The sequence below is a fragment of the Tenrec ecaudatus genome, chromosome 14 (genome assembly GCF_050624435.1).
Source record: "Tenrec ecaudatus isolate mTenEca1 chromosome 14, mTenEca1.hap1, whole genome shotgun sequence".
Lineage (NCBI taxonomy): Eukaryota > Metazoa > Chordata > Mammalia > Afrosoricida > Tenrecidae > Tenrec > Tenrec ecaudatus.
Window position 1 is genome coordinate 88086738 of NC_134543.1, and position 72089 is coordinate 88158826.

At 38.2% G+C, this 72089-nt stretch overlaps 4 protein-coding genes and 2 pseudogenes across 5 annotated transcripts; 4 read left to right on the top strand and 2 right to left on the bottom strand.

The window, feature by feature from the left end:
- Window positions 1-4102: 4102 nt before the first annotated feature.
- LOC142425599 (olfactory receptor 4K5) lies at window positions 4103-5074 on the top strand. The gene has a single exon (XM_075530894.1). It carries the CDS (start codon window positions 4103-4105, stop codon window positions 5072-5074), a length of 972 nt encoding a protein of 323 aa, XP_075387009.1.
- Window positions 5075-9149: 4075 nt separating this feature from the next.
- LOC142426901 (U1 spliceosomal RNA) lies at window positions 9150-9277 on the bottom strand (annotated as a pseudogene).
- Window positions 9278-19886: 10609 nt separating this feature from the next.
- Window positions 19887-22288, top strand: LOC142425683 (olfactory receptor 4K1). 2 transcript variants are annotated; one of them, XM_075530995.1, is made up of 2 exons: window positions 19887-20801; window positions 22262-22288. In XM_075530995.1, exons 1-2 carry the CDS (start codon window positions 19887-19889, stop codon window positions 22286-22288), a joined length of 942 nt encoding a protein of 313 aa, XP_075387110.1. The 2 variants fall into 2 exon arrangements, with proteins under 2 accessions (XP_075387110.1, XP_075387111.1); XM_075530996.1 differs by lacking the exon at window positions 22262-22288 and having other exon boundaries at window positions 19887-20822.
- A 15720-nt stretch (window positions 22289-38008) lies between these two features.
- On the top strand, window positions 38009-38944 carry LOC142425880 (olfactory receptor 4K1-like). Its single transcript, XM_075531337.1, has one exon. It carries the CDS (start codon window positions 38009-38011, stop codon window positions 38942-38944), a length of 936 nt encoding a protein of 311 aa, XP_075387452.1.
- Window positions 38945-56121: 17177 nt separating this feature from the next.
- Window positions 56122-57057, top strand: LOC142426006 (olfactory receptor 4K1-like). The gene has a single exon (XM_075531494.1). The coding sequence runs from the start codon at window positions 56122-56124 to the stop codon at window positions 57055-57057; it is 936 nt and encodes a 311-aa protein (XP_075387609.1).
- Window positions 57058-60753: 3696 nt separating this feature from the next.
- Window positions 60754-62109, bottom strand: LOC142426688 (NEDD8-activating enzyme E1 catalytic subunit pseudogene; annotated as a pseudogene).
- Window positions 62110-72089: the final 9980 nt, after the last annotated feature.

Below are 72089 nucleotides of genomic sequence, written 5' to 3' on the forward strand. Positions count from 1 at the left end.
GAAAAACCAAGAGTGAAAATGACTTTGAGATTTAGAAGCTAGAAGAATGAGAGAATTGATTAGATGAGAAAGGGGTGCATTAAGGAAGACAATTGTGAGCTGAGTTCAGAAATAGCTCCACAATATTCATGTCTATAAAACTGTCACGAGTACCTTTGGAATTCTGATACATGATGAGGAATGGTGTTACCAAATTAAATGCCCTCATGCAGAGGTGATTGCTCATGGCAGAGAAGTGAATGGAAGGGCTGAGGAAGGGAGTAAATAGATGAGACTAAAATGAACATAATGTAAAAGGAAAAGAGGGAATCCTATAAGCTAGGATCTTAATGAACTCTGCATGCAAAGGTCATTAACATGAATGAAAGAAATTGATAGTAAAAATTCAGTCAGAAAAAGCAGGAGTTATTTGATAGTTTCCCTGACTGGGGCAACAAAAGGCACTGTTAAGTGTTTTAGGAGCCAAAAGTTGGAAAACAAAGGTGAAGGGTTAATTTACTTATACCCTTTCAAGAACTGTCTTCTTAAAAAGCAAGGTAAATTTTTTTTTAAAAAAGGACAATGAGGGGAGGGATTTGTGGAGGATATTTCATGCATATAGTTTTTGATAATTCAGGCTGAACAATTTTGTCAACGTGTAAGAAGGTGAGATGACAGGTAGAAATCACACAAATGCAACTTGGGTTTTACTTAGTGGTTTTCAAATGGGGGTGATTTTGTTCCCACATAGATGTTTAGCAAAGTATAGAGGCAAATGTATTCAGTTGTCACCCTTGTGTGTTTGCTATCTTTGCACCTGAATGTCGTGCCATGACAGGAAAGCTCTCATGACGAAGATCTATCCCTCTCAAGACATCACAAATACAGAGACTGAGAAACCCCGACGTAATTGGAGCACCACAGTTTTATAGTTGGAAAGATTAAAATCAAGAGGGGCTTGATTTAAAATATTTCAATTATTGGAAATCCAACTGAGAAGTTCTACACTGATCTAAGGAATAGCTATAAGTGAGAATTGATGTCAGGGCCATGCATTTCAGTTTTTTCCTCTAATCGAATAATGGAAATGCCATAGACTTTGTTTTACTCAGATATGAGATAATATAGTATTAAAGAGACTAGTTCTGAAGTTCTGACATAGGCTCATTGCCTGTGTAACTCTAGGAAAGGTACTTACCATCTCATGGGATGCGATGTCTTTTTGGAAAATGAGATTAATAAGTGTATTTACCATGTAATGTTATAGGGAGATTCAATTAATGTATGTGCATGCTAATAACAGTGACTAGCTTTGTTGATCTTTAGCAAATTCCATATTTTATTATTATTTTATATGATTCAAACACTTATTAAGATTTTGTAACACATACGTCTGTCTGGAATTTATTAAAATTTTCTGGTCGTACGTTTTCTTTTCTTCACGTGAGGAGAAAAATCTGATTGCTCAAATTTCTTTGTGAGAATTGCTTGATACAACATTCACACAAACATCTGAAACAATAACTGTAAGTGAGCAGACTCTAAAACTCCATGCCTCTCTCCTCTGTTTTCTTTCTTTCAGGATGAAAAATACTGTGCATCATTTATAGAAAATCTACCTTTGTTTTTTAGGTTACATATGCTCCACTTGTATAATATTTTCACTTAGTGGACTTGGTCATTTAGCATAATAAGCCCATGACCATGACAGAAAGAATAACTATGAAACACAAATAAACAGAAATCAACTAAATCCTATACAATTGAGTCCAATTCCTAGAACTCTAAGTCCGGAGTAGAATTACCCTATAGGGTTCTGAAGCCATAGTCTTTATGGAAGCAGACTGCTCATCTTTCTCCTGCTGAGACATTCGTGGATTCAAACCACTAACCTCTGCTTAGCAGCTAAGCACTTTAGCACTGCACTACCAGGCCTCCTTTAGAGCTGAGCAAACAAATAGAAAGTAAATAAACGTAGGGCAGAAAGGTTAAAATAATTTGTGTTCTATTTTAGGATCCGCTCTACTACTGTTCTCTTATAAAGATTCATTTCATTAAAAAAATCATAGTTGCTAAATAAATATATACAATTATTGTAAGCCAACTTTATTTATCTTTGCTCTTGTTCTAGAGTCTACCGCAATGTGTCATCCAAAGTGTGGACAGATGAAATGCTTCTCAGAAAATCCCTGCAAACAGGAGGGCCTGAAACGAGACTCTGCTTGAGGACTTTCCTTTGTGGCTTAAAAGCTCGTCGACTGATATGAGCAGCTATGTCTGTATACAAGAGGCTTAAGAACGACCTTGGAGTTTTGTATGAAATAAGTAGGTCACGGAAGAGGTTGGTACTCTTAATTAGGATTAAAATCGCACTTCTGTTTGGGTCCAGAGTTAGTTGCCAGAACGCGCATAGATTCCGGAGACTTTTATCAGTTCGCCCAACTCAGCTGTACTTAGGAGAGCTGTGCTTCTACAGAAAAAATAAGATGGAAAGTTGAAATCCATTTCATAATTAGTAAGGTTCCAGTTAGCTGATATTTTAAGAAGCATGTCAGGTCTATAATGTGATGATTTTCTTTCAGCTAGCTAGGGTTTGGCTGTGAGTTTTGTTTTCACGCATAAAGAATATCCTAAAACAACTCTATATTTTCATCAACTCGAAAGATGTATTCATTGGGTCATAGAGAAAGCTGAGCAATTGTAACCTAAATTAGCCCAAATCTAGCTTTGGTATACAAAGAAAATGAGTCATTAAGGCACTCATCCTGGATAATAAGACAAAATAAGTTCTAGGTAATTAAAGTGAAGATACAAAATGCATTTTAAGAAAACATTTACATGAATAAATTACTGTTGAGATTACTACAGTACACTTGTACAATACATATCTATTGGCATCTCTTTAACAGGAGAGTTGTTAAAATTATTTATGATTGATATAAGAGTAGTAAGATAATTTTTGTTAATATGGATTATGGATTATTAAGAAGACCCCCCTCCCACCAAAAAATAAAGGAAGGCCCCAAGGTGGGGCATAGTATTTGTGTTTGAATGCAAAAATGAAGGTTGAGAGATCAAACTGACCCAGCACTAGCGTGGAGTAGAAAGCTTGGGAATCTACTAGTTAGATTATAAATAAGAAAATAAGAAATAAGAAAATAAGAAAATCTTATACATCAGTTCTACTCAATGGCAACTAACAACAACAACATATTAAGAATATTTATTGTATTACACTTACTTTAATAGTTAAATGGATTATAATGTTTTATCGTGTTTAGCTTTTAGAGTTAAATTTTCTAAACTAGTTTTCTGATGATGTGAAAAATCGAATTATTATGAGAAAGACTTTTGTAAGGCATGAAAAGCCGATCTCAAAATTGAATCTAAAATGAACTAGTCTAAAGTCATATAACCGTAACCATCAAACCATGGACAGCTCTCAAAGAACTAAAAAGAAGGTTGTACTTAGACTATTAAAATTGATGATGGAAAATTACAGAAAGACCAACACAGTTCAATTGTCTTTGTCAGTCTTCAAACTGTTAAGTTACTCTTCTAATCTTTTGACCAAACCCGTCAGCTCACTGGTTTATTACAATACTATCTACACACATGTACAAATCTCAAAACACCAAACTCACTGCTATAGAGTCAATGCTGACTCATAGCGACCCCCTATGGGTTTCCAAGAACATAACTATTTATAAGAATAGAAAGTCCAGTCTTTCTCCCTTGGAGCTACTGCTGGTATTGAACTTCGACCACTTAGATTGAAGCCCAGTCCATAACCACTACACCACTAGAGCTCCTACACACATATATCCACATACACATATATTGATTGATGGTTTTTGGTGAGTGGATATTATTTGATGACTCCCCGGAACTCAAGAGACTCGCGATACTAATTGGTATTTTAGATTTATTTAGACATTTTCATAGGCTCTTTCCTACTCTCCACATATAATGGTGTCTGAAGAATGTTTGTGTTCAGCAAATGCAGAACCGTATCTGGAATGTCAGAATCCTTCATGATGAAAATGTTTTCAGTGCACACTTTGATCCCTCCATATTTTCCTTCCTGTAGGGTTGTTTCAGGAGAGGCCTGTGGCCGGGACCCATGGAAAAGCTCAACTCTTCGGTGGTGGCTGAGTTTGTGTTGCTGGGGCTGTCCGGTTCACAGGAGCTCCAGCTGTTCTTTTTTGTGTTCTTCTCTGTCTTGTACGTGGCCATTGTACTGGGCAATCTCCTCATTATCCTCACTGTCACTTCTGAGGCCAGTTTGCACTCTCCCATGTACTTCCTCCTAGGAAACCTTTCCTTTGTTGACATCTGTCAGGCTTCCTTCGCCACTCCTAAAATGATAGCAGACTTTCTGAGTGAGCACAAGACCATCTCCTTCAATGGCTGCATAGCCCAGATTTTCTTCATCCACCTTTTCACCGGAGGGGAGATGGTGCTACTTGTCTCCATGGCCTATGACAGATATGTAGCCATATGCAAACCCTTACACTACGTGGTCATCATGAACCGGCGGACATGCACTGGCCTGGTAATGATCTCCTGGGCGGTGGGCTTGGTGCACACATTAAGTCAGTTATCATTTACTGTGCACCTTCCTTTCTGTGGACCCAATATCGTAGATAGTTTCTTTTGTGACCTTCCTCGAGTAACCAAGCTTGCCTGTCTGGATTCTTACACCATTCAAATACTCATTGTGGCCAACAGTGGGATTCTTTCCCTCAGCACCTTTTCTCTGCTGATCAGCTCTTACATCATGATTCTTGTCACGGTCTCCTTTAAGTCTTCTGCGGCAATGGCCAAGGCCTTTTCCACGCTGGCTGCCCACATTATGGTGGTTGTATTATTCTTTGGCCCCTGCATCTTCATCTACGTGTGGCCTTTCACCACCTACCCAGTGGATAAAGTGCTCGCTATATTTTACACCATTTTCACTCCCATCCTGAACCCCATCATTTACACACTGAGGAATAGGGACATGAAGGCTGCCATGAGGAAAGTTGTGACCCAGTACCTGAAACCGATGAAAATTTCTGAAATGCCACTCATAGTGAGGAATCCTCTGTATTAAGACAACATTCCTTCAAATGTATTAAAATAGCACTCCTTTAATAAAGACATTTATTGTCTTCGTGTAACAGGCCGCGACCGTGCAGACAGTGAAGGAGAAGAGAGCTGAGAGAACATTTAAGGACTACTGAAAAGGCTTTTCTAAGTGTCATGCAGGCAGAAGTTAAATATAAAGAAAAAACTATTTAAAAGGTTGGGACTGTGTGTAGCTTACCTGCTCTCGAAATAAAACACAGAATTGTGCACAGATGTTATCTCTGCCTTCTCTGTTTTTGGTACAGAGAAATATGAGTCTGGGGGGGAGTGAGAAAACACCCTTGATACTTTGGTGTGTCACACATTTAGAGATAGTCCAGATTCTATGAGTTTTCTTAAAAAATTCCTTTTATTGGGGGCTCTTATCATATTCAAAGCATTTTTTTTCTAGTTGAGTCCTTTGAATCAGCTTCTCTTTTTCCCCTTCCTTCTCCACCTTCCCATAATTGAGTTTAGTAACTATTATGCCTGAAAAAAATCTAAGTGAATAGAATTTTAAAAATATGAAATTCAATTCTTTTATTGATTGTTTGGTCTTTTTTTTTATTTTTTGAAATTCAGTTCTATAGAATATGGAACTTAAGGTAATCAGAAACTTACACCACAAAATGTCCATCTACTGGACATTTTCTGATCAAGTATGAGAATTCCTGTTTTTTTCCCCATGAATTTATTAGTTTAGAAAAGAAAGTAATATCTGAAAAAGCTTCACTTCAATATTACCTTTTAGACTGTACTGTGGAAAAATTAGAAATGTCTGCATTTGAACCAATATATAAAATGGTGAGTAGCTATATAAGGCATCATCCAATATATATATACCATAGTGAATGAAGGGGAAAGTGCAGAGTGGAGACTCAAGGCCCATTTGTCGGCCACTGGAGATCCCCTCACAGATGAGTTTAGGGGAGGAGATGAGTCAGTCAGGGTGCGATGTAGCACCTATGAAGAATACAGCTTTCCTCCAGTTTCTAATTGCTTCCTCCCCACAACTACCTTGATCCGAATTCTATCTTGCAAGACTGGATAGAGCAGAGGTTGTACACTGGTGCATATAGGAGCTGGAGGCACAGGGAATCCAGGGTGGACTATACCTTCAGGACCAGGGGTGTGAGGGGCGATACTGGGAGAGTAAAGGGTTAGTGGGTTGGAAAGAGGGAACCGATTACAAGAAACTGCATGTGACCTCCTCCCTGGGAGATGGACATCAGAGAAGGGGGTGAAGGGAGACTCCGGATAGGGCAAGATATGACAAAATAACAATCTATAAATTAGCAAGGGCTTATGAGGGAGGGGGGAGTGGGGAGGGAGGGGAAAAAAAGAGGACCTGATGCAAAGGGCTTAAGTGGAGAGCAGATGCTTTGAATATGATTAGGGCAAAGAATGTACAGACGTGCTTTATACAATTGATGTATGTATGTATATGTATGGATTGTGATAAGAGTTGTATAAGCCCCTAATAAAATGTTAAAAAAAACATAGTGAGTAGCAAAGATTCTATGTTAAAACAAATATTGCAAATTAGCCGCTGGGACCCCAGAGTTGGATTTCTACCATGAAGTCTAGAGATTATTAATATTTGTTTTGATGCTGAGTGGATTCCTTAAGCTTATGTTTCCAAAACCCTCAATTCATTAAACGAACCAACTGACTCCCATATCGACTAATACAGTGGTTTTCATCCTTCCTAATGCCTTGACCCTTTAATACAGTTCCTTATGTGGTGGTGTTCCCCCAAACATAAAATTATTTTCGTTTCTACTTCATAATGGTCATTTTGCTAGTTATGAATTGACATGTAAAATATCTGATATGCAGGATGCATTTTCATTATTACAAATTGAACATAATTATAGCATAGTGATTAATCACAAAAACAATATTTAATTTTATATTGTGAAATATTTATTTCTAATTACAAAAATGAAATTTGGTCTTGAAGCATGGTGTATCATGGGTAACAGTCTTCACTCCCTGTACTCCTAGGTGGGCAGAGCACCTTGAGATGGATAGAGGAGCAGTGTCTAGGCTTCTAAGACCATTGGAAATATGTGTTTTCCATTAGTCTTAGGCGACCCCTGTGAAAGGGTTTTTTGAGCCCCCAAATGGGTCGCGACACACAGTTTGAGAACAGCTGGACTAATATAAGGACAAAAGAGGGAGCAATTGTTTTACACTTTGCTGTGCCTATCGTTCCATTGACACTCACTATTTGTTAGGTAGTTTATCGTAGGGACTGGAGCATCCATTATGCATGCTCAGAGGTCTGAGCTACGGGCCCATGAAGGATTGGTGCAGGGCGCATGCTCAGAGGCTAAGGTTTCCTGCCAGGAAGGGGAGATTCACCTGTGTGGGGGTTAGACCTGGATCGGCCTACCTTGGCCAGGCAAATTCATTTCAGGCAATGGGGTTGACCAGGGTCATATATTCGGTAAGTTTTATTGCCACCATCAGACTGAAATTCTCTAATTCTCTATTTTCTGCACCATCTACACCAACTCTGACCCAGAGCGCTTCTTCCCCTCCAGCCAGTCACATTTGCATCTTTCCAGAGAGGTCTTTCCATAACCCCTGGTAAAGAGAATCGTCTGCCAAATTTAGTTCTTCAAACCTAGGTTATTCTTTACTGTTAGAAAATATAAATCCCTCCTATTTGTCAACCCTCTCTTATCAATTACTGATTCTTCATTTCAAATATTTCTTGTTCAAAATACTGGTGTGATATCTGTCTTCTGACAAGACTCTGATTAATAAAGAAACTCATGATCATTTTGAAGATATTACATACTGGAAATACTAAACATGGCTTATAGGATTTAATATACATAATGAAGAAAAGTGGGCCTTGCTGAATTGTTAACTAGTTTTATGGCACTATATGCAGATGCCAATACGTTTATGTCATGCTTTACGTCAAAGGAATTTTAAAGTTTATGAAGTTTATGTCCTATTCTGGTGGACACAATCCTTAAAATGTTTTTCTCTGTGCAAAAGCAGTTATTATTACAACTTAATCAAAAATTAGGTGGGTTTTTTTATTTGTAATTTTACTAATATTTTATTTGCTTTTTATCTCTCTCACACATATGTTAAAAAGTATAATAAAAATGCTATGCAACACGTCCATAACGGTGATAAATACATGTTTGTATAATATTTCAATCCTCAAAGTGTGTAGGAATGTTTTTTATCATAAAAATTGGGTTAAGAAGCCTTGAAGGCAGCTTTCCTGCCCAGAGCAGGTAATGCACAGAGTGGACTATAGTGTCAACCCACATTGGAGCTATGATGTCCCCTCACTGGATCACAGTGCTATGGAGGACTCCACTGGAGATTGTGTGGGGAGTGAGTCCTGTCTGACCCAACCACATTGGGGTACATCAAGAAAGGTGCATAACAGATCAGCGATGGAAGCAAAGTCACAAAGTCCCTAACGATTTTCAAAAATGGACTTCTAACTTGAGGCCAGTGCTTGGCACCCTTCTGAACCTGGTAGAGGGATATTCATAAAGGTCTGGAAATTGATTTGGAACTATTTATACAGTTTGGAGGTGTTTTGTATATGTTTTGTTATTTCTATCTGTATAAAATATGCATGATAAGCAATCCCAAGGAGATAACAACTGGATAGATGATTCTGGGGGCATGGGAGAGGAGGAGGCAAGAGAAAGGGAGTGGTTAGGCAATAATATTAAGAACTGGGGAACAACTAGAGATCCAAAATCAATGGTGAGGAGGGTGTACAGTTCCTGGTCATGTTTGATCAATTGTAACCTAGCCAAGAGGAATTATTGAGAGGTCAATGAGGGGTAAGCATGGTAGTGACCCAGGAGGAAGGTAAAAGGAAATGGAGGAAAGGACTAGGAAGTGAAAACTTTACATAGGCATATAAAATAGACATGTATATAGGGTAATACATAAAGATAGGGTTATTGGCCTATGTACATGTATTTATATGGTAATACATTAAGGGAGTAGACAGACTTTGGGCATCTATTTAAGTCTATCCTCAACAAAAGAAGACTTTGTTCTTTTTTTTTTTTAATGCAGTCGAGTTTCCCACATTTGGGGAAATCGCAGGGGTCAGCACATCCGGAGTGCAATGGATAAGCCTCGCCCTGGGAAAACCACCTTCGTGATCATGGTATCTCCCCTGTCAGGTAAGTATGAAGACTTTGTTCTAATCAAAATGTGGCACTGGGTGATATCGACTTTCCTGACATGATTGCTGAAGACAAACTGGGTGCCTAAGTAAGCAAATGTGGTGAAGAAGTAGATGGTGCCAGGTTATTACAAGATATAGAGTCTGGGGTCTTTTAAAGCCTTGAAGTCAATCATGCAGCCATCTAGCAGGAGAACAAAAAAGCCCACATGGAAGAAGCACCCCAGCCTGTGTGATCATGAGGTATTGACAGAATCAGGTAAAAGAGTTCAGAAACAAACAGTCACATGCATGTGAGGGAGAATGGTCAGAGTGGAGATCCAACGCCCATGTGTTGATAATCAAACATTCCCTCACAGAAGGGTAACACAGACAAGGAGAAACATCCAGGGTGCAGTATAGCACCGATCAAATAAACAAGTTCTTTAATTCTTCCTCTCTCCACTATTATGACCTCACAAATCCTGCTCGACTGGAGTATGTGCATTGGTATAGTTAAGAGCTTTTGATCCATGGACAACAGAAGAGACGAAACCCTAAGAAACATTATTGGGTATAACGATTCCATGAGGGTATGCGAAGGAAGGGGTGGGAAGAGCAGAGCGGGAACTGATAGTAAAGATGGTGGTAGAAGCCCCCTAGAGGGAGACAAATATCAGAATTGTAGGGGAAGGGGTATAGTGGACAGTGTAAAATATATAAAATAATAATCATCTATAATGCATTAAGGGTTCATGCAGGTGGTATGGTAAGGAGGGAGGGGATAAAGAGGATCTGATATTAAGGGGTCAAGAAGAAAGAAACTATTTTGAAATTGATGATGTAAATGTTTGCTTGATATAATTGATTTATGGATTGTTATTATATGTAAGAGCCCCTGATAAGATGGTTTATTAATAAAAATTAAAATTGCTTTTAGTTTCATTAAAAGATTGGCATTGATAAATTTTTTATTTGAATAGATGAACCGCTTATTATGTCTGCCTTCCCACCATCAAGACATTTACCAACTGGAGCTGCTTCACTCTGGGTAATTACATTTGAGAGTCATACATCCAATGGAGAAAAATAAAGACACAATTATAAAAAGAAAACCTTAGTTGTTGAGTTGATGCCAATTCATAACACTTTATTGGACAGAGCAGAACTTACTTATTGAATTTTCAAGATTCTAATGGAAGTCAAGGGCATCTGTTTCCTTCAGAGTAGCGCGTAGGTCCAAGCTCAGATGCCTGAGTCATTGACCTTCTGGTCAGCAGCTGAGCCATTAACCACTATGCCACAAGGCTAAGTACATCGGTTTTCATATTTGTTCCTTGAACCATTTGAAATTACTATAATCACAATAAAAATGAAGGGAGACCTTCAGAATGATAATAGTAAAGCATGTTTCATTTAATGTTTAGTTAAAGATAATAGTCAATGGCATTGTAATTTTGATTAAATTTTAGACATTAATGTAGAATCCCTTATTTAAAAAAAATGATAAACTGTTAAGTGACTTTGGGTTTTATTTATGAAATCATTTATTAACATATAATTCACATACCATAAAAATCAATGGCTTAAATATATTAAAAATAGTTGTGCATTAATCCTTACAATCAATATTTTATTCTTGTATCCATTATTATTAGCTTTCAATTTACCTCCAACCTCCTCTGCTATAACTCTAAGAAAGTAATAATTAAGCTACTTTCTCTATAGATTTACACATCATGAATTTCATATAACGTAGAACATAAAGAAAAGATCCCAACAACAAAACAAAACAGAGAAAAACCTCATTCCAAAAGAAAATAATAAAAAGGTAAGCAGAAAAATAAAACATTTTAACAAATTAAAAATGGATCAAAAAGGGAAACAAATGGTAATATGATCATATTTTTATTAAAAGATAATTATATTTGGGTCTCTTACACCTCTGATAACAATCCTTACATCAGTAGTATCAAGCATATTTTACATATGTTGCCATTGTTATTTCTAAACATTTACTTTTATTGAGCCCTTAATATGACCTCCTCTTTTTTCTCTCTGTCCCCTGCACCTTCCTGGCTCTTTCCCCATGGTTTCTGTGGTACAGCCCCCTAGGGGTGGGAGGGGCAGGGATAGTTATGTGTCAATCATTGTGATGGATTCCCTCTTTCTCCCCTCCTCTCCCCACCTTCCCCCTACTTTTCTGGTACAACTACTCCTACTCCTGTTCCTGGATTCCGTGTGTCATGAGCTCCTAGCTCTTATCTATACTTGTGCACATGCTCCGATCTAGCCCACAGTGAAAAGCTAGACTGGGGTCATGATAGTGGGGGTGAGGCTGGGGTCATGAAAGTGAGGGTGAGGAAGCCTCACGAAACCAGAGGGCTATTGCATGCTACATTAGTAATATGATAAATTTTAACCTTTCTGAATTACCTTGGCAATACTTAAGTGAAGGAGCAGAACTTAAGAAACAGAAGCACAATGCATGACTCAAGAGGCTAAATAATTCGATGTGATGTATCAGCAATAAAGAGAGGGTGACATGATCAGTGGAGACACTTCAAGGTTAGCATAGGTTAGGATAAGAGATGAAGAAGCTTCAGTTATGCAGAATAAGTCTAACCAACTGGCAATTATATGATTCACGTTAACCAAGGGCAATGCCCTGAGTACTAGGAGTGCAATTTCCCGGAATGCAGAGTGACAGTTCTCCAGGAGAAAAGAGGTCAGTGATTGTAAAGGTATTTCAGAATGGTCTTGAGAGGCAGAAAGGCTGTGTGTGTGGAGGGGGAGGTGGGAGGAGGTGGGGGTGGACATGACAGCAAGTCAAGATCCAGTTCTTCAGCAAGTGATTTACTTTTCTAAATGTAGTAAGCCAATGATAGTACATGAATTATGGAGTTGAATGGTTTTGTTAACTGCACTAGAAAACTAGGTAAAAAGAGAAGGGTAGGCTCAGACAACCAAAAAGAGAGGGCTATCTGCTCCTGTGAGAAAGAGAGGGCTATCTGCTCCTGTGAGAAAGAGAGGGCTATCTGCTCCTGTGAGAAAGAGAGGGCTATCTGCTCCTGTGAGAAAGAGAGGGCTATCTGCTCCTGTGAAGATGTACAGTCTCTGAAACCAGATATAGGTGGCTGTGAGTCAGAAACACTTCAAAGGCATTGGGTTGGGTGGTTAAATTGAAAAGAGAAGGATTTTGTGATTTAAGATGGAGACACTGAGTAACTAGAAGAACCTTTATACCAAAAACATCTTTGAATTCTACAAGCTGGCAGAAATTTCCTTTTCCTCTGTCAGAAGAGAGTGTCTTTTATTATCTGAAGAGCTTAAAGATCTGTCCCATGACACGTGCCGCCTAAGACAGTGCTGCAGTCTCCCTTCTACCTCTACTCCTTCTCCCCTCATTGCCTTTGGTTGATAACTATACTGACTGATCTGTCTCACCCAGCCTGTGGACTACCATTTTCCTCTGTGAAGAAATGGCTCACATACCAAAAAAGTTAGGAGAACTAACTTAAATGTCTGAGCAGAAATTGAAGGATGACCATAGTCCATTTCCAATGTTGTCCCTGTGTATGTTATGCTTCTGCTCTCTGTTACATTATGGTCCTTTATCTGTGAATATTTTCAGGAAGCTACCACATTATTGAAGGATATAAGGGGTGGGGAGTCCAAATTATCTCCCATAACATAAATAAACATTATTTTACCTTGCATTCCCAAACAGCAATAAAGAGTCATAGCACTTGCAATATTATTGGAATTCTGAGGCAGTACAAATATGTGAATATGACTTTGACTCAATTCCAAGGTGGCTCCATTGGTCTTGGGTCCAGGAATGAACCATGGGACTAAAGTCCAGTCTTTAGTACAGGTTTCATTGCAACTCAGGCAATATGAACCAGGAAATCCAATAAAACATCCCTGTATGTAAGGTCATTTTGTAGATTCTCTGACATGGTCAGTTAATGAGAGAATAGATTCTGGAAGAATCTATGTTTCAGTTACAAGCCATCCTAAATTTCAAAAGATACATGTGGGATAAGGCTAAAACAAATCAAAAGTCCAAGTAATCACCATGAACAAGCATTTTGTAACCCCAGGTGACCCCCATCTATTACATCAGCATGTTGTCTTCGCCTCCATTTTATAGCATGATGGGAAGCATATTATGAATGACATGGGTCTATGAACTGTTGGGAACCTAAATGAGAAGGAAGTACTATTGTTGTATTACCAGTGAGATAACCCCTTAACGACTCTCTTGAGAGAAAATGACTGGACAGAGACATAACCAGCTTAGTAATCAAAATTGGATGGAAAATTGTTTAGAATTGCTTAACAATGGAAAAATTACTTTTTAATTGTTAGTGCTTGGTTAGTTAGGGTTCATGGAGAAATAACATTTGGAAATCAGAGAAATGTGATGTGGGGAGGAATGAGAATGATCATTTAAAAATTGAGTCAGAACCTCAAAAGAGTAAAATATGTGGCAAGAATAAACATATTTTATAAAAATTAGTGAAAATTTCTCATGTATCTTTGAGAAGAAATAAAGACGTTCAGTGGAAAATAAATAATAACATCTCCCAATATTTAACCAACCATCATGTTCAAGACTTATTCTACAAAACTACAGAAGGTAGAAGATAAGCAAGGCACCAACAAACTGCCTGTGGGCTCATTATTATTGGGGGCAACTAGACTTGACTAGGTGTTCATTAGTAACATTATAGGCCTGCTCTGGACTGTCTAATGCATGAGCAAATCTGTCTTACCAGAAATACATGGCAAAAATGCTCGTTAGAGGCAAAAATGGCAAGACTTCATCTCGAGTACTTGGTCCATGTTATCAAGAGGGACTAGTTTGTGGAGAAGGACAACCTGCTTGGAAAAGCTGCGGGTCAGTGAAAAAGATGCAGCGCTTCAATAAGACGGACTGACCGCTGCAGTGATGTCAAACAGCCATGGTTGTGGGAATGGTGTGGGGCTGGGCAGGGCATTGTGTTCTGTTGCACATGTGTCGCTGTCAGAAGGAATGGCACCCAGTAACAACACAGAATCGCCATGTTACATTGTAAAGCTGCAGGGACTGCTTTGCTAAATAAGAATCTATCCTCATCAAATACCTTTCCTTTTCATATCTATCAACGAGGGGCAAGTTTGGCTTTTGATTCTGTTCCACTCAAGGAAAAGTTTTTGGATTCACCTAATTATTCCCTGTGCAGGAGAATGACGTCAGTGAACTCTGATTCTTATTTCTCCAATGAGATTCGGTGATTGGCATCCTGATAGAAGGCTTTATATTGCTTCACCATAGGATGTTGTAATTGTACGGCTGAGGATAAGACAAGTGGAGTCCTCATTACCTTAGAGCAAGACCTGGGACCTCACTTTAGCACGGTTTCTTGCAGAGATCAAGTTAAAAAGAACCGTGTCAAGAGTATTATAATGCAAATATTTTCAGCATGAAGATTTGTAGTTGAAAGGAGAGACACAGTTAGCATCTGGACATTAAATTTAGGGAAACTAAGGAAGAGCAGAAGGACTGGGTGAGTTTTTAAGTTATACGGTCTCATACACTCACGATTGATATGCATTATATATTAATATTTTAATATAGAGACATGGAACTAGAATTCAGCAAAGGCGGGCTAGTTGTTATCTCAGTTAATTAGACATACTACCTAGAAGTGGCAAATTTGTGTTGTGCTTTTCTCTGTGTAATGAATCCCTTGCTGTTTCCCTGGTTTGAAGAACTGCCTGATCAGGTAAGATCAACATCCGATGAGCACAGAGGAAATAGATTGCAGCCATTGTGTGTCACATGCCTGTCTCTCATACGGTGTTTGTTTAGAGAATATTCAGTCTTTCTTTCAACCAACATTTAATAATATAAAAATGTTCCGGGGATGAAGAAAGGTGCTCCTGTGGGAAGCAGAGTAATAATATTCAGTGCCGTCTTGTTGCTAGTTGCCTTTGAGCCAGCACAGAATCATGGTGCTGCCAAATTCGACAGCAGCTTCATGATTATTGGAATGTTTGAGCTCACTGAACAAAAATAGAAGCCCACAGTGATCATCAATAAGGTATACTTCCTTACTTTCTTGCTTCTAGTCTCATAGGAAACCATGTTTTTAAAAATATAACTTAATGACAAGACCAATTAAACAAGATGACTGTTTCAGAGTTTTATTAATACACTTCAGAGGTGGATATCAATGCAAATATGATTTCCTATGTATCCAATTGGGCCTTAAACCAGGAGGGAAACATTCTCTTCTGGTGTATTTTGAGTTTCAAAATACTTTACTTCTAGTTCAATGAAAATAAAGGAATGAACGTTTCATTAAGAAGAGGCTGAATGCAGTGAGCAGAGGGTAAGGAGTTCTATGTGATTCTCCAACCTCCTCACCTCCCCATTAGACACACCTTGTATATGCGACGTCATCTGACTGTTTAAGCTGCTGTTGGTGATAGGATAGTATAATTTCCGTGATTGGTCACATAGCTAGTGAGAGGAAATATGACAATGATTCTTCTCTCTTACTTGCAATTGGAAATCATGAGGAGTTATTACGGAGGGATTATCCAGTTATTTCGTATAACTTAAAAAGTGAACACTGATAAATCTTATCATTCATTACATATGGGAAAGATGTAGTATGGAGTAAATTTGGACATTTTCAGAAAAATCTTCTTTTCAAAGATAATCTGACTAATCCCAGTGCAGTGCAGGTGTCACTAGTGTATCTACACAATTTACTAGTTTTGTCAACTTGGGCAATTGACTTAGCCTTGGTTTCTCTGCGCTTCCATTCCTGCTCTGTGAAACGGCACAAATGAACGGATGACCTGTCACTTTTCAGGGTTATTGTGATAGCCATTAAGATAATATCCGTCATGTATTAGGGAAGCCTGGAAAATAGCACTGTGGAAGTTCATATTACTCTGTTATTTTTACAGAGAGCATATTTTATAATATTTAGAAGGGTAGAAATCTATATAAGATATGTGATTCATTTAAGTGATTAATCCTACCACAAACTAAAATGTCTATTTTGGGAGCTTTCTTACTGTACATAAGTGGTTGGATATTAGCCTTTTGTCTACTCAGAATATAAACCTATGTTAATTTTATGACAATAAAACTATTCATAGAAAATTTAATATATGTATATGAGTATATAAACCTGTTAAATAACATGATATTTAGTAGGCTATACACAAAGAACCCATCTATAGGAGTCCTTTGTCATGTAAGATTTTATAGCTTAAAATGTACAACTGTAGATTTTCAGACCTTAATGTTTATGTGTCTATCTCCTCATCCAAAGTCTGACTGGCTCTTTTTCTCTGTAATCTATGATCGACCATGCCAGATCTTCCACATTTAGATGAAACTTCTATGGTGGTAACTTGTCCTTAGCTCAGTTCTGGTTGCACTGAACTAATCACATACTTGAGCATATATAAATTTCTGAATTCTTCTTAAAACTGGATTCCGATATTAAAACTAGAATCCCATGTGGACTAGGCCTTCACTGAACTCTCTCAGACCCTTGACCAAGGATAGAAATGGTCATGTTCTCTGAGCGCGTTTGAAAGGGTACTGCACAAATACTCAGAGAGTTTTCGAAGAAAGCCCGACTTTCTTCTGCCGAGCTGCTGGCGGTTCCAGACTATGGACCTTGGAGATTGAAGCCCAACTCAGAACCACGATGCCACGAGTCGCTCTATTTACGGTACAGTTCTAACTGCAGATATACGCATTGCCACCGAGTCCATGCTGACTCATAAGCACCCTAAGGGCAGGGTAGAACTGGCTTGGATCGATGCTTACCAGAGGAGAAGGCTTGTTTGTCTCTCCCAGAACGGCTGGTGGTTGCCGACTGCTGACCTTTCAGCTCACAGCCCAAGCCTGCAACAACGATGTCACCAGCGCTCCAACAGCAGAGAGAGTTGGTTTAAAATTCTACATCTTACCTTTTCTTTTCCCCCATTTACAATTTTACTTTGTTTTGATGTTTTCTGCGTTCTTTTGGACTTAGACTATTCTGTGTTACATTTGGTGGTTGCTAATGAAATTTTCTCTTTGCTGTACAGATGTGTTTAAATATTTTCTCTTTTTTCATTTTCTTAAAGGCTCATACATCTCTTAACACAATGCATACATACATCAGTTGTGTCAAGCACACTTGTACATATGTTGTCATCATCATTCTGAAAACACCTGCTTTCTATTTGACCCATTGGTATCAGCTGCTCATTTCCCCATACTCCCCATTCCCCCTTTCCCCCTGGGCCCTTGATAATTTATAAATTATTATTATTTTGTCATAACTTACACCATCCGACATCTCCCTTACCCACTTCTCTGCTGTCCATCCTGCAGGGAGGAGGTTAAGTGATGTTTTTAATATGACTTTCTCAGTATGAAATCCAGGATAGGTAAATCTATAAAGACAATAACTAGGCTAATAGTTGCTTAGGCCAATCACAAGGGAAGCTGCGTGGTTAGGGGGAGACTATAATGGTTACAAGAGTGAAGACAATAATCTAAAGTTGATTGTAGTGATGATTGTACAACTCTTTGAAAATATATTAGAAGCATTGAATTATACAGTACATGAATTACATGTCAATAAAACGGCTAAATAAAAATTCAGCAATTAAAACCACTAGATATTATAAGTCAAATGCAAAAATGGATGCCCTTAAAATGTTAGGGTTTAGCACTTCCACAACTAGGTTAAAGTTATTCAATAAAATTATGCATATTGCAACAGTTTTTAGGGGTTTAAAATTTTTAGATCCAGAGGCACAGTGGGCTGTGTGGGTGGGGCTGCTAACTGAAAAATTGGTCATTGAAATTTATGAACCAGCCCTCTGGAGAAAGATGAGTCAGTCTGCTTCCGTGATTTACAGCCTCAGCAATGGAGCAGTGCTGCTCTATCCTATAGGGCTGTGATGAGGGAGACCATTTTGATGGCAGTGGGCTTGTGTTTCTGTACAGTATTTACAAGGAGCCTTGTGGCACAGTTGTTAAAGAACTTGACTGCTAACCAAAAGTCTGGTTGTTCAAACCCACCAGCCATTACTCAGAAGAAAGATGATGCATTCTCTGTCTTAACAGCGTCACTGTGAGTTGAAAGGTGATTTGATGTCACAGGGGTTGGTTTGGACCTGTCAAAGAGTTCTCCTAACACAATGAGTCAAAAAAACACTGGCTTCAAGTGACTGGTTTCAGACCACTGGCAGTAGCTTAAGATAAAAACTTGACAGTCTACTACAATAATGATTGCAGTCTATGAAACCCCATGAGCAATTCCACTCTCTCCTATAAGGTTAGTCTGAGTAAGAATCAATGAAAAAAGAATGGCTTGGTTCTTATGAATATTTTTTGTTATTTAAGATTTTTTATGTTTATTATTATATTGTATCTAAATAACCTGGTCCTAAAAAACAACAAATGCCAAAGAACTTCAATCAATATTCAACAAATAAATATCTGCTGATGATTATGTGGCTACAGTCAAATATGTGTTTCTTTAAACTGGAGATTTTGTAGAATCTTTTCTTGCTAAGTGGTCACCCTGTGCCTAGTATGTTAAGGAAAATATCCAAGACAGCTATACAGGCATTTAAAATGCTACCTAACTTTTTTCTTTTGAAAATCTGTTATGTGCTCAAATTAAGCTATATGGAGTAATAACAAATAGACCATTTTTTGAGGTGTTGAAGGTTTTGAAGACTCTACGTGTGCCAAGGAGTGTATAAGGGGAGATAAATAGACAAGGTAAGAAGAGACTGAAAGGGCATCGATCCTTTATTCATAAATGAGAGATCTTTATGTGACAGAAGGTGAATTTGATTAACTCCTGTTATTGATATAAAAATATGCTTGACCTTCACAGAAGCTTTCAGAGAATCACTATTAGCTCTAAAGCTGCAAGTTCTCATTCTATAATATGAATAATTAGCATCTATTAGACTTCATAGATCATTCCCAAGTCTATGAGCCTCAATTGCAAAACCATTCATTAAGACGACTTAGTCCTGCTTTCAAGATGACTTACACCTACAAATTACATCCTGCCCTACCATTCCCAAGTGGTTTGTTAGCATGAACCCTTCCTCCAGCTAGGCCTCATAGGTCCATGAAAATGGTCTGACATATTTTTTACCTTTATAGTTGTATTCCAATGACTTCCTCTGCCTTTTTATCTAGTAAATCTGAAAAATTTTTAAAGGTTCAAGTCAAATAATCTTTCTTCCATGGTACCTGTTTTTACCACATTGGGAAAGAATATAATCTCTCTCATCTTGCTAACATTTATTAATTTATCATGCACTTATATTTGTCTCTTTCTATATTACTTAATATTCACTATGCCTGTCTTATTTTAGTATGATAGGCACCTTCTCTGTCCTCTTTCACCTACACTTCTATTTCCCATCACACTTAGGTTAAACAAATGTTAGTCAATTGATACATGTAGGTGTAGTTTGTTAAGTTGAATAGACTTATTTTAAAGTTTTTCTGTTTTGTATATAAGTAGTAGTAGCATGCTGTGAATCATTGTGATATGTTCCTGACTTTCTTTTCCAGAGGCGGCTGTGCATTGGGCACATGGCTCACATAAATGAATCAGTGGTCTCTGAATTTGTGCTGCTGGGACTCTCTGATTCTCAAGAACTTCAGCTTTTCTTATTCGCCATCTTCTCTGTAGTGTATGTGACGTCTGTACTAGGAAACCTCATGATTATTGTCATCATTTCCTCCGACTCCCATCTGAACTCGCCCATGTACTTCCTCCTCAGCAACCTTTCTTTCATTGATATCTGTCAGTCTAACTTTGCCACCCCTAAGATGCTGCTAGACTTTTTCATGGAGCACAAGACTATTTCTTTTGAGGGTTGCATGGCCCAGATATTTCTTCTCCACAGTTTTGTGGGGAGTGAGATGATGCTGCTTGTGGCGATGGCCTATGACAGATTTATAGCCATATGTAAGCCCCTGCATTATAGTACAATCATGAGTAGGAAGCTGTGTATAATTTTTGTGTCGATATCGTGGGCTGTGGGTATTCTTCATTCTGTGAGCCATTTGGCGTTTACAGTGGATCTACCCTTCTGTGGCCCCAATGAGGTAGACAGCTTCTTTTGTGACCTTCCTCTGGTGATTGAGCTGGCTTGCATGGATACTTATGAAATGGAAATTATGACTTTAACTAACAGTGGTCTGATCTCATTGAGCTGTTTTCTGGTTCTGATCATTTCCTACACCATCATTTTGGTCACTCTCCAGCGCAGGTCCTCCAGCGGGTCTTCTAAGGCACTGTCCACACTAACTGCCCATATCACAGTGGTAGTTCTTTTCTTTGGACCTTGCATTTATTTCTACATCTGGCCTTTTAGCAGACTTCCTGTGGATAAGTTCCTTTCTGTGTTCTATACTGTTTGTACACCCCTGTTGAACCCCATCATCTACTCTTTGAGGAATGAAGACGTTAAATCGGCCCTGCGGAAATTTAGAAACCGTCATGTGAACTCGTGGAGACACTAGAGAACCACCATGAGGGAGGATCATCTTGAATGGCAGTGAACACCCTCCACTGGCTCACAGCATCATGCAGCCAGCTCGGCTAGCAATGTGGTTTATTTAGTCATGGTATTGCTATTCTTACCCTAAATGCAAGAAAATTGTATACATTCACCATTGAGTTTATGAGTGAAATAGAATATCAATTAATTATTTCTTTGTTTAAAATTATAGATTACAAGTTATTTTTTAAAATATTCAGAAACATTTTTAAAATGTTATAAGGAAGCTAGATTCAATTGAGCATAAAATGCCACTCAAGTGATTATTTTTACTAGAATAGTTGATTGCGCAATAAGAACTCAGTTGCCTACACAAAGCATCAGTATCTTGAATCTACGTAGTAGCTCTGTGAGTGAAGACTTAGCAAGCCAGCTCCCATAGTTGTCCCAGCCTAGGAAAAGCCAAGGGCAGGTATATCCTAGTGTGTAGGGTTGCTATCAATGAAAATTGACTTGACGGCTTACCACAAGCGCATACTTCTCTTTAATGGAGCACAGTGTAATTTTATGCATTGCAGCCAATGTATACAAGCAACTTGAAGTTCTATGATCTACCTTCAGTTTATTCTTAACATTATTCCACATGTTGGAATAGTGGGAAATTATTGTATTTTACTACGTGCATTTCACCTCATTGATTGACACTTGTTATTTTCTCTTCTGGGCTGAATATGTTGGCTGCTTGCAAATTTCTCTACTTAATACAAATACCATATAATGCTTTTGAAATTTTGGGGGTTCTTTAAAGTTTTGTTGGGTATGTATTTCTGCTCAAGCATCTAGATTTCTTTCAGATATTCAGCACCTTCTATAATATATAGCCTTGATGACATAGTGAGTTCTGCATTGACCTGCTAACTATGAAGTCCAGCAGTTCAAAATCACCAGTGAGCTCCATGGTAGAAAGAGGAGGCTTTTTACTCCCATAGAGAGTTAGAGTCTCAGAAGCACACAGGGGCAGGCTTACTTGTCCCATAGAGTCTCTATGAGTCAGAATTGATTCGATAACAGTGGGTTCTTTTTATTTTTTCATAGGATTGCGATGAGTCATAATCAACTCAATGACATTAAGGATTTTAGAAGCCCTGGTGGCATAGCATTTATATGCTAGCGTATTAACCACAAGGCTTGCAGTTCAAAACAATCAAGAGATCTACAGGAGAAAGATGAAGCTTTCTACTCCCATTAAGAGTTTATGGAGTTCCCACAGGGGAAGTTCTACCCTGTCCTATAGGGTGGCTATAAGTCAGAGGCGATGCAATGGCAGTGAGTGAATATATATATTCCAAGACTACTTATTTTGAAAATAGGGCTAATTGATTGCAATGGATCCTATTATTCATAACAATTGTGAATATCTTTGAAATTGTTTAAAAATAGGTGAAGATATCAATATTTAAGTTAAAACCAAAAGTTAGTTCTATATGAATATTGAAAATAAAAATTGACCAAAAATATAAGTGCTGTAGAACTAAATGTGGAATCCGTTTTTGCATATTTTGTGAAATCACATCAGGGTACAATACATGTACAGATCAAATATTAAAGATCCAGGAAAAATGTTTCACTTGCTATCCAATATTTTCCCTCTGTATCTTTCCCCTGAGATTAGCATTTTGAAAAGGGCTGTGTAATGGAAAGGATCACTGTATTCTAACAATGAAAAAGAAATTATTAACAAATGATAGAAATACTTCCCTCTGATTCAGTATTTTAATTGTACAATAGGATAGAAATTAGTGATAATGTAAAAGATGAAAGTGTTAAAATCTACATCCTAAGCCTTACAGAGACTGAACTTTAGATATTCACACTCAAGTTATACAGCTAGGATTTCTAGGAACTTCATATTTTCAGTCAATCTCATTTGTACAGTGTCAAAATTGATTACCTGTTGTGTATTTTTATACCATGAGAAATCATTGTAGACGTACAATAAACATTGAAATGGCTATGGTATTGTTTGTGATATTTTCCTTTCTTCTTTTTATGCAGAGATGGTATTTTACCCTTGACAAACCAAGATTGCTTAATTCTTTTAAGTAAAATGAGGTCATGAATAATAACTACTTCATAGGAATTTTGTCAGACAAGATGAAGATAATATAATATAATGTCATATAATGGAAACATTAATAATAAAGAAATCAAACCTTATTAAAACGCTTATTTGGAATAGGTATTTATCTCAACAACTGGATAGGTATAAATCCTGTGAAAGTAGGCATATTCTACTTCTGCCTTTGAAGCGAAGAAATTAAAGATGCATATGCACCCATTCCCTCTTGCCTTTCTCCTTTTCCACCTTATCAAATGGACATCTCTAAATTTAGAGGTTAGCAGTGCTCTGAGAAACCAAATGAAATATGTTCAATAAGAAATAAATCTAGAATGGGTGCAACATGCACTGTCAGAGTTACACAAAAATTAACCATTGCTTTTGAAGATGTAGAATCAAATACCGCAGAAATGACAAAAATACCAAAAAAGAAACCCCAGTAAATACAAGGGAGACTTGATGAATGACATTCATGGTGGTAGGATCAACAAATACTACATAAATAAAAAAGAAAACAGTGCTTCTCATTTCTGTCATAAAGAAAAACTAGAGTTAGATGTGTGTATACTGTTTGTAGGGACTCACATGGTGAAAAAATAATGTTGGGAGAAAATAGAATTTATCTTTTATTCTTTTTTAAAACAAGAGCATAGTGCTAGTCTGTAGTCTACTTGGTCTTACATTTATTCTTCCTCTTTCTGCTCTAGACTGCATCATGCTGACTGCAGTCTGCATTTCCAAGTCTCCCATTTTAGTTGTCAATTAAATCTGGAGGACGAGAGGCAGATAGAAGTCAACACCTTTACCACTTGCTTGGTTATACTGTGGGTAAGGTATTAGTCACTAACTGTAAGGTCAAAGGTTCAAACCCGTCAGCCCATTTGTGGGAGACAGATGAGAGCTGCTCCAATATAGATTTACAGTCTCAGAAATCCTATGGGTGAACTGGGTCAATATCAGCAGCTAAAAGGACGCTCATATGCAAGTTTAGGTTGAAGCTAAAGAAACCTACAACAAGTCCATGAAAACCAAAATAGACCTTGAGTATATCCGACCTGGATAAAACAAACAAACAAACAAACAAACAAACAAACTCAAGAACAGATTTGAGGACTTGAAAGCAGATATGACGTGCTGTGGGGTGACATCAAGAACATCATACATGAGGAGAGCAAGAGGTCATTCAAAAGACAGGAAAGAAAAAAAATGAACTTCAGAAGGCACTTTGAACCTACTTTGCATCATCAAGTAGCTAAGACACATGGAAGAAATGATGAAGTCAAAGAGCTGAGCAGAAAAATTCAGAGGACAGTTCCAGAAGACAGAGTCAAAAATTATAATGAAATGTGCAAAGGCCTACAGCTTGAAAACCATGAAGGAAGAGCACCCTCAGCTTCTCTTACATCGAAGGAGCTAAAGAAACCACTCAAGCCTGGAACTGTAATACTAACAGATTCTATAGGCAAATATTGAATGATTCAGGACGCATTAAAGAAGATGGAGAAATACACAGACACGGTACCATAGACAACTAGTTAACATTCAACCATTGCAGGAGGTAGCATGTGAGCCACAACTGATGGCCCTGAAGGAAGAAGTTCAAGATGCACTGAAAACATCAGCCAAAAATAAGGCCCCAGTACTTGATAGAATATGAATTGAAATGTTACAATAAGCTGTTGAAATGCTGGAAGCGCTCACTCATGCATGCCAGGATATTTGGAAGGAAGTTACATCCAATGATTAAAGGAGATCCATATTTGTACTCATTCCAAAAAAAGTTGACCCAACAGAACAGATAGAACAATATCATATATGGGGAGAACTTTACTGAAAATTATCTAACAAAGACTGCAGCAGTGCATTGACCAAAAACTGCTAGAGGTTCAGGGATCATTCAGAAGAGGACATGAAACAAGAGTTATCAATGCTCATGCCATGTGGATCTTGGCTGAAAGCAGAGAAAACCAGACATATGTGTATCTGTCTTTTATTCAAAGGCATTCTGTGAGGATTACAGAAACTATGGATAGGATTGAGAAGAATGGAAATTCCAGAACACTTCGCTGTGCTCATAGGGACATTTACTTCAATTAAAAGGCAGTTGTGGGAAAAGAACAAGAAAACGCTGCGCAGCTTAAAATCAGGAAGGGTGTGTGTCAGGATCTTATCCTCTGACCACGATTATTTACACTGTATGCTGAGAACATAAAAAGAAGCTGGATTTTATGATGAAGAATGTGACATCAGGGTTGGAGAAAGGCTTATAACAAGCTGTGATATGGATATAATGCACCCTTGCTTATTGAAAGGAGGTCTTGAAGCACTTATTGATGATCAAGGATAGCAGCCTTTAACTATGTTTTACAACTCAATTTAAAGAATATCATAATCTTCACCATTAATCAAATAGGTGGCATCACCAAAAACAGAGAAAGATGGAAATTGTCAAGGGTTTGGTATTGCTTGGATCCACAATCAATGCCTATGGAAGCAGCCGCCACAAGATCAAACGATGCATTGGATTGAATAAATTTGCTGCACAAGGGTGTTTGAGGACTGACCCATGCCATAGTATTTTCAACTGCCTCATTTGCATTTGGAAACTGGACATTGAATAAAGAAGACCAAAGAGGAATAAATGCCTTTGAATGGTGGTGCCTGCAAAGAATATAGAAAGTAATGTGGATTGACAAAAACAAACAAATCTGTCTTAAAAGAAGTAAGGCTTCTTAGAGGCAAGAATGGCAAAACCCGAGTTTACATAAATTGGAAATTTGTGAAGGGAGACCAGTCCCTGGAAAGGACTTGATTGGTAAAGGAGAAACCAAACTAAACAAACAAATTCACTGGCACTGAGTTCATACTTATTCAAAGTAGGTTCTCAATTCTTTATGGGAGTAGAAAGTACTGTCTTCTTCCTCTGGAGCCCCTAATGGTTTCAAACGTTTTGTGGATTGAAATCCTCCTTGGAACCACTACTCCCCCCAGGCTCCTTGGTAAAGTAGAGGGGCAGCACAAAAGTAAGAGGCTTGATGAGATGGATTGCCCTCGTGGCTTTACAAAGGGCTTAAGCACAGGAACGATGGTGAGGATGGTTCGGGACTGGCCAGTGTTTAGTTCTCTTGGTCACAGGGTCATCGTGGGTCTGAACTGCTTTGACGCCACTGAGTCATGACAATTATAACATGAGTAGGATATCTACACAGGGAACCAGAGACACATATAAACCATAGACGTGTCAATGGATTTGGGTCTCACACTCAATTCTAGTCTCAATGTAAGAACAAGTAGTCCATATGGCATGGCCCTGCTTAATGCTTGCCCTCGGGAAGATATGAGTGCTTTCTAACTTGTCTTATTACAAGCATGAGGTATCAACCAAGTCTATCTACATGGAAACAGCACATTAGTCTGTGTGATCCAAGGATAATACAATTCAAATATAAAGGACAGAATAGTATCAGATCCTAAATTGTGAGCACCTGACTTGAAGAAGGCTGTGATTGATAGCGGGAGCCTGAAATCCATGTGCAGGTCCCTGCACAGATTAAGTCCCTGCTGAATTCCTTCAACCTTAGTCAAGAGATGTGCATAGCCTTGTTATCAGGCAGAGGGCATTGTTATGTAAACTATGGCAGACTTCCTTAGGTTAAAACAGAACTCCTTATTATTAATATCCCTTTGGCCCATTTAAAATTGCTTCAGTTTTTAGTATTTTCTGCTTTCTCGTTGAGGATTTTCTGTTTGGTCTGGTCGTTGTTATTGGGCTTATTTTTTGTTTGATTTCATTGCTTTCCTATTGGTATGTTGCATGAATTTCTGTCTACTAACTGAAGCTCTGCAGATCAGTAGAGACATCGCTGGATAGGAGTGTGGCAGGGGAGGGGGGGATGGGGAGCTAAGAGCAAGGTGTATAGAAGAAACTGCTCACAAATTGATTGTGGTGATGATGCTTAATATGTTTGCATGACGAAATTCATGATGCTTGAAAACTGTTATAATACAACTATATTTAAAAAAGAAATACCCTTATTTTTACATCAGTTATGTATATTTTTCCAAGCAGAAAGAAAGAGAGAAAGCAAGCCAATTTTTGTGCCAAGGAATAAGTCAATTTTAAGGTTGGGCCACTATGACATTTTTACTAAAACTCATGTGTTAGGCATTTTCAGTTTTAAGCAAGCAGTCTGACCTCAGTTTTTAGACCAATCAACACTTTAAGGAATATGTGGAAGATTTGAAAATGAGCCAAGACAGGGAAGGTTGTCAACCTCAAATGATGGAGAAGCTGTGGCTGAAGGAATGAGACTTGTGGAAGAAGGTCATAGAGCTGCCACTGACAGGATAGCTCATGTTGCTAGGCATTTTCGGTTTTAAGCAAACACCCTGACCATAGCAACTTCTGCCTTGATGGACGCCGAGAGCTTTGATGGATTGGCGAGCTCACAGCGCTGTCTGTTCCCTTACTCTCTGAAGCAAGATATAAGCTAATGGAGATGCTCTTGTTTTTTTAAACATTTTATTAGGGGCTCATACAACTCTTATCACAATCCATTCATATACATAAATCAATTGTATAAAGCACATCTGTACATTCTTTGCCCTAATCATTTTCTTTTTTTCCCTTTTCTTTTTTTACATTTTATATTTTGGGCTCATACAACTCTTATCACAATCCATTCATATATATACATCAATTGTATAAAGCACATCCGCACATTCCCTGCCCCAATCATTCTCAAAGCATTTGCTCTCCACTTAAGCCCTTTGCATCAGGTCCTCTTTTTTCCCCCTCCCTCACCGCTCCTCCCTCCCTCATGATCCCTTGGTATTTTGTCCATTACTATTTTGTCCTATCTTGCCCTATCCGGAGTCTCCCTTCACCCCCCTTCTCTGCCTTCCCTCTCCCAGGGAGGAGGTCACATGTGGATCCTTGTAATCAGTTCCCCCTTTCCAACCCACTCACCCTCCACTCTCCCAGCATTGCCCCTCGCACCCTTGGTCCTGAAGGTATCATCCCCCCTGGATTCCCTGTGCCTCCAACCCCCATATGCACCAGTGTACAGCCTCTGCCCTATCCAGTCCTGCAAGGTAGAATTCGGATCATGGTAGTTGGGGGGAGGAAGCATCCAGGATCTGGGGGAAAGCTGTGTTCTTCATCGGTACTACCTCGCACCCTGACTGACCCATCTCCTCTCCTAAACCCCTCTATGAGGGGATCAATGGAGATGCTCTTATGGAATGAATCGTAACCAAGGATTTGTTCTGGATTTACCACTATGACCTTGAGATCACAGTCTATTAAACCAGGACTTCCTATGGGATCTGATGAGGGTTTTAGATTCAAGGTAAAGAGGTTAGCTCAGAAGATATGACAACTATTCTTTTTTAGATTCCAGAGCGGGTAACCTTGATAGATCTTCTCAACGGACATAGGACAATCACTAAGAATTATTACTAAACAGTTTAAAGAAAATTGAAAACGGTGCCGACCCGGACAATGGTGTACAGTAATTTTCTCTCATGACAATTCACTTGCTCATGTGTCGAGGATCGCAGACACTGTTCTCCGAGAATTTCATTGACTACCCGCATCCTACTCTCCCTGTATTCCCAGTCCATCCCTCGGACTTTTGTTCATTGCAAACCTCAAATAAACTAACAGTGGAGATAAATCAGAACCATTAAAAAGAGATTCATTCAATTTAAAAAAGGAATAAACACACAAGATAAATAGCACACCAAGATCTAAATATTAGATTCAAACCCAAATTCATTGAGTATCACATGAAATGCAGCTGTGACTGTGCAGTGATTAAGCACTTATCTGCCAAGTCCAACCATTACGTAGGAAAAGGTAGCAGCTTGCTCCCCTAAGGTTATAACCTAGAAAACCCTGGGTCAGTTCTCTTATGTATTTTGGATCACACTTATTTGGAATTAATTCAACAGTACACAATAGTCAATAGAAATATTGGGTACGCCTATTAAAAAGTAGGGATCAATAGACAAAATTAATAAATAAAAGTCACCTACATGATATCAGCTAGAAATGAACTTTATATATAAAGACACAGATAGAAAAATAAAACATGACATGGACAAAGAATATTTTTGTGATATCCTATAATTTCAAGAGATTCATAAGACTGTAAAAGTAGTATTTGACTTCAGGATCTGCTCAGGTAACTGCTAGGGGAACACACAGATTCTCATTTAAAGGGTTTTCAGGCCTGTGTTCTATGAAGAAAGGAGAAAGAAAACTTTAATTGAGTTTCTATTCAATAAGTGCCCATGGGAGGAATATGCGAGTCATGTAAGCAGAAAGATAAGATTATGGGAAAGCTGATTAAAAGATTCAAATAAAAGTTCGACATATACCACAGTATGACGTCATATATGACAATCCAAGCTATGAGAAAACCTTGTGATTTATTGTAAAAGGAACAAGTCCCTGAAATGAAAAAGAATGCATTAAAAATCAGAAGCCCGGGGAGTGGCAGGACTGGTGGGAAATGATCAAGGTTAAGGTTGCTTAGAGAAGAGGCATACTCTAGCCCAGGTGGCGATGAAGCATGGTAGTAGGGCAGGAGGAAAGTCAAGGGAGATGGAGGAAAGAGCTAGGAGTCAAAGGGCATTCATGGAGGTCTAGACAAACACATGTACATGCAAATATATATAGGAGGATGGAGAAATAGATCTATGTGTCTATATTTATAGGTCAAGTATTAAGGTGGCAGAAGGACCTTGGGTCTCTACTCAAACACTCCACAATGTATGAATACCTTCTTTTATTAAATTGTAACTCTATGATGCTCACTCCCCGACACAACGGCTGGAGCCAAAGTGGGTGAACAAGTAAATGTGGTGAAGAAAGCTGATGGTGCCCGGCTATCAAAAGAGATAGTGACTGGGGTCTTAAAGGCTTGAAGATAAACAAGCGGTCATCTAGCTCAGAAGCAACAAAGTTCACATGGAAGAACACACCAGCCTGTGTGATCGAGTGGTCCCAAAGGGATCAGTTACCAGGCATCAAAGAACAAAAAAATCATATCATTGACTGCACACCTCCATGATAGGATCGCTGAAGACAAATGGGTGCATAAGCAAATGTGGTGAAGAAAGCTGATGGTGCCCGGCTATCAAAAGAGATAGTGTCTGGGGTCTTAAAGGCTTGAAGGTTAACAAGCGGCCATCTAGCTCAGAAGCAAATGAGCCCACATGGAAGAGGCACACCGGCCAGTGCGATCACGAGGTGCCAAGGGACCAGGTATAAGGCATCATGCAAAAAAAAAGTGTGTTTATGTATGTGTATATGTATATATGTATGTGTATATATGTGTATATATATCATATTAAATGAAGGGGGAAGTGCAGAGTGGAGACCTAAGGCCCAAGTGTCGGCCAGTGGAGATCCCCTCATAGAGGGGTTTAGGAGAGGAGATGGGTTAATTAGGATGTGAGGTAGTATCGATGAAGAACACAGCTTTCCCCCAGATCCTGGATGCTTCCTCCCCCCAACTACCATGATCCGAATTCTACCTTGCAGGGCTGGATAGGACAGAGGCTGTACACTGGTACATATGAGGGTTGGAGGTACAGGGAATCCAGGGTGGATGATACCTTCAGGACCAAGGGTGTGAGGGACGATGCTGGGAGAGTGGAGGGTGAGTGGGTTGGAAAGGGGGAACTGATTACAAGGATCCACATGTGACCTCTTCCCTGGGAGAGGGACAGCAGAGAAGAGGGGAAGGGAGACTCCGGATAGGGCAAGATATGACAAAATAACGATGTGTAAATTACCACGGGCATATGAGGGAGGGGGGAATGAGGAGGGAGGGGGGAAAAAAAAAGAGGACCTGATGCAAGGGGCTTAAGTGGAGAGCAAATGCCTTGAGAATGATTGGGGCAGGGAATGTATGGATGTGCTTTATACAATTGATGTATGTATATGTATGGATTGTGGTAAGAGTTGTATGAGTCCCTAATAAAATGTAAAAGAAGAAAAGAGAAAAAAATGATTAGGGCAAAGACTGTACAGATGTGCTTTATACAATTGATGTATGTATATGTATGAACTGTGAAAAGAATTGTATCAGCCCCAATAAATTGTTAAAATAAAATTATAAAATCAGAAGCCCTTCTAGATAAGGATATTCAAGCTAATATCTGAAAGATGAAAACACATAGCATACAAAGAACCAAAAGGGGAAACTATCTTGATAGAAGAAAGATAAAATGAACTTTCCTGAAAAAGAAGGAGAGAAGACCCTTTGGACTATTCCTGATGATATTTGATGAAAGATGAAATTTTACTTCTATTAAGTCTAAACGCGTAACGACAAAAGGATTCAAGTTAGAGACTAAAGAGGTGCACTTTCCCAAATGTACAGTAATGTTTCTCAATTAGGTGATTGCCAACATAATTCAGAATGGTTTAGGGAATCAGAAAGGAGGGGGGATGCCAGGAAAGTCAAAATCTAACAATTCACCATAGAGAGCTTCTTTTTTGGTAATACATAAAGCCCAGGATGGTACACAAATTATGAAGTGGAATGGTTTCTGCTAGTTGCACTAGAAGATGAGGGTAAAAGAGAATGTTAAACTAAAGGCAATTAAATTCAGCCCAGCAGGTGGTGTGACCAGCAGAAGACATCCCCAAAGCCTTTAAACAGTCTCACCTGCTGTACATCTCGGCTAGGTGGCAACAACGCAAAGCCACATATAATGAGCACAAAGAAGCAATCGAGACTCCTACTTTTACAGCTGCATTACCACCATCACTTCTCCTCAAGGTAAAGGAATCATGGGAAAATTGCTATAGATGATTGAATTCTGTGGACAACTAGGAGAACAGGGGTGGGGGTGGAAGGGGGAGTAAGCAAGCAAGGGAGAAAGAAAGAAAGAAAGAAAGAAAGAAAGAAAGAAAGAAAGAAAGAAAGAAAGAAAGAAAGAAAGAAAGAAAGAAAGAAAGAAAGAAAGGAAAAAAAAAGAAAGAAAGAAAGAAAGAAAGAAGAGGAAAGATGAACTACAGCTAAAATACAATTTATTTAATATATTAATAAACTTTGATAAGAGAAAATTCTCTTACCAGCAAAGACACAAGCAGTTCACTTATTTATCAAATTTACATGAAGAATTGGTTAGATTTGTTCAACAGTGGACAAATAGCTTTGCTAGCTTCATAACGGGCTTAGGTAAACAACACTGGAGAATCAGATAAATGTAATCTGGGGACGATTGAGATGGCTATTTAAAACTTGAATCAGAATCTCTCGACCAAGATATATATTACATAAATTACAGTTGAAAAACCTATTGTTGTATCTTAAAACACAATTGATTTGGATTGAAAACTAAATATGAAGCCTCCAAATAGTTGAGGAACCATGGAGTTCAAGATTTGCTTGATAAAACTACAGGTGCTAATAGTAGTCTGTTTTGTGGACTCATTATTATTGGAAGCAACTCTCCTTGAGGTTGCATGTTCATTTGCAAGATCACATGATTCTTCGGGAACTGCCAGAAGAATGAACAAATCTGTATTGAAAGAAGCACAGTAAGAATGCTTCCTACAGCAGCGCTGGCAAGACTTTCCTCATGAACTTTGGACACGTCACCAGCATGTAAGGTCCCTGGAAAAGGAAATCATAGTTGGTAGAGAATTCAAGTAAAAGAGGAAGATCCTCAATGAGATGAATTGATTCACACAGTGACTACAAGGGTGGGCTCAAAGCTAGAATGATTGTATGATGTACGATCGGTGAAGTAGTTAATTTATTGTGCCAACCTGGCTGATAAACACATGTGGGGTTAATTGATAGGTGTAGGGATAAATGACTTGTTGAGGCTCGCCATTCGAGTTCTCAGGTCTCTTGCTCTCTGGTGGTCAGACCAGGGTGCAGCTGCCTTAGCCAGTTCCTGTTTCAGCTGGCAAGACTAACTTCCTGCAAGACATCCCTGAGGAGAAGCCACATTGACTTACCGGGATGCAGCCCTGGGTGCTGGAGCAGCCATGTGGAGACCCCTGCCTGTCAGTGCGGAGAGGCTTACATATTCCATGACTCAGCTTTCCCCCTGAAGTTGAGTTGGTGTCATTGCATGTGTTTTGTGAGATGGAGGAGGATTTTGAGAATTGGTGTCAGACTTACGGATTAATATTGGACTTGTGGGCTTGGGCACTACGGGGTTGGCATGGTTTCTTAATGTGCACTTAATCTTTATATAAAACTCTCTTATACATTAGTTTCTGTGGATTTCTATCTCTAAAGCACCCCGACTATTACAGTCAGGCAGTGTTCTGTTGTATATAGGGATGTTATGAGAAGGACCCAACTAAATGATGCGAAACAAGAATAGCCTGATTCTCATATTAGCCGTTGTAAAGTTGAAGAGTCAACTCTAACTAGAAGTCTGTACAAATCAAGTAACTTACTGTTTTTATACATACCAATTAGTTGGTAAAAACAAATCTTTTTCCTCTCCATCTCTGGACAAAATGTTTTTGAAAAAGATAATTACTCCCATTGCAAAATGACCTCAGAGAGCTCTCAAGACTGATTCTCACATCTCCAATGAGATTAGTTTCTTGGCATTAGAATAGAAGGCTTTATATTGCTTCACTATAGGATATTGTAATTGTGTAGCTTAGGACAAGAAAAAGGGAGTTCTCACTACCATATGGGAGGACTTGGAGAATCTTACTTTCACAGTTTAGTGCAAAGACCAAGTTAAAATACATCCAGTCAAGAGTAGCATATTGCAAATATTTTCAGAATGAAAATTTATAGTTGAAGAAGAGAGAAGAAAAAACCTGGATAACAAATTTAATAAAAATAAGGGTGAGCAGAAGGACTGGGGTGAGTTATTAAAAGTGTAAATATATGTGCATTTTAATATATATTTTGACTAGATAAATTATTTTGACTAGATAAATTATTTCCTATACGTGACATTAGAAATGAAACTACACAGACACGAAGGTAATTGATATCTTAGTAAAATATAATACATTCTTGTTGTGCTCTTCTATGTCTAAATGAACCCCCTACTACCCTGGTTTTAAGAGTTGCCTGTTAAGATAGAAATCATAGTTTGTTGAGCATAAGAGAAAGATATTACAACCACTATATTTCACTGATCTATGTATTATATGCTTTCTATTAGGGGATATTAGTCTTTCTTTAAACATATAGTTATTGATAACACAATTTCCTGGTGATGAAGAAATTTCCAACGAGAAAGCAGTTGCCACGAGAAGCAGAGTAATATCACTGTTGTTAGCTGGCGCTGAGTCAGCTCATTGTATGACCAGGTCCAGCAGCATTTTCATCAGGTGAAGTTTGTGTTCATTGAACAATACTGGAAACCCACAGTGACCAATAAGGAATCCTTTACTACTTTCTTGTTTATAGCCTGACAGAAAAATGTATTTTCTTCCCAGATAAATTAATGGGAAGGAAAATAAAAGCACTCGTGGTTTTAGCATTTTATTAATTTAATTTGGAGGTGAGGTGGCTGTTCCTGTAAGAGTGATCTCCTGTGCATCAAATTTGGCCTTCCCTGGGGAGAGAAATTCTCTGATGACATATATTGAGATCGGAAATACTTTATCTCCGATAAAGGCAATAAGCAAATGAATGTTTCATTAAGGAAGAAGCTGAATGCTCTGACTAAAGTTTAAGGAATTCTGAGTGACTTTTTCAAAGCCTCCTTGTTCCTGTCGTGCAAACCTTGTGTATGCCTCTACTCCTGGTACTTTGAAGATGGTGTTGGTGAAAATCTAGTTCTATCTAGAAAGACCACACTTTCTGCGCCGGTAGGAGTTACAACCTGAGAAACGCACAAGTGCAGTTGTACCCTGGACTATACAGTCGCTATGAGTCAGGGTGGTGTGTTTGGGGAGTCTTTTGTTTGCTTGTTTTGGATTTTTATGACTGTTCTCAAAGCTAGGTGGTGGTAATGCAACATTAATTCTGGTCTAGTTTACTTAAAATAAGAAATTGTGCAAAGATTATATACACTGATTTTGTACTTATTTCTTATCATTTGAAAAGTGAGGACTTTTATTTATTCTTAAATCATTTGATTGGGGGCTCTAACAGCTCTTATCACAATCCATCCATCCATGCATCGTTTCAAGCATGTTTGTACATATGTTGTCATTAACATTTTCAGAACATTTTCTTTCTATTCAAGCCCTTGGTACCAGCTCATTTTTCTGCGACCTCCTTCCCCCTCATGAACCCATAATAAATTATAAAAAAAAAATTTTCATGTCTTACACTGACTCCTGCCTCCCTTCACCACTTTTCTCTGGTTTGTCCACCTGGGAGGTGATATATTTTGATCAATGTGGTTGAATCCCCCTCTCTTCACCTACCTTCCCCTTCCCCTCCTGGTATCACTACTCTCATCATTGGACCCAAGGGAGTTATCTGTCCTGGATTCCCTGTGTTTCAAGCTTTTATCTGTACCTGTGTATATGCTGTGGTCTACCTGGATTTGTGAGGTAGAATTGGGGTCATGATAGTGGGAGAGAGGAAGCCTTCAAAACCACAGGAAAGTTGTGTGTTGCGTTGATACTATATTTCACCATGACTGGCTCGTCTCTTCCTCGTGGCCCTTCTGGGAGGGGGTGTCCACTTGTCGAGAGATATTCTTTCGGTCTCCACTCCACCCTCCCCCTTATTCACATTGATATGATATTTTGTTGTGGGTCTTTGATGCCTCAAACTGGATCACATAACACCTCATGATCACACAGGCTGGTGTGCTTCTTCCATTTTGGCTTTGTTGTTTCTCAGGTTGATGGTCACTTGTTTTATCTTCAAGCATTTAAGACCCGAGATCCTATATCTTTTGATAGCCAGGTACCACATTTCTTCACCACAGTTGCCTATGTACCCGTTTTGTCTTTGGGGAAGGCAGTGTTATTAGCGCAAAGTGTTCTTGCATTGAGGAAGTCCTTGAGTAGAGGCCTAATGTCTATCTATGACCTTAAAACTTAACATATACATGTACATAGCTCTATTTCTCTCTCATTATATATATATATATATATATACATATGTACATGCTGGTATTTAGATTTGTATAAAGGTTCTTTGCCTCCTACTTCATTCCTCTATTTCCTTTTACTTTCCAAATAAATGAGGACTTTTAAAGATATTGGAAAGCTGTCAGCTGTAGGAAATTCCAGTGTTTTCAGAATAATCATTTTCCAAAATAATCTGACCAGTCCTAGTCCATGACAAGAAGCCTTAGTGGAAGTATACTGTTGTCAAGTGGCATGGAGTCACTTCCAGTTCATACTAACGCTATGCACAAAATGAGCCAGGCCTAGTCCTGCACCCTCCCCACAATGGCTCTTTGGTTTGAGTCCACTGTTGCAGCCACTGTGTCAATCCGTCTTGTGGAAGGTATTCCTCTTTCTTTGTTGTTGCTGCAATTTAGTAGTTGTGCAAACTTAGGCAATGTTACTTAGTCTCAGTTTCTCTGTGTTTCAGATCCCTCAATTATATAAAAGGGATATATAACTGGCAGCTGCTTTGTGAGGGTTTTATGAGGATCAATGTGTTAATAGATATTATATACTTATATTAACATGGTGCTATAAAATTATCCTTCCTTTTACTATTATTACACAAAGCATACATATCATATTTATATGATAGAAGTCTACACAAGATGTGTGAGTAATTTAAGAGGCAAATCCTATTACAAAATAACGGAAAAACATACATTTTGGAATCATTTTCGTGATTACAATATTGCCAACTATATAGTTTATATTAAGAAAGATGCTTTGCTCACAAATCACAAATAACTGAATATGTCTTCCGAAAAGATTAACTTATTAAATTTCCATAATAGCTGATAGACCTTACACAACAGACTGGATCCTAGTAGTCTCTCATGATGTAAAATTTTATTGTTTAAAATTTGAAACTATCACTTTTAAGGACCTTTGATACATGTGTGTGAGAGAGTGAAGCTGTTCCTTGCCAAAGATTGATTGCATCCTATTCTCTTAACCCATGTAAACCCAAGATTAGACAAACCAGCATTTCCCAAGATCTTCTACATTGAGATGAGAATTCTATGGCAGTAATGTACCTAGGTTAGCTCTGAAAATTCACGTACTAGAGTAAATTAAGTTTTCTGAATTCCTCTTAAAAGTAGATATTATAAGTGAAATGCACAAACTGCAGTTCTTAAAGTGGTATAATTTAGCACCTCAAAATCAAAGTGACAATCATACAACAAAATTATGATTGCCTACTGAGACGTAAAGACCCCAGTGGTGCTGTGGGCTAGGCATTAGCTTGCTAACCACAGTCAATCCACTAGATAAAGATGAGTCTGTCTGCTCTCATAAAGTCACTGTCTTGGGAACCATATGTAGGGTCATTATGAATCAGAATAGACTCAGTGCCATTGGGAATACCATTTTTCTTTGTTTATTGAGCAGTGGGACACACATTGAGCTACTCTGTGAAAGACTAGTTATCCAAACTCACTGGCTACTCCATAGGAGAAAGAGAGTTTGTCTGCCTCAAAAAGATGTATCATCACAGGAACCCTGTGGAGCAGTTCTGTCCTGTCTCACAGGGACTCTGGAGATGTCTCCCATATTTTGACACTTGTATTTATATTCTCATTATTTCATTTGTATTTTTTCTAATAAAGTCCAAACTTCTAAAAAATTTTCATTTAAATAATGCCTACTGGACACCCAATTTAACCACTATGGCAGAGAATAACATATCTTCTTGCTAATAATTATGGCATTAATGTATCACTCACTTATATTTGCTTATTTCTTATTTTAAATTATTTGGTTTTCAGTGGATGTATTAAATTATATACGAAATTTTTCTTTGCTCTTTCCCTTATATTTCTCTGATTTCTCATCATCCACATAGATGTTAAATACATCACTGATATATGTGAATCTATCTTATTAAGTAGAATGAACTCAATTGAAAGTTTTTCTGTTTTGTATATAAGTAGTAGTAGCATGCTGTGAATCATTGTGATACGTTCCTGACTTTCTTTTCCAGAGGCGGCTGTGCATTGGGCACATGGCTCACATAAATGAATCAGTGGTCTCTGAATTTGTGCTGCTGGGACTCTCTGATTCTCGAGAACTTCAGCTTTTCTTATTCGCCATCTTCTCTGTAGTGTATGTGACGTCTGTACTAGGAAACCTCATGATTATTGTCATCATTTCCTCCGACTCCCATCTGAACTCGCCCATGTACTTCCTCCTCAGGAATCTTTCTTTCATTGACATCTGTCTGTCTAACTTTGCCACCCCTAAGATGCTGCTAGACTTTTTCGTGGAGCACAAGACTATTTCTTTTGAGGGTTGCATGGCCCAGATATTTCTTATCCACATTCATGTTGGGAGTGAGATGATGCTGCTTGTAGCTATGGCCTATGACAGATTTATAGCCATATGTAAGCCCTTGCATTATAGTACAATCATGAGTAGGAGACTATGTATAATTTTTGTGTCGATATCGGGGGCTGTGGGTATTCTTCATTCTGTGAGCCAGGTGGCATTTACAGTGACTTTACCATTTTGTGGCCCCAATGTGGTAGACAGCTTCTTTTGTGATCTTCCAATGGTGATACAACTGGCTTGCAAGAACACTTATGAAATGGAAATTCTCACCTTAACTAACAGTGGTCTGATCTCATTGAGCTGTTTTCTGGCTCTGATCATTTCCTACACCATCATTTTGGTCACTGTCCAGCGCAGATCCTCCAGCGGGTCTTCTAAGGCACTGTCCACACTAACTGCCCATATCACAGTGGTAGTTCTTTTCTTTGGACCTTGCATTTATTTCTACATCTGGCCTTTTAGCAGACTTCCTGTGGATAAGTTGCTTTCTGTATTCTATATTGTTTGTACACCCCTGTTGAACCCCATCATCTACACTCTGAGGAATGAAGACGTTAAGTCGGCCCTGCGGAAATTTAGAAACCGTCATGTGAACTCGTGGAGACACTAGAGAACCACCATGAGGGAGGATCATCTTGAATGGCAGTGAACACCCTCCACTGGCTCACAGCATCATGCAGCCAGTTCGGCTAGCAATGTGGTTTATTTAGTCATGGTATTGCTATTCTTACCCTAAATGCAAGAAAATTGTATACATTCACCATTGAGTTTATGAGTGAAATAGAATATCAATTAATTATTTCTTTGCTTAAAATTATAGATTACAAGTTATTTTTTAAAATATTCAGAAACATTTTTAAAATGTTATAAGGAAGCTAGATTCAAATGAGCATAAAATGCCACTCAAGTGATTTTTTTTGATTATTTTTACTAGAATAGTTGATTGCACAATAAGAACTCAGTTGCCTACCCAAAGCATCAGCATCTTGAATCTACGTAGTAGCTCTGTGAGTGAAGACTTGGCAAGCCAGCTCCCATAGTTATCCCAGCCTAGGAAAAGCCAAGGGCAGGTATATCCTAGTGTGTAGGGTTGCTGTCAATGAAAATTGACTTGACGGCTTACCACAAGCGCATACTTCTCTTTGATCGAGCACAGTGTAATTTTATGCATTGCAGCCAATGTATACAAGCAACTTGAAGTTCTAAGATCTGCCTTCAGTTTATTTTTAACATTATTCCACATGTTGGAATAGTGGGAAATTATTGTATTTTACTACGTGCATTTCACCTCATTGATTGACACTTGTAATTTTCTCTTCTGGGCTGAATATGTTGGCTGCTTGCAAATTTCTCTACTTAATACAAATACCATATAATGCTTTTGCAATTTTTGGGGTTCTTTAAAGTTTTGTTGGGTATGTATTTCTACTCAAGCATCTAGATTTCTTTCAGATATTCAGCACCTTCTATAATATATAGCCTTGATGACATAGTGAGTTCTGCATTGACCTGCTAACTATGAAGTCCAGCAGTTCAAAATCACCAGTGAGCTCCATGGTAGAAAGAGGAGGCTTTTTACTCCCATAGAGAGTTAGAGTCTCAGAAGCACACAGGGGCAGGCCTACTTGTCCCATAGAGTCTCTATGAGTCAGAATTGATTCGATAACAGTGGGTTCTTTTTATTTTTTCATAGGATTGCGATGAGTCATAATCAACTCAATGACATTAAGGATTTTAGAAGCCCTGGTGGCATAGCATTTATATGCTAGCGTATTAACCACAAGGCTTGCAGTTCAAAACAATCAAGAGATCTACAGGAGAAAGATGAAGCTTTCTACTCCCATTAAGAGTTTAGGGAGTTCCCACAGGGGAAGTTCTACCCTGCCTTATAGGGTGGCTATAAGTCAGAGGCGATGCAATGGCAGTGAGTGAATATATATATTCCAAGACTACTTATTTTGAAAATAGGGCTAATTGATTGCAATGGATCCTATTATTCATAACAATTGTGAATATCTTTGAAATTGTTTAAAAATAGGTGAAGATATCAATATTTAAGTTAAAACCAAAAGTTAGTTCTATATGAATATTGAAAATAAAAATTGACAAAAAATATAAGTGCTGTAGAACTAAATGTGGAATCTGTTTTTGCATATTTTGTGAAATCACATCAGGGTACAATACATGTACAGATCAAATATTAAAGATCCAGGAAAAATGTTTCACTTGCTATCCAATATTTTCCCTCTGTATCTTTCCCCTGAGATTAGCATTTTGAAAAGGGCTGTGTAATGGAAAGGATCACTGTATTGTAACAATGAAAAAGAAATTATTAACAAATGATAGAAATACTTCCCTCTGATTCAGTATTTTAATTGTACAATAGGATAGAAATTAGTGATAATGTAAAAGATGAAAGTGTTAAAATCTACATCCTAAGCCTTACAGAGACTGAACTTTAGATATTCACACTCAAGTTATACAGCTAGGATTTCTAGGAACTTCATATTTTCAGTCAATCTCATTTGTACAGTGTCAAAATTGATTACCTGTTGTGTATTTTTATACCATGAGAAATCATTGTAGACGTACAATAAACATTGAAATGGCTATGGCATTGTTTGTGATATTTTCCTTTCTTCTTTTTATGCAGAGATGGTATTTTACCCTTGACAAACCAAGAATGCTTAATTCTTTTACGTAAAATGAGATCATGAATAATAACTACTTCATAGGAATTTTGTCAGACAAGATGAAGATAATATAATATAATGTCATATAATGGAAACATTAATAATAAAGAAATCAAACCTTATTAAAATGGTTATTTGGAATAGGTATTTATCTCAACAACTGGATAGGTATAAATCCTGTGAAAGTAGGCATATTCTACTTCTGCCTTTGAAGCGAAGAAATTAAAGATGCATATGCACCCATTCCCTCTTGCCTTTCTCCTTTTCCACCTTATCAAATGGACATCTCTAAATTTAGAGGTTAGCAGTGCTCTGAGAAACCAAATGAAATATGTTCAATAAGAAATAAATCTAGAATGGGTGCAACATGCACTGTCAGAGTTACACAAAAATTAACCATTGCTTTTGAAGATGTAGAATCAAATACCGCAGAAATGACAAAAATACCAAAAAAAAAAAGCACCAGTAAATACAAGGGAGACTTGATGAATGACATTCATGGTGGTAGGATCAACAAATACTACATAAATAAAAAAGAAAACAGTGCTTCTCATTTCTGTCATAAAGAAAAACTAGAGTTAGATGTGTGTATACTGTTTGTAGGGACTCACATGGTGAAAAAATAATGTTGGGAGAAAATAGAATTTATCTTTTATTCTTTTTTAAAACAAGAGCATAGTGCTAGTCTGTAGTCTACTTGGTCTTACATTTATTCTTCCTCTTTCTGCTCTAGACTGCATCATGCTGACTGCAGTCTGCATTTCCAAGTCTCCCATTTTAGTTGTCAATTAAATCTGGAGGACGAGAGGCAGATAGAAGTCAACACCTTTACCACTTGCTCACTCGCTTGGTTATACTGTGGGTAAGGTATTAGTCACTAACTGTAAGGTCAAAGGTTCAAACCCGTCAGCCCATTTGTGGGAGACAGATGAGAGCTGCTCCAATATAGATTTACAGTCTCAGAAATCCTATGGGTGAACTGGGTCAATATCAGCAGCTAAAAGGAGGCTCATATGCAAGTTTAGGTTGAAGCTAAAGAAACCTACAACAAGTCCATGAAAACCAAAATAGACCTTGAGTATATCCGACCTGGATAAAACAAACAAACAAACAAACAAACTCAAGAACAGATTTGAGGACTTGAAAGCAGATATGACGTGCTGTGGGGTGACATCAAGAACTTCATACATGAGGAGAGCAAGAGGTCATTCAAAAGACAGGAAAGAAAAAAAATGGACTTCAGAAGGCACTCTGAACCTACTTTGCATCATCAAGTAGCTAAGACACATGGAAGAAATGATGAAGTCAAAGAGCTGAGCAGAAAAATTCAGAGGACAGTTCCAGAAGACAGAGTCAAAAATTATAATGAAATGTGCAAAGGCCTACAGCTTGAAAACCATGAAGGAAGAGCACCCTCAGCTTCTCTTACATCGAAGGAGCTAAAGAAACCACTCAAGCCTGGAACTGTAATACTAACAGATTCTATAGGCAAATATTGAATGATTCAGGATGCATTATAAGAAGATGGAGAAATACACAGACACGGTACCATAGACAACTAGTTAACATTCGACCATTGCAGGAGGTAGCATGTGAGCCACCACTGATGGCCCTGAAGGAAGAAGTTCAAGATGCACTGAAAACATCAGCCAAAAATAAGGCCCCAGTACTTGATAGAATATGAATTGAAATGTTACAATAAGCTGTTGAAATGCTGGATGCGCTCACTCATGCATGCCAGGATATTTGGAAGGAAGTTACATGCAATGATTAAAGGAGATCCATATTTGTACTCATTCCAAAAAAAGTTGACCCAACAGAACAGATAGAACAATATCATATATGGGGAGAACTTTACTGAAAATTATCTAACAAAGACTGCAGCAGTGCATTGACCGAAAACTGCTAGAGGTTCAGGGATCATTCAGAAGAGGACATGAAACAAGAGATATCAATGCTCATGCCATGTGGATCTTGGCTGAAAGCAGAGAAAACCAGACATATGTGTATCTGTCTTTTATTCAAAGGCATTCTGTGAGGATTACAGAAACTATGGATAGGATTGAGAAGAATGGAAATTCCAGAACACTTCACTGTGCTCATAGGGACATTTACTTCAATTAAAAGGCAGTTGTGGGAAAAGAACAAGAAAACACTGCGCAGCTTAAAATCAGGAAGGGTGTGTGTCAGGATCTTATCCTCTGACCACGATTATTTACACTGTATGCTGAGAACATAAAAAGAAGCTGGATTTTATTATGAAGAATGTGACATCAGGGTTGGAGAAAGGCTTATAACAAGCTGTGATATGGATATAATGCATCCTTGCTTATTGAAAGGAGGTCTTGAAGCACTTATTGATGATCAAGGATAGCAGCCTTTAACTATGTTTTACAACTCAATTTAAAGAATATCATAATCTTCACCATTAATCAAATAGGTGGCATCACCAAAAACAGAGAAAGATGGAAATTGTCAAGGGTTTGGTATTGCTTGGATCCACAATCAATGCCTATGGAAGCAGCCGCCACAAGATCAAACGATGCATTGGATTGAATAAATTTGCTGCACAAGTGTGTTTGAGGACTGACCCATGCCATAGTATTTTCAACTGCCTCATTTGCATTTGGAAACTGGACATTGAATAAAGAAGACCAAAGAGGAATAAATGCCTTTGAATGGTGGTGCCTGCAAAGAATATAGAAAGTAATGTGGATTGACAAAGAACAAACAAATCTGTCTTAAAAGAAGTAAGGCTTCTTAGAGGCAAGAATGGCAAAACCCGAGTTTACATAAATTGGAAATTTGTGAAGGGAGACCAGTCCCTGGAAAGGACTTGATTGGTAAAGGAGAAACCAAACTAAACAAACAAATTCCCTGGCACTGAGTTCATACTTATTCAAAGTAGGTTCTCAATTCTTTATGGGAGTAGAAAGCACTGTCTTCTTCCTCTAGAGCCCCTAATGGTTTCAAACTTCTTGTGGATTGAAATCCTCCTTGGAACCACTACTCCCCCCAGGCTCCTTGGTAAAGTAGAGGGGCAGCACAAAAGTAAGAGGCTTGATGAGATGGATTGCCCCTGTGGCTTTACAAAGGGCTTAAGCACAGGAACGATGGTGAGGATGGCTCGGGACTGGCCAGCGTTTAGTTCTCTTGGTCACAGGGTCATCGTGGGTCAGAACTGCTTTGACGCCACTGAGTCATGACAATTATAACATGAGTAGGATATCTACACAGGGAACCAGAGACACATATAAACCATAGACGTGTCAATGGATTTGGGTCTCACACTCAATTCTAGTCTCAATGTAAGAACAAGTAGTCCATATGGCATGGCCATGCTTAATGCTTGCCCTCGGGAAGATATGAGTCCTTTCTAACTTGTCTTATTACAAGCACCTGTTTAATTGAGGTATCAACCAAGTCTATCTACATGGAAGCAGCACATTAGTCTGTGTGATCCAAGGATAATACAATTCAAATATAAAGGACGGAATAGTATCAGATCCTAAATTGTGAGCACCTGACTTGAAGAAGGCTGTGATTGATAGCGGGAGCCTGAAATCCATGTGCAGGTCCCTGCACAGATTAAGTCCCTGCTGAATTCCTTCAACCTTAGTCAAGAGATGTGCATAGCCTTGTTATCAGGCAGAGGGCATTGTTAAGTAAACTATGGCAGACTTCCTTAGGTTAAAACAGAACTCCTTATTATTAATATCCCTTTGGCCCATTTAAAATTGCTTCAGTTTTTAGTATTTTCTGCTTTCTCGTTGAGGATTTTCTGTTCGGTCTGGTCGTTGTTATTGGGCTTATTTTTTGTTTGATTTCATTGCTTTCCTATTGGTATGTTGCATGAATTTCTGTCTACTAACTGAAGCTCTGCAGATCAGTAGAGACATCGCTGGATAGGAGTGTGGCAGGGGAGGGGGGGATGGGGAGCTAAGAGCAAGGTGTATAGAAGAAACTGCTCACAAATTGATTGTGGTGATGATGCTTAATATGTTTGCATGACGGAATTCATGATGCTTGAAAACTGTTATAATACAACTATATTTAAAAAAGAAATACCCTTATTTTTACATCAGTTATGTATATTTTTCCAAGCAGAAAGCAAGAGAGAAAGCAAGCCAATTTTTGTGCCAAGGAATAAGTCAATTTTAAGGTTGGGCCACTATGACATTTTTACTAAAACTCATGTGTTAGGCATTTTCAGTTTTAAGCAAGCAGTCTGACCTCAGTTTTTAGACCAATCAACACTTTAAGGAATATGTGGAAGATTTGAAAATGAGCCAAGACAGGGAATGTTGTCAACCTCAAATGATGGAGAAGCTGTGGCTGAAGGAATGAGACTTGTGGAAGAAGGTCATAGAGCTGCCACTGACAGGATAGCTCATGTTGCTAGGCATTTTCGGTTTTAAGCAAACAGCCTGACCGTAGGAACTTCTGCCTTGATGGACACCGAGAGCTTTGATGGATTGGCGAGCTCACAGCGCTGTCTGTTCCCTTACTCTCTGAAGCAAGATATAAGCTAATGGAGATGCTCTTGTTTTTTTAAACATTTTATTAGGGGCTCATAAAACTCTTATCACAATCCATTCATATACATAAATCAATTGTATAAAGCACATCTGTACATTCTTTGCCCTAATCATTTTCCTTTTTTTTCCCTTTTCTTTTTTTACATTTTATATTTGGGGCTCATACAACTCTTATCACAATCCATTCATATACATACATCAATTGTATAAAGCACATCCGCACATTCCCTGCCCCAATCATTCTCAAAGCATTTGCTCTCCACTTAAGCCCTTTGCATCAGGTCCTCTTTTTTCCCCCTCCCTCACCGCTCCCCCCTCCCTCATGATCCCTTGGTATTTTGTACATTACTATTTTGTCCTATCTTGCCCTATCCGGAGTCTCCCTTCACCCCCCTTCTCTGCCTTCCCTCTCCCAGGGAGGAGGTCACATGTGGATCCTTGTAATCAGTTCCCCCTTTCCAACCCACTCACCCTCCACTCTCCCAGCATCGCCCCTCGCACCCTTGGTCCTGAAGGTATCATCCCCCCTGGATTCCCTGTGCCTCCAACCCCCATATGCACCAGTGTACAGCCTCTGCCCTATCCAGTCCTGCAAGGTAGAATTCGGATCATGGTAGTTGGGGGGAGGAAGCATCCAGGATCTGGGGGAAAGCTGTGTTCTTCATCGGTACTACCTCGCACCCTGACTGACCCATCTCCTCTCCTAAACCCCTCTATGAGGGGATCAAGGGAGATGCTCTTATGGAATGAATCGTAACCTAGGATGTGTTCTGGATTTACCACTATGACCTTGAGATCACAGTCTATTAAAACCGGACTTCCTATGGGATCTGATGAGGTTTTTAGATTCAAGGTAAAGAGGTTAGCTCAGAAGATATGACAACTATTCTTTTTTAGATTCCAGAGCGGGTAACCTTGATAGATCTTCTCAACGGACATAGGACAATCACTAAGAATTATTACTAAACAGTTTAAAGAAAATTGAAAACGGTGCCGACCCGGACAATGGTGTGCAGTATTTTTCTCTCATGACAATTCACTTGCTCATGTGTCGAGGATCGCAGACACTGTTCTCCGAGAATTTCATTGACTACCCGCATCCTACTCTCCCTGTATTCCCAGTCCATCCCTCGGACTTTTGTTCATTGCAAACCTCAAATAAACTAACAGTGGAGATAAATCAGAACCATTAAAAAGAGATTCATTCAATTTAAAAAAGGAATAAACACACAAGGCAAATAATACAGCAAGATCTAAATGTTAGATTCAAACCCAAATTCATTGAGTATCACATGAAATGCAGCTGTGACTGTGCAGTGATTAAGCACTTATCTGCCAAGTCCAACCATTATGTAGGAAAAGGTAGCAGCTTGCTCCCCTAAGGTTATAACCTAGAAAACCCTGGGTCAGTTCTCTTATGTATTTTGGATCACACTTATTTGGAATTAATTCAACAGTACACAATAGTCAATAGAAATATTGGGTACTCCTATTAAAAAGTAGGGATCAATAGACAAAATTAATAAATAAAAGTCACCGACATGATATCAGCTAGAAATGAACTTTATATATAAAGACACAGATAGAAAAATAAAACATGACATGGACAAAGAATATTTTTGTGATATCCTATAATTTCAAGAGATTCATAAGACTGTAAAAGTAGTATTTGACTTCAGGATCTGCTCAGGTAACTGCTAGGGGAACACACAGATTCTCATTTAAAGGGTTTTCAGGCCTGTGTTCTATGAAGAAAGGAGAAAGAAAACTTTAATTGAGTTTCTATTCAATAAGTGCCCATGGGAGGAATATGCGAGTCATGTAAGCAGAAAGATAAGATTATGGGAAAGCTGATTAAAAGATTCAAATAAAAGTTCGACATATATCACAGTATGACGTCATATATGACAATCCAAGCTATGAGAAAACCTTGTGATGTATTGTAAAAGGAACAAATCCCTGAAATGAAAAAAAATGCATTAAAAATCAGAAGCCCGGGGGTGGAAGGACTGGTGGGAAATGATCAAGGTTAAGGTTGCTTAGAGAAGAGGTATACTCTAGCCCAGGTGGCGATGAAGCATGGTAGTAGGGCAGGAGGAAAGTCAAGGGAGATGGAGCAAAGAGCTAGGAGTCAAAGGGCATTCATGGAGGTCTAGACAAAGACAGGTACATGCAAATATATATAGGAGGATGGAGAAATAGATCTATGTGTCTATATTTATTGGTCAAGTATTAAGGTGGCGGAAGGACCTTGGGCCTCTACTCAAACACTCCCTCAATGCATGAATACCTTCTTTTATTAAATTGTAACTCTATGATGCTCACTCCCCGACACAATGGCTGGAGCCAAAGTGGGTGAACAAGTAAATGTGGTGAAGAAAGCTGATGGTGCCCGGCTATCAAAAGAGATAGTGACTGGGGTCTTAAAGGCTTGAAGATAAACAAGCGGCCATCTAGCTCAGAAGCAACAAAGTCCACATGGAAGAACACACCAGCCTGTGTGATCGAGTGGTCCCAAAGGGATCAGTTACCAGGCATCAAAGAACAAAAAATCATATCATTGACTGCACACCTCCATGATAGGATCGCTGAAGACAAATGGGTGCATAAGCAAATGTGGTGAAGAAAGCTGATGGTGCCCGGCTATCAAAAGAGATAGTGTCTGGGGTCTTAAAGGCTTGAAGGTGAACAAGCGGCCATCTAGCTCAGAAGCAAATGAGCCCACATGGAAGAAGCACACCGGCCAGTGCAATCACGAGGTGCCCAAGGGACCAGGTATAAGGCATCATGCAAAAAAAAAGATATAAGTGTGTTTATGTATGTGTATATGTATACATGTATGTGTATATATGTATATATATCATATTAAATGAAGGGGGAAGTGCAGAGTGGACACCTAAGTCCCAAGTGTCGGCCAATGGAGATCCCCTCATAGAGGGGTTTAGGAGAGGAGATGGGTTAATTAGGATGTGAGGTAGTATCGATGAAGAACACAGCTTTCCCCCAGATCCTGGATGCTTCCTCCCCCCAACTACCATGATCCGAATTCTACCTTGCAGGGCTGGATAGGACAGAGGCTGTACACTGGTACATATGAGGGATGATACCTTCAGGACCAAGGGTGTGAGGGACGATGCTGGGAGAGTGGAGGGTGAGTGGGTTGGAAAGGGGGAACTGATTACAAGGATCCACATGTGACCTCTTCCCTAGGAGAGGGACTGCAGGGAGGGGGGAAGGGAGACTCCGGATAGGGCAAGATATGACAAAATAACGATGTATAAATTACCAAGGGCATATGAGTGAGGGGGGTATGGGGAGGGAGGGGGGGAAAAAAAAGAGGACCTGATGCAACGGGCTTAAGTCGAGAGCAAATGCCTTGAGAATGATTGGGGCAGGGAATGTATGGATGTGCTTTATACAATTGATGTATGTATATGTATGGATTGTGGTAAGAGTTGTATGAGTCCCTAATAAAATGTAAAAGAAGAAAAGAGAAAAAAATGATTAGGGCAAAGACTGTACAGATGTGTTTTATACAACTGATGTATGTATATGTATGAACTGTGAAAAGAATTGTATCAGCCCCAATAAATTGTTAAAATAAAAAAATCAGAAGCCCTTCTAGATAAGGATATTCAAGCTAATATCTGAAAGATGAAAACACATAGCATACAAAGAACCAAAAGAGGAAACTATCTTGATAGAAGAAAGATAAAATGAACTTTCCTGAAAAAGGAGAGAAGACCCTTTGGACTATTCCTGATGATATTTGATGAAAGATGAAATTTTACTTCTATTAAGTCTAAACGCGTAGCGACAAAAGGATTCAAGTTAGAGACTAAAGAGGTGCACTTTCCCAAATGTACAGTAATGTTTCTCAATTAGGTGATTGCCAACATAATTCAGAATGGTTTAGGGAATCAGAAAGGAGGGGGGATGCCAGGAAAGTCAAAATCTAACAATTCACCATAGAGAGCTTCTTTTTTGGTAATACATAAAGCCCAGGATGGTACACAAATTATGAAGTGGAATGGTTTCTGCTAGTTGCACTAGAAGATGAGGGTAAAAGAGAATGTTAAACTAAAGGCAATTAAATTCAGCCCAGCAGGTGGTGTGACCAGCAGAAGACATCCCCAAAGCCTTTAAACAGTCTCACCTGCTGTACATCTCGGCTAGGTGGCAACAACGCAAAGCCACATATAATGAGCACAAAGAAGTAATCGAGACTCCTACTTTTACAGCTGCATTACCACCTTCACTTCTCCTCAAGGTAAAGGAATCATGGGAAAATTGCTATAGATGATTGAATTCTGTGGACAACTAGGAGAACAGGGGTGGGGGTGGAAGGGGGAGTAAGCAAGCAAGGGAGAAAGATAGAAAGAAAGAAAGAAAGAAAGAAAGAAAGAAAGAAAGAAAGAAAGAAAGAAAGAAAGAAAGAAAGAAAGAAAGAAGAGGAAAGATGAACTACAGCTAAAATACAATTCATTTAATATATTAATAAACTTTGATAAGAGAAAATTCTCTTACCAGCAGAGACACAAGCAGTTCACTTATTTATCAAATTTAGATGAAGAATTGGTTAGATTTGTTCAACAGTGGACAAATAGCTTTGCTAGCTTCATAACGGGCTTAGATAAACAACACTGGAGAATCAGATAAATGTAATCTGGGGACGATTGAGATGGCTATTTAAAACTTGAATCAGAATCTCTCGACCAAGATATATATTATATAAATTACAGTTGAAAAACCTATTGTTGTATCTTAAAACACAATTGATTTGGATTGAAAACTAAATATGAAGCCTCCAAATAGTTGAGGAACCATGGAGTTCAAGATTTGCTTGATAAAACTACAGGTGCTAATAGTAGTCTGTTTTGTGGACTCATTATTATTGGAAGCAACTCTCCTTGAGGTTGCATGTTCATTTGCAAGATCACATGATTCTTCGGGAACTGCCAGAAGAATGAACAAATCTGTATTGAAAGAAGCACAGTAAGAATGCTTCCTACAGCAGCGCTGGCAAGACTTTCCTCATGAACTTTGGACACGTCACCAGCATGTAAGGTCCCTGGAAAAGGAAATCATAGTTGGTAGAGAATTCAAGTAAAAGAGGAAGATCCTCAATGAGATGAATTGATTCACACAGTGACTACAAGGGTGGGCTCAAAGCTAGAATGATTGTATGATGTACGATCGGTGAAGTAGTTAATTTATTGTGCCAACCTGGCTGATAAACACATGTGGGGTTAATTGATAGGTGGAGGGATAAATGACTTGTTGAGTCTCGCCATTCGAGTTCTCAGGTCTCTTGCTCTCTGGTGGTCAGACCAGGGTGCAGCTGCTTAGCCAGTTCCTGTTGCAGCTGGCAAGACTAACTTCATGCAAGACATCCCTGAGGAGAAGCCACATTGACTTACCCGGATGCAGCCCTGGGTGCTGGAGCAGCCATGTGGAGACCCCTGCCTGTCAGTGCGGAGAGGCTTACATATTCCATGACTCAGCTTTCCCCCTGAAGTTGAGTTGGTGTCATTGCATGTGTTTTGTGAGATGGAGGAGGATTTTGTGAATTGGTGTCAGACATACGGATTAATATTGGACTTGTGGGCTTGGGCACTACGGGGTTGGCATGGTTTCTTAATGTGCACTTAATCTTTATATAAAACTCTCTTATACATTAGTTTCTGTGGATTTGTTTCTCTAAAGCACCCTGACTATTACAGTCAGGCAATGTTCTGTTGTATATAGGGATGTTATGAGAAGGACCCAACTGAATGACGCAAAAAAAGAATAGCCTGGTTCTCATATTAGCCGTTGTAAAGTTGAAGAGTCAACTCTAACTAGAAGTCTGTACAAATCAAGTAACTTACTGTTTTTATACATACCAATTAGTTGGTAAAAACAAATCTTTTTCCTCTCCGTCTCTGGACAAAATGTTTTTGAAAAAGATAATTACTCCCATTGCAAAATGACCTCAGAGAGCTCTCAAGACTGATTCTCACATCTCCAATGAGATTAGTTTCTTGGCATTAGAATAGAAGGCTTTATATTGTTTCACTATAGGATATTGTAATTGTGTATCTTAGGACAAGAAAAAGGGAGTTCTCACTACCGTATGGGAGGACTTGGAGAATCTTACTTTCACAGTTTAGTGCAAAGACCAAGTTAAAATACATCCAGTCAAGAGTAGCATATAGCAAATATTTTCAGAATGAAAATTTATAGTTGAAGAAGAGAGAAGAAAAAACCTGGATAACAAATTTAATAAAAATAAGGGTGAGCAGAAGGACTGGGGTGAGTTATTAAAAGTGTAAATATATGTGCATTTTAATATATATTTTGACTAGATAAATTATTTCCTATACGTGACATTAGAAATGAAACTACACAGATACGAAGGTAATTGATATCTTAGTAAAAAATAATACATTCTTCTTGTGCTCTTCTATGTCTAAATGAACCCCCTACTACCCTGGTTTTAAGAGTTGCCTGTTAAGATAGAAATCATAGTTTGTTGAGCATAAGAGAAAGATATTACAACCACTATATTTCACTGATTTATGTATTATATGCTTTCTATTAGGGGATATTAGTCTTTCTTTAAACATATAGTTATTGATAACACAATTTCCTGGTGATGAAGAAATTTCCAACGAGAAAGCAGTTGCCACGAGAAGCAGAGTAATATCACTGTTGTTAGCTGGCGCTGAGTCAGCTCATTGTATGACCAGGTCCAGCAGCATTTTCATCAGGTGAAGTTTGTGTTCATTGAACAATACTGGAAACCCACAGTGACCAATAAGGAATCCTTTACTACTTTCTTGTTTATAGCCTGACTGAAAAATGTATTTTCTTCCCAGATAAATTAATGGGAAGGAAAATAAAAGCACTCATGGTTTTAGCATTTTATTAATTTAATTTGGAGGTGAGGTGGCTGTTCCTGTAAGAGTGATCTCCTGTGCATCAAATTTGGCCTTCCCTGGGGAGAGAAATTCTCTGACGACATATATTGAGATCGGAAATACTTTATCTCCGATAAAGGCAATAAGCAAATGAATGTTTCATTAAGGAAGAAGCTGAATGCTCTGACTAAAGTTTAAGGAATTCTGAGTGACTTTTTCAAAGCCCCCTTGTTCCTGTCGTGCAAACCTTGTGTATGCCTCTCCTCCTGGTACTTTGAAGACGGTGTTGGTGAAAATCTAGTTCTATCTGGAAAGACCACACTTTCTGCGCCGGTAGGAGTTACAACCTGAGAAACGCACAAGTGCAGTTGTACCCTGGACTATACAGTCGCTACGAGTCAGGGTTCACTCATGGTGGTGTGTTTGGGGAGTCTTTTGTTTGCTTGTTTTGGATTTTTATGACTGTTCTCAAAGCTAGGTGGTGGTAATGCAACATTAATTCTGGTCTAGTTTACTTAAAATAAGAAATTGTGCAAAGATTATATACACTGACTTTGTACTTATTTCTTATCATATGAAAATTGAGGACTTTTATTTATTCTTAAATCATTTGATTGGGGGCTCTAACAGCTCTTATCACAATCCATCCATCCATGCATCGTGTCAAGCATGTTTGTACATATGTTGCCATTAACATTTTCAGAACATTTTCTTTCTATTCAAGCCCTTGGTACCAGCTCATTTTTCTGCGACCTCCTTCCCCCTCATGAACCCATAATAAATTATAAAAAAAATGTTTTCATGTCTTACACTGACTCCTGCCTCCCTTCACCACTTTTCTCTGGTTTGTCCACCTGGGAGGTGTTATATGTTGATCAATGTGGTTGAATCCCCCTCTCTTCACCTACCTTCCCCTAACCCTCCTGGTATCACTACTGTCATCATTGGACCCAAGGGAGTTATCTGTCCTGGATTCCCTGTGTTTCAAGCTCTTATCTGTACCTGTGTATATGCTGTGGTCTACCTGGATTTGTGAGGTAGAATTGGGGTCATGATAGTGGGAGAGAGGAAGCCTTCAAAACCACAGGAAAGTTGTGTGTTGCGTTGATACTATATTTCACCCTGACTGGCTCGTCTCTTCCTCGTGGCCCTTCTGGGAGGGGGTGTCCACTTGTCGAGTGATATTCTTTCGGTCTCCACTCCACCCTCCCCCTCATTCACATTGATATGATATTTTGTTGTCGGTCTTTGATGCCTCAAACTGGATCACATAACACCTCATGATCACACAGGCTGGTGTGCTTCTTCCATTTTGGCTTTGTTGTTTCTCAGGTTGATGGTCACTTGTTTTATCTTCAAGCATTTAAGACCCCAGATCCTATATCTTTTGATAGCCAGGTACCACATTTCTTCACCACAGTTGCCTATGTACCCGTTTTGTCTTTGGGGAAGGCAGTGTTATTAGCGCAAAGTGTTCTTGCATTGAGGAAGTCCTTGAGTAGAGGCCTAATGTCTATCTATGACCTTAAAACTTAACATATACATGTACATAGCTCTATTTCTCTCTCATTATATATATATATATACATATATACATATATATATATATATACATATACATATGTACATGCTGGTATTTAGATTTGTATAAAGGTTCTTTGCCTCCTACTTCATTCCTCTATTTCCTTTTACTTTCCAAATAAATGAGGACTTTTAAAGATATTGGAAAGCTGTCAGCTGTAGGAAATTCCAGTGTTTTCAGAATAATCATTTTCCAAAATAATCTGACCAGTCCTAGTCCACGACAAGAAGCCTTAGTGGAAGTATATTGTTGTCAAGTGGCATGGAGTCACTTCCAGTTCATACTAATGCTATGCACAAAATGAGCCAGGCCTAGTCCTGCACCCTCCCCACAATGGCTCTTTGGTTTGAGTCCAATGTTGCAGCCACTGTGTCAATCCGCCTTGTGGAAGGTATTCCTCTTTCTTTGTTGTTGTTGCTGCAATTTGGTAGTTGTGCAAACTTAGGCAATGTTACTTAGTCTCAGTTTCTCTGTGTTTCAGATCCCTCAATTATATAAAAGGGATATATAACTGGCAGCTGCTTTGTGAGGGTTTTATGAGGATCAATGTGTTAATAGATATTATATACTTATATTAACATGGTGCTATAAAATTATCCTTCCTTTTACTATTATTACACAAAGCATACATATCATATATATATGATAGAAGTCTACACAAGATGTGTGAGTAATTTAAGAGGCAAATCCTATTACAAAATAACGGAAAAACATACATTTTGGAATCATTCTTCGTGATTACAATATTGCCAACTATATAGTTTATATTAAGAAAGATGCTTTGCTCACAAATCACAAATAACTGAATATGTCTTCCGAAAAGATTAACTTATTAAATTTCCATAATACCTGATAGACCTTACACAACAGACTGGATCCTAGTAGTCTCTCATGATGTAAAATTTTATTGTTTAAAATTTGAAACTATCACTTTTAAGGACCTTTGATACATGTGTGTGAGAGAGTGAAGCTGTTCCTTGCCAAAGATTGATTGCATCCTATTCTCTTAACCCATGTAAACCCAAGATTAGACAAACCAGCATTTCCCAAGATCTTCTACATTGAGATGAGAATTCTATGGCAGTAATGTACCTAGGTTAGCTCTGAAAATTCACGTACTAGAGTAAATTAAGTTTTCTGAATTCCTCTTAAAAGTAGATATTATAAGTGAAATGCACAAACTGCAGTTCTTAAAGTGGTATAATTTAGCACCTCAAAATCAAAGTGACAATCATACAACAAAATTATGATTGCCTACTGAGACGTAAAGACCCCAGTGGTGCTGTGGGCTAGGCATTAGCTTGCTAACCACAGTCAATCCACTAGATAAAGATGAGTCTGTCTGCTCTCATAAAGTCACTGTCTTGGGAACCATATGTAGGGTCATTATGAATCAGAATAGACTCAGTGCCATTGGGAATACCATTTTTCTTTGTTTATTGAGCAGTGGGACACACATTGAGCTGCTCTGTGAAAGACTAGTTATCCAAACTCACTGGCTACTCCATAGGAGAAAGATGAGTTTGTCTGCCTCAAAAAGATGTATCATCGCAGGAACCCTGTGGAGCAGTTCTGTCCTGTCTCACAGGGACTCTGGAGATGTCTCCCATATTTTGACTCTTGTATTTATATTCTCATTATTTCCTTTGTATTTTTTCTAGTAAATCTCAAACTTCTAAAAAATTTTCATTTAAATAATGCCTACTGGACTCCCAATTTAACCACTATGGCAGAGAATAACATATCTTCTTGCTAATAATTATGGCATTAATGTATCACTCACTTATATTTGCTTATTTCTTATTTTAAATTATTTGGTTTTCAGTGGATGTATCTGATGTATTAAATTATATACGAAGCTTTTCTTTGCTCTTTCCCTTATATTTCTCTGATTTCTCATCATCTACATAGATGTTAAATACATCACTGATATATGTGAATCTATCTTATTAAGTAGAATGAACTCAATTGAAATTTTTTTCTGTTTTTGTATATAACTAGTAGTAGCATTCTGTGAATCGTTGTGATATGTTCCTGACTTTCTTTTCCAGTGGCGGCTGTGCACTGGGCACATGGCTCACATAAATGAATCAGTGGTCTCTGAATTTGTGCTGCTCGGACTCTCTGATTCTCGAGAACTTCAGCTTTTCTTATTTGCCATCTTCTCTGTAGTGTATGTGACGTCTGTACTAGGAAACCTCATGATTATTGTCATCATTTCCTCCGACTCCCATCTGAACTCGCCCATGTACTTCCTCCTCAGGAACCTTTCTTTCATTGACATCTGTCTGTCTAACTTTGCCACCCCTAAGATGCTTCTAGACTTTTTCGTGGAGCACAAGACTATCTCTTTTGAGGGTTGCATGGCCCAGATATTTTTTCTCCACATTTATGTTGGGAGTGAGATGATGCTGCTTGCGGCGATGGCCTATGACAGATTTATAGCCATATGTAAGCCCCTGCATTATAGTACCATCATGACTAGGAAGCTATGTATAACGTTTGCGTCTATTTCATGGACTGTGGGTATTCTTCATTCTGTGAGCCATTTGGCGTTTACAGTGGCTTTACCGTTTTGTGGCCCCAATGTGGTTGACAGCTTCTTTTGTGACTTTCCAATGGTGATAGAGCTGGCTTGCAAGCACACTTATGAAATGGAAATTCTCACCTTAACTAACAGTGGTCTGATCTCATTGAGCTGTTTTCTGGCTCTGATCATTTCCTACACCATCATTTTTGTCACTGTCCAGCGCAGGTCCTCCAGCGGGTCTTCTAAGGCATTGTCCACACTAACTGCCCATATCACAGTAGTAGTTCTTTTCTTTGGACCTTGCATTTATTTCTACATCTGGCCTTTTAGCAGACTTCCTGTGGATAAGTTGCTTTCTGTATTCTATATTGTTTGTACACCCCTGTTGAATCCCATCATCTACACTCTGAGGAATGAAGACGTTAAATCAGCCATGCGGAAATTTAGAAACCGTCATGTGAACGCCTGGAAACACTAGAGAATCACCATGAGGGAGGATCATCTTGAATGAAAGAAAACACCCTCCACTGGCTCACAGCATCATGCAGCCAGATCTGCTAGCAATGTGGTTTATTTAGTCATGGTATTGCTATTCTTACCCTAAATGCAAGAAAATTACATAAATTCACTTTCTGGTTTACTACTGAAATGGGATTTAACTAATTCTTTTTTTAAACATTTTTAGGGGCTCAAAAAACTCTTATCACAATCCATACATATACATACATCAGTTGTATAAAGCACATCTGTACATTCTTTGCCCTAATCATTTTCTTTTTTAAAAAAAACATTTTATTAGGGGCTCATACAACTCTTATCACAATCCATACATATACATACATCAATTGTGTAAAGCACATCTGTACATTCTTTGCCCTAATCATTTTCAAAGCATTTGCTCTCCACTTAAGCCCTTTGCATCAGGTCCTCTTTTTGTCCCCCTCCCTCCCTATTCCCCCCTCCCTAATGAGCCCTTGATAATTTATAGATTATTATTTTGTCATATCTTTCCCTATCCGGCATCTCCCTTCACTCCCTTTTCTGTAGTCCATCCCGCAGGGAGGAGGTCACATGCAGATCCTTGTAATCAGTTCCCCCTTCCCAAATCACTCACCCTTTACTCTCCCAGTATCACCCCTCATACCCCTGGTCCTGAAGGTATAATCCACCCTGGATTCCCTGTGACTCCAGATCCTATATGCACCAGTGTACAACCTCTGCTCTATCCAGACTTGCCAAATAGAATTCGGATCATAGTCGTTGTGGGGGAGGAAGCATCCAGGATCTGGGGGAAAGCTGTGTTCTGCATCGGTGCTATATCACACCCTGACTGACTCATCTCCTCCCCTAGACCCCTCTGTGAGGGGGTCTATTTGTCTTGCAAATATTTAGGAGTACTTGAAAATATGTTCTAAAGAAAGAAGACTCTGAGAGGCATACAATGCTATGCTGGTGCTCCTCACAGCAGGAGCTCTGGCTGTGCAGTGGTTAAGTGTTCAGATGTTGATCACAAAGCTGGCAGTTTGAACCCACCTATGGCTTCTTCCATGGGAGAAAGACCAGTTTCTCTTCCTGTAAAAAGGGACGGCTTGGGAAACCCCCAAGGACAGGTCTACTCTGCTCTTAGAGTTGCTTTAAGTCAGAAGTCACTGGATGGCAGTGATTTTGTTTTTTCAGAAACTCTTCAGAAGGGACCTGGCAACTTGCTCCTTAAAGATTAAAGCCTGGGAAGTGCTATGGGCGCAGCTTGATAACATGACACAAGCTTGTAATTTTCCTTAATGGAACACATGATAGTCTTACACATTGGACTCAATGTACACAAGGAAACTGAGTGTCTGACAGCTCCATTCAAGTTACTCATAGCTCTATTCCACACGTTGACCCAGTGGGAAAATGATTGTAGTATACAGCATGGATTTTACTTCATTGTTAGGTTTACATATTTGTTAGGTTGTCTTTTTTCTAGTTTTGAATCCATTGATTGCTTATTTTTCCCCACTTCTTCTTAAGATTATGTTCCTATAATATTTTGTTTTTAATGTTATTTGGTATGTAGTTATATATCTATATAAATGTATGGTTATATTTGCTGATATACAAATATATATATTTGTGTGCCATCTACAACATATGTAAGTATATCTGCTAACCAAGCCTATTTACCTCATATTATTCATAAAACTATTGCAAATGTATTTGATATTTTAGCAAATATGTAAGGTATTGAATGTTTAAATGGTAATCTAAAATTAATTTCACATGGATTAGATACTTACAAATGCACAAAGTCGCTAAAATTACTAGTGACTTAGAACCAAATTTGGAAGCAATTCTGCCATATTCCATAAAAGCACAAAGGGCAATATTATTTATGAATATGCTAATATAAAATATTCATGAAATATTATTTCATTTGTAATCCAACATGTTTGCTCTATACTTTTCACCAGAGATTTGTATTATGAAAATGAACTTGTAACAGGATGACTATATGTATTCCTGCAGTGAAAAATAATTAATTAAAAGAAAATAGAAAGTCTTCATTCAGTTGTTCTCCATCTGGATGCAGTATTTTAATTGTAGTATAAGACATAAAATGTAATGGTTAGGTGTAGAGCCTTGAGGAGTGATTCTTAATGGAAAGTCCCATGCAAACTAAATTTAAATGTAGACACTTGTTATTTAACTAAGGTTTCTTGCAACTTCAGATTGTTGTTCAATATCATTTGAACAAAGTCTAACATGGGTGATAATTCTCTAAACGTAATTACCTGTTGTATATGTTTATCCAGTGCCGAAAACACTCCAGACATGCAATAAACCTTAATTCAGTTGTGCGATTGTTGGTGGTGTTTTCCTTTCTCCTTTTTTTAAGTCTGTCCTATTGTTGAAAATACAGAAGTGTTTCTTCAGCCTTGAAAAAAAAGTCATTTGTTTGGATTCTCAGTAATCTCCTATGTAAAATGAGACTGTTAATAATTGTTTCACAGGAATTCTGTGAAATAAGACAATATAATCGACACAAAACACTTTATGAATCATAAAACACGATACTTATAGTTTCTTTGAACCACTATTTCTATCAGCATCTGGATGGTGCAAATCCTATGAATATAGACTTTTTCTACTTTTGCTTCTGAAAGTAAATTCATAATGCACACATACACATTACCTCTTCTCTTTCTCCCTTTCCATCTTATTAAAATGGACCTCTCTAAAATTAGAATTTAGCAGTGCCCATTTATTAGTACAACCTACGCCAAATGAAATTTACTCAATAATAATCTAGAATGGGTCCAATATTCACTCTTAAAGATATGCAAAGTTACACCAATGATTACAAGTTGTGGAATCAAACATGGGGGAAATTACACTTGCACAGATAATTAAAAGTAAGATAGCCTTTGTTAACAGTCAGACTGCTGGGACCACCAACTCACTATTGAAATAAGGAAGAAAACACTCTTTCTCATCCTGTAATAAAACATATTTTTAAAATAATTTGAAGTTTGATGTTTGGATGCTACTTCCACAGAGCCGTATTGTGGAAAGAGCATTTTGGTGGAGGGAGTAGTTCATCTTTTATTTCTTTATTTTTTTAACAAAACGCATTGCTAATTTGTAGCCGGTTCAGCACACAGTCTTTTCCTTGTCCTTCTGCTCTGGCCTTCACCAGGATGACACTGAGGTCACATTTCCCAACCTCCCGTTTTAGCTGTTTTTCGGTCGTATTTGGTCAGTTCAAAGCACAGGGAAGGCTGAAAGTAAGAGGAGAAAGTTCCTCGATTTGCTTTATTCCAGGGAGCTCTGGTAAGGCTTCAGATGAGGCATCAGCCTGCAAAATGCAAGGTTAGAGCTTCAAACCTCTCAGCATCTCCTCTGGAGAAAGATGAAGCTGTCTAATCCAATAAACATTTACAGTCTCAGATATCCTCCATGGAGTCAACTGTGGATCAGAATGGATGCGATGGCAGTGGGCGTGGTATGGGCTTTGTTTATGCATCGGCTACTTCATGACAGTGACTGAGCCTTCTCTTTAGTTCTGGGAATAGAGCACACCAGGTTTGCTGTTCCAGGAGGCAACTCTAGGGATTATAAAGCAATCTTTTCCATAATATTCCACCCTGAGCTTGGAAGAAGTACAGCTTCTTTTTCCTAGTTTCTTTCTTTCTTACAATGAGGTGCAAATATATTTGTTTGAGCAGTAAAAATGAAGTTTGAATAGTACAGTTGTTGGTATGGTGAAATCAGCCACTGCCAGTTCTTGCCTATCAATGAGTCCCAGTTCTTTTAATGTCTTGTAGAGATCTGGCCTTGTTTGTTCTTCAATAGAGGTTACTGACTATAAATAAATTGTTCAGGTTTTTCCCCCCTCTGATGTGGCTGTGTTGGCTGGAGATTGAATTTGCAAAGAAGAACTGTTGTATAGGAAATCCCAAAACTCCTGTATTATGCCGAACTAGGAAACTTAATATTTTGTGGAAACCGTCTACAGGGTGGGCAGTTTTCCTTGCTCACTACTTCAAACGTGTAAGTGTACAGCCATCTCCATCCTTGAATACCAGTTGTTAAGGGGAATGTCTACACTTGTTGCGATCTTAAAACCTGCAGGGGCACCCACAGTTGCAATAACTGCACTTTTGGAAGCTACTGCAGGAATTATTCATTTGACAACACCTTGAGCGAGTCTAAATGAAACGCCTCTAATATTTCATTGTGATGCTCTCTCTAGAGAAAATCTACTGAATATGATCAGGATCATTTCCATCTAAAGGATTGTCTTCTTACATACTCAATACAATGTTCTCACAGATGCAGTGGTACGCATGGGAAAAGTAACCTCAGGTGGACAAAGTTCCAACGTGCACTCAGTACAAGCCATCGTTCCTGGTAGAGTCACTCAGGCATTTCCTTTAAAACCTTCAGCCCCTCCATGTATCAAAGGGACAATGGAGGTTGACTCTAACACATCACCTTCATAATTTAGAAGAGAGCATGCCATTTATCCATCTTCTGGAAATGACAGAGTCTAGTTCACACACAATAATATGAAATGGTCTATAGAAAGTATCGTTAGAATCTTGAATTTTGTTGAAATGTGTAATTACATTCAAATTAGGAACTCTGTCATTTAGAAATTCAGCAGCCACTTCAGCCTTAGGTCTTCCACCATCTTTGGGCCTAAACAAAAGCTGCCTACTTAGATTGGAAGCATCTATAGTACCCATGGCTATGACATGGATCTGTCTAAAACCAGACAGTGGCAGCTCTTTCAGGAGCCCACATCGTAAGCCACCAATTCCAATGACAAGCACTTTACATGTCACTTACAAAACTGAAGCGAGTCATTGTTTGGTGTGAAATCAGGGTGTGTGAAGGGTCCATATCACTTGAAGAACGTCTTTACCTGGGTCCAGAGACCTTCCCAGTCTCCAGTCTTCCCACCTCCACCACCAACAGCCATTTTCTCAGCCAGCAGCACCTCTATTGTCCTTCTTTTCTTCTCTGGATCCTCGCCACCCGCCATATTGCTTTCCTTCCTACTTGGTTTCTTAACTCACCCATCACATCTGTAAATGATGCTCTTTACTACACTCCCTCTATTTTACGTAAGAGCTTATGTTTTCCAGTTTGCCTAAAATGAAATGGGAGAATAGAATTAGAAAATGGCTAATACATATTTGACTCATATTTTTTGCATATCGTGAGTAGTAATATATCAAGCTCAAGAAGATAATGGCAGCATGAACAAATAGAGGCTGTTAAGGAAGATAAACACAAAAGAAAGTATATTTTCCCCCTGTTCCACTAGTCATTTTTACCAAGAACATAGAAATCTTTTAAAGTAGGGGTTGTTATCATAAAAAAGAAAGGGGAAATTATAAGGAGGATATTAAATAGAAAAAGAAGAGGGGAAAGAAAAGAATGAAGAAGAGGGAAATTAGAGGATGGAAATGGTAACGAGCCAAGGACAGAGAAGGAAGAGAATGGGAGTTTAGTTCCTGAGTGGCTGTTTAATTTGGTCAGTTATTTGTAGTACTAGAGATACATTCTTCCACGTCCTAAGTGGAACTTCACAATTTGATCTCTTTAGATGTTAGTAATAAAAATGGCCATAAATAATTATATTAAGTATAACAAAAGGTCATAAATTCAAAAGATTGATAAATTTGACTATAAAGTTTATATAATTTTCTACAGAGGTATAAAAACTCCATTAAACATACACATACACTAAAATGAAAAAAAGTAGAAGAGAAACAGTATTATTTGTAGATAAAGCATTAATATAGATATAAAATATAAAGAACACCTACAAGAAATAAGTAAAATTTTTGCAAGCCAAAAATATTTGACAAAGTACATAAATAGGTTATTTATTATTACTTATTAATTCAATAAAAGTGGCTCTGAAGTACATAAAAACAAATGTATAAGACATCACATGTATTTACCTCTCCATTTATTTATTTATATGCATGATTTCTCTAGAAGTATTAAAAAGTCTGACAGACACTGTCTTTAAGAAAATAGGTCAGTCAACAACAAAGCTAAAGGATCATCAATGAGAAAATTGAGACATAGTACAGGGCATACACAGACTACCAAATATAATAAAGGAAACACACACAGTGGAAGACCAAATACATGACTGAGACCAATTAAGAGGGAAACATTCATGTATATCAAAGACTTTGTCAAAAGAGTATAACGAGAGCCCACAAATTGGAAAAAGAAAAAAGAAACTTTAGCAATGACCCAACAAACAAGGGGCAATCACTAAAATCTATAGCATGCTGTAGTGTCTCAATAAGAAAAAACAAATACTCCAATTAAAAGGTGGGCAAAGGAAATGACTGGAAAATTCACAAGGGATGACACTTGAATGGCTATCAAACACATGAGAAAATGCTCACCATCACTAGCCATCAGGGAGATGCCAATCAAAACAACCCTGAGATATCATCTTACACCAGCATGATAGACCAATTCAAAAACCAGCCAACAGAAACCAGAGAGCAAGAAATTCAGGAGAGAATGAGGAAAGAGTGGTACTCTTATCACTGCTTGTGGGCTTGTAAGTATGTACAACCATTGTGAAAAGTGATATAGGAATACTTAAAACAGCTGGGAATAAAAACCCCATATGACTTTGCTTGGCATATGCCCTAAATGAATAAGAGACAGGCAGAAACCGAAGTATGCTCTCCATGTCCATTGCAGCACAGTTCACAGTAGCAAGCTACTAGAAAGAGCCCAAATCCCTATCAGCAGAAGGATGGGTGAAGAAACTCTGGTACATACAAACAATGGAATACTATGCATCCCTAAAAATTAGAGATGAAATCATGAAACAGCTCATTATTTCGGTGGACCTGGAAACTATATTTTATGAGTCCACTACTATAGGATAGACACCAAGAAGAGGCAGGTTTCTGCTCTCAGGTCGTGTCGTTTTCTAACCTAGTTAATCTCTGAAGCACAATTTGAGAGCATGCCCAGTGCCTATGAACTGTATATAACTCCCTGTAATTGTACATCTTTGAAACCAAATAGAGGAGATCTAAATGGAATCAGTTTCTCAAGATGGGGAGAGGGAGAATACCATTCAGTTGCTGCCACACAACATTGTGCTAGACATTCCACATTAACAGACATTCCAATAAAAGGGATAAACAAACCTTAATGGAAATCCAAGCCAAGATGGGTCAGGGGAGTATGTACACCTTGGCAAAGGTGGTTTCACTTCTGTTGGTGGGTAAACCAGGTGAAGCAAATTCTCATTGGGAAAAATGCTGAACAATACTTGCTAGAACCAAGGGAAAACTACACTTGGCACTATATTCATAGTTGGATATTTTTAGCCCCTCCAGTCTGTGGTAAGCCAACATTGTGGAATAGACTCCTGGAACATTAGACTTTGTCTTCTTGAGCACAATATCCTTAATAGGCCATATCATAATAATTTGATGTGGAAGTCCCATTAGAAATCTGGATTTTATCCACAACTCACTAGTAGCAGATTCAAGAACTGACATACTCCCTTGGACTTAAGGCTGAAATGTCCTAGTGTGCGAAGCAACAGATGACTGCTATCTCAGGGCTATGGGCCCAATGAATGGTGGCCAGGACTACCATATATTTACTATTTTAATGCTCTTCTCTCTTTCTTATGACATGGTAGGCATAGTTCTGCCTCTGTGAATGAGTGTTATTGAAAGTTTTGCTCTTTAATAACCTGCATTATTTGTGGAAATAGTATCCAGTCACAAGTTTAATCTGTATATGTCAACAATTCATGTATTGCTATCTGAACAGGAGGCTATATGTGTACATGTTCCTTTTCTTAACAGTGTTTTAAATTCTATACCTTTGGCTAAATTGATGATACTATCAATAAAATCATCACATGCCCCAGAGGGATGAATTATATTGTTTTCAATCATTATGTGAATCAGAGACATAGATAAACTGCAGTCTATGAATGAATCTGGGGCTTGAATTTAATTCTAGCCTCAACCTAAGAACAATTAGTCCTTATGACATGGCCCTACTTGATACTTGCCCCACGAAGAGATTGCTGAAGACATAGGAAAGTGTGGTGAAGAAACCAGGCAGTGCCTATCAGAAAGAGTAATGTCTGGAGTCTTAATGGCTTATCTTAAAACAGGCAGCCATCTAAGTGAATTGTAAACTAACTCCACATGAAAGAAGCACACCAGCTATATGAGCCAAGGATTGTGAAAAATAAAGCCAAATTCCAAGGAGAAAAGGTATCAGGGCTTAAATGGTCAACGCCCAGTTTGCAGAACGCTATGAGTGACAGTGGATGCTCTAAATCCATTTGCTGGGCCCTCATATGGATTAAGGCTCTGGTAAATCTATTAGACCATAATTTCGGATGGTGAATAGGTTTGCTGTCTATGTTGGGTCAGGTTGACTAGAGCAACAAAATCAGACACTCATATACATGTAAAAGAGAGATTTATATCAAGAAGTATTTATATACCAGGAAAACATCCCAGCCCAGGCAAGATCAAGTTCACAAATCCGATATTAGTCCATAAATCTTTTTTCAGACTCACACAGCTACATGCAATGACGCATAATGAAGGAAGATTAAAGGTCAGTAGGTGCAGAGTCTTATGGATCCAATGGTGGTAGAGGCAGCTCCAGGGGTCTGGCAGGTCTCCCAGTGGCTCACCAACAGGAAAGTGAAGGTTTCCAGCATCCCTCCCAATAGGCTATGACCTGATTGACAGACTGGACTCCAACCCTACATTTATATCTTCAAGTTGACACAAAATTATGTAACTACCATACTATGAGACATTGAACATTGTAAAGTTGATTATGGCAGCTAAAATTAGGCCAAAATGTAACTTCTTATTTTATATATAAGGTAAGAAAGAAAGTGTTGGTACTAGGGTTCTCTTTTATACAAGCATAGATTATTTCACACGAAATTTCTTTAAACATATCTCTGTGATGCGTGGAGTGATGTGGACAAGTTCTCTCGGTAATGCACTTATTTCATGTTATTATCATTCCTATTAAAAAAGAATATTTTTCCATAAAAAATAATTATTTTGGTCAGAACTAACATCAAATATTTAGCAGTACTTAAGTGAGTATTTCCCCAAATCATTGAAACTTTATACCAATTTACACGATTTTCAGGAATGCAGCCCCACACGGAACTATGATTTTTATGACTCAAACGTTTTCAGGAAGTTGCTAAGGACCTCAAAGATTAGCCAAGAGAGGGAAAGCCGTTAACTTTCATGAATGAAGAAACTGTGGTTTAGGCCCCAAATTGGTGGGAGGTGAGAAAAGATTCTTGAATAGCCATTGATGTGCATTTGGGGATCTCAAATTGTTCAACATTTTCAATTTTAAGAAAAGATCTTGAAATCAGCAACCTTAACTTGATGTGTGCCAAAACACACAAAGACCAGCGAGCTAAAAGCTGCTCTTTCTTTCCATCTTTTATGTAAGATATACGCTGAGGATAATCTTATAGAATGAACATTACCCAGAGATGAGTCCTAAATTTACTAATATGATCCAGATTGCAAGGTCTGCGCAAAACAGTGACTTCCTAATGAATCTGCCAGGCCCTTTAAGTCCAAGGGAAAGCGGTGAACTAAGAAGGTATGCCAACTGTTTTCTAAGGCTTTAAAGGGGGTAATACTGATAGATTTTACTCAGAGGACACAGATACTTCACGAGGGTTTATTATGAAGAAGTTATAAGAAAACTGTAAACTGCACTGACAAGTAAAATACCACAAAATTGTACGGAGTAATTTTTTGTATTGTATCAACGCACCCACCCATTCTTTGAAAATGGAGATGTGTGTTCTGAGAATTCCCTTGGAAACCCTTACTCCATCCACTGGACAGCTCTACTCTTGCCCCTTCAGACTTCTTTTTGTCCCAAATATTCAAAGAATATTTAAAAGAAATATCATTTCCCCCAACTCAAAACAACAGTTTTGATGAGATCAATTGAAGAGTATAGAATTTGGGGACAAAGTATTAATGATGACACATTGCCTTCAGAAATGAATAGGCCTAGATGGAGAATATGCTGAGAAACAAAAACTTCATATTTGATGTTTTGTGCAGTAAAAGTTTTCAGTGATTTCATAGTGCACATATCTGTTATTGTTAGGTATTTTCAAGTCAGTTCTGACTCATAGCAACCTGATGTACAATGAACAAACATTACCAATACCATGACACCCTCACAATTGTTATATTTGAGTCCATTGTTGTAGCCACTGTCAATCCATCTTTTTGAGGGTATTTTTCTTTTTCTTTATCTCTCTGCTTTACCAACCATAAAACTGGCCTCTCCTGATAAATTGTCCAAACTAATGTCCAAACTAAGCGAGACAAAGTTTTGCCATGTCATTTCCTGGGAGCATGCTGGTTGGACTTCTTTCAAGACCAGATTTGTTTGTTTGTTTGTTTGTTTGGCAGTCCTTGGGGGAAAGTCAGGGCTCTCTACTCCCATCAGTTGATCCCCACTCTAATACATGCTGGACCTGACCTGGTTTTCAGTATTTTTGTTTTCTTTGTTCATATTAGGGCGTATTTCAGAGGAGTTATGTCACTGGAGATCACCTTCACAAAGTTGTGCTATATGTTTTTCTTTATATGGTATATGAAACCCCGGATTGACGAAACTATAGGGACAGCAAGTAGAATAAAGGTTTGTGGGGCTTGATGTGATTGAACTATGCAATGATATGATATATGTAGTAACTCCTAATTAATAATAAATTTTATAAGAATAAATAAATAATTAACTTTCAGGAGTCGTAAATAGGAAGAAACAACTTAAAGTCTTAGAAATCCCTAAGGGAAGCTCTATCCTGTCCTCCCAGGTCACCATTAATCAGCATTGACTCAATGATAGTGGGATCTTTGGTAGGCATCACACTTTCAATATTCTTCTTCAGCACCTTAACTCAGGTACACCAATGCTTCTCTGGTCTTCCTTATTCAATATCCAACTTTCACATGCATATGAGACTATGGAAAATAGCATGGCTGGGGTCAGGCACAACTTAGTTCTCAAAGTAAAATCTTCACTCTTCCACACTTTGAAGATGTCTTGGGAATAAGATTCCCTGCGTCATGCATCAATGGAACTCTGACTGCTGCTTCCACGAGCATTGATTATGGATCCATGCAAGAGGAAATCCTGACAACTTTAAGTCTTTATCCTTTTATCATGTTATTACTTACTGGTCCAGTTGTGATCATTTAGATTTTCTTACATTGAGTAGTAATCCATACTGATGGTTTCAGTCATTGATTTTTATCAGCAAGTCCTCCTCAATTTCACCAACTGTATCACAGTTTGTTAATAAGTCTCACTCCAAACCTGATGCCACATTCTTCTTCATGTAGTCCAGTTTCTCTGATGATTTGTGCAACATACCAGTTGAGTAAGTATGGTAAGTAGCTACGACCCTGACACACACCTTTCTTGATTTTAAGCCACGCAATAATCCCTTGTTCTATTCACGCAACTGCCTCTTAATCCATGTACAGGTTCTCCATGAGTCCAATCACGTGTTCTCATGGCTACCCACCATTTTTATGATCCATACAGTCAATGTCTTTCCTTAGTCAATAAAATATAAATAAATGTCTCTTTGGATTTTCTATTTTCAGCCAAGATCTATGTGGCATCAGCAAGGTTATGCCATATTCTATGTCAGTAGAGACAAAATGGAGTGATTAAAAATAAATCAGTTAATCCAAAATATGTACAATGTTCACATGGAACAAATAATACCTTAATATTTAAATGTTACATTAAGACAAGTTTTATTATCATATTAAAGACAGGTTTGGTTGTTCAATGGGCAAGCATTTGACTGGTAACCAGAAGTATGTGATTCAAGCCCACCAGCTGCTCAACATTAAAAAATGTGGCAATCTGTCCCCATAAAGGTTAGAAACATTGAGACAGATGGAAACCCATTGAGACAGTTCTACTGTGTCTTTCAGGGTTACTCAACAGCATACAACAATATCACATTAATATATAGAAATTGCAGACACCCCCATTAAAAGATTGAGCTTCATAGGTTAAACACACACACAGCTCAATTACATGCTGCCAGTTAGAAATGTACATTTATGAAGGACAGAGAAAAGTCCAAGTAAAAATTTCAATTCTCATTTAAAGATCTACAGGAATATGTGTTCTGACTGAGAGAGAAAGAAAATTAATCCAGTTTCTCTTCAGCAAGTAGTTTTTGGCCACACTCTATCTACAAAGCTATGAGTCAGAATTGACTAGAAAGCAGTAATTGTGTTGTTTATTATTATTATTATTTGGATCTGCATAGCAGAGGAATATGTGAGTCAGGAAAAAGATAAGACGATGGGAAAACTGTTACATGATAAGGCAAAACATGTAAACAAATGTAAATTAATAAAACAAGATGTATTATTAAAGGAAACAACAATGCCTTGCAATAAAAATATTGAGAATTTGGAGTCCCTCAGTATGATTATCATTCAATTAATATCTCAATGCTGGAAAAGATATAGTACATAGATGAGAGGACGGTGGATATGGGACATGAAACATCCAGATATAGAAGGTATAGTGTATACCAGGAAATGAAGCTTAATTATACCAAGTAAAGAGTCACCAGAAATGAGTTTGAAGGATTATATATAAAATGTAAAATAATAAGAAACCAATATGGACATTGAATTTCAGTCCAAGAGGCACAAGAAGATAGTTATTTTAAAATGAAATATCTTGCTCTGATTTTATTTTTCTGAAGGTCATTTTCCTTATTCTTGGAGGAATTGATAGGTAAAAAAAAATGGGCGATCATTAGAAACTTAATGAGAATAATAAGGAAGTTTCAGATAGAGGTGGTTGCAATAGAAATGGAAACAAATTGATTTGTTGGAACTCTTTGGAGGAAGGCAAAAACAGAAACTGATAATAGATTGAGTCGGGGAGACTAAAGAAAGAATAGGTTTGGCAGCAAAATAATTGAAACATCGGTGAAATGTTCACTAGAGAGGATGAAGAAGAAAATTGGTTTATCAGTTTGGGTCTCAGAAAAATCCAGGCTCCAATCTGAGGTTCAGCATGTTTTGTTGGGTTCATTATTTGTCCCAACACTGAACATTTTCTCACTGTCATTTGCTAGTCTGAGTAGAACAGCCCTTCTCTATTTTTCTACTTCTCATGATATTTCTCTTAGGACCATCAAGTCAAGATATCTCTGTATCTCAGCAGCTCTACCTATGTATGTCCAAGTAAGCTTTTTTTTTTATTAGATTGTATTGTTAACTACTGAGAAGACATAATTTAAAATTTGAATTTGTTGAATATAATAAGACCTATTTAAGAGTTTGAATGTCCTTCATACAGTCCCACAGTTTGTCTGGTGTTGGGTAATTAATGTTTAATTTGTCATATCTATTCTTACTATCATCTCTGGATTCAGTTGGCATTTACTCAAGGTTGTATTTTGACTCTCATGGATTTATTTTCAGGTTTTAACTTTCTACTGCTAAAATGACCAGAAAAAAATTAAGAACTAAAATAGTTGAGCAGTAGATTGCAAATGGCAACTTGAGGAGACAAAGTTAAGTATTACAGTGAAATGTGCAAAGACCTGGAGTTAGGAAATCAGAAGAAAAGAGCATGTTCAGCAATTCTAAAGTTGAAATAATTGAAGGAAAAAAATGCAAGCCTCAAGTTGTAATATTGAATGATTCTACAGGCAAAATATTAAGTGACTCAGGAAGCATTAAAAGTCAATGAAAGGAATGCATAGAACCACTGTTCTAAAAACAATTGGCGGACATCCAACCATTTAAAGAGTTAGTATACAACCAAGAAATCCAAATGGCACTGCGGGATTGATTCCAGGACTTGACTGAATACAAACTGAAATGTTTCAACAAATGAATACATCATAGTATGTGCTAATTTGTCTGTGTCAAGACACTGGTACATGGCTAACAAACTGGACAGACGCATATTTGTGCCCACTCCAAAGAAAGTTTACCCAATGGAATACAGCTTCACCAAACAGAAGTATTAATATCACACGAAAGCAAAATTTTGCTGAAGACAATTAAAAAATGGGTTCCACAGTACAACTACAAGGACCTATGAGACAGATTCAGAAAAGGAAGTGAAATGAGAGATACCATTGAAGTTATCAGATGGATGCTGGCTGAAAGCAGAGACTACAATAAGATTTTTACCTATGTCAAGGAATTTTACTGTATGGATAATAATTTATAGTTAAAAATTGTAAAGAATAAAAATTCTAGAACACTTCATTGTGCTTACATGGAACCTGAACATAGATTAAAAAGCAGTCATCCCAACAGAGCAAGGGGATATCATGTGGTTTACAATCAGGAAAGGTGTATAGCAGGATTGTATTATTTCAGCATACTTATTCAATCTATATATAAAAAATTCTATAATTTGAACTAAGGATATCAGGTCAGAATCTGAGTAATAATCATTAACAACCTGTGATATACAGATGAAACAACTCTGCTCGCTGAAAGTGAAGAAGTCTTGAAGGACATTGATGAAAATCAAAGACTTTAAACTCGAGTATGTATTGTACCTCGATATAAAGAAACCCAAATCCCTGTCACTGGGCCAATAAAAGACATTATGAAAATGGAGAAAACATTGATGTTGTGAAGGATTTCATTTTATTTGGATCACTAATCAATACCCATGGAAGCAGCAGTCAAGAAATCATACTGGGAAAAATTGCTGCAAAAAGCCTCTTTGAACTGTTAGAAAGCAAAGATATCACTTTAAACACTGAGGTGTGCTTGACCCAAGCCATGATACTCTCAATTGCCTACTGAAGCACATGGCAGCTGGATAATAAGTAACTCTGAAGAAGAATTAATGCATATGAGTTATAGTGATGGGTAATAATTTGAATATAAATACAGTGCCATAAAAATGAACACA

Excerpts from the sequence above, each read along its gene's own strand:
- LOC142426006 (XM_075531494.1), top strand. The coding sequence starts at position 56,122 with ATGGCTCACATAAATGAATCAGTGGTCTCTGAATTTGTGCTGCTCGGA.
- LOC142425880 (XM_075531337.1), top strand. The coding sequence starts at position 38,009 with ATGGCTCACATAAATGAATCAGTGGTCTCTGAATTTGTGCTGCTGGGA.
- LOC142425599 (XM_075530894.1), top strand. The coding sequence starts at position 4,103 with ATGGAAAAGCTCAACTCTTCGGTGGTGGCTGAGTTTGTGTTGCTGGGG.
- LOC142425683 (XM_075530995.1), top strand. The coding sequence starts at position 19,887 with ATGGCTCACATAAATGAATCAGTGGTCTCTGAATTTGTGCTGCTGGGA. Across the intron at positions 20,802-22,261 it reads GGAAATTTAGAAACCGTCAT|TTAAAACCAAAAGTTAGTTC; the intron begins GTGAACTCGTGG and ends TCAATATTTAAG.